General features: G+C 41.3%; 3 protein-coding genes across 3 annotated transcripts; all 3 read right to left on the bottom strand.

Moving 5' to 3' along the window:
• Positions 1-28,913: 28,913 nt before the first annotated feature.
• On the bottom strand, positions 28,914-36,860 carry LOC112186121 (transcription factor MYB114). The gene is made up of 3 exons (XM_024324477.2): positions 36,592-36,860; positions 36,358-36,487; positions 28,914-29,562 (listed from the first exon to the last, which is right to left on the bottom strand). The coding sequence occupies exons 1-3, from the start codon at positions 36,695-36,697 to the stop codon at positions 29,142-29,144; spliced, it is 657 nt and encodes a 218-aa protein (XP_024180245.1). The 5' UTR covers positions 36,698-36,860; the 3' UTR covers positions 28,914-29,141.
• Positions 36,861-42,256: 5,396 nt separating this feature from the next.
• Positions 42,257-43,036, bottom strand: LOC112184050. The gene has a single exon (XM_024322346.1). It carries the CDS (start codon positions 43,034-43,036, stop codon positions 42,257-42,259), a length of 780 nt encoding a protein of 259 aa, XP_024178114.1.
• Positions 43,037-54,096: 11,060 nt separating this feature from the next.
• Positions 54,097-55,513, bottom strand: LOC112184048. The gene is made up of 4 exons (XM_024322345.1): positions 55,327-55,513; positions 54,493-55,122; positions 54,295-54,369; positions 54,097-54,101 (listed from the first exon to the last, which is right to left on the bottom strand). The coding sequence occupies exons 1-4, from the start codon at positions 55,511-55,513 to the stop codon at positions 54,097-54,099; spliced, it is 897 nt and encodes a 298-aa protein (XP_024178113.1).
• Between the last annotated feature and the right edge of the window lie 16,576 nt (positions 55,514-72,089).

Below are 72,089 nucleotides of genomic sequence, written 5' to 3'. Positions count from 1 at the left end.
CGGTAAAGATAATCCTCTTGGTGATCTGTGAGGGTCCGACCGTTAGATCGTCGTATAATTGTGATTTGTGAATTATTTTTTGTCAAAAAAGAAAAGGAAAAAAAATCTAAAAAGATAGAAAATAAAAAATTTCAAAATAGAAAACTAAAAAAGTTCATATAGAGAAAATGGCAAATGAGGGGGATATATATAAGTCTTAATTGGTTTTAATTGCTTTGATAAAAAGTAAAAAAAAAAAATTAAAAAAAAGTTTACGGGTTTTAACGGGTTCCAACGGAAAACCCGCAAACCCGCCGGGTTTGGCCCGTGAAACCCGTTAAGCTAACGGGTTCTTACCGGGTCGGTCCGTTAAAAACCCGACCCGTTAAGAACCCGCACCGTACCCGCACTATACTCGCACGTTGCCAGGCCTAATCACAGGATAGTAACTAGTATTTAGCCCTTCATTTAAAATATTAATTAGAAAATAATAAATAAACCTCGATGAAAAAAAAAACCGGGTCCACGGTTTTGGGATGAAGCAGGTCCTCCCTGGTCGGAGGATTTAGTAGCAAATGATATTAATAGTTGATGGTAGGGGTATGGCTCTGTTTATGGAGTCCATGGTTTGCCCTGATGGTTGTATAACTTGTATTACCAAGTTTATTCAATGAAAGTCTTTATTCAGGTAAAAAAAAAAACAAAAATTAGTTACATTTCGCTGTCAAACCATCAACGATCGATGTCATATTCGTGATCCTTTACTTTGTTGGATCAGGTTGGGTAAACAAAAGAACAAAAGACAAACCTAATTTGAGTTAAAGGCCGTGTACAAAGCACCTAATCTAAATGCGAAGCATACCTGTCATTCGTGTTAAGAGAAAGTTGGGGCAAGGAAATGTGAAGGCCTACGAAGAGATCGACTTGCAGTTTAAGCGTCCCTTTCTCCAATCCATTAATTGACTGATTGACAGCGTCAGTTTTTGGTTGTCAATCGACCTCCATACTTCAATTCACGTCTGTCCCTCTGACTTCTTGTTATTAGAGTGTATATTTTCTCAGCTTTCCAAAGTGGACTCCAATCATCGTTCAGATTTCTATGGGGGATCCACCCTTGACAATTCCAGTCATAAATTCAGAACATGAACTGGCCCGGTCAATAGTGGAACATCACTGCAGTACTGGGAGCCCGCTGGCTGTTCTAGTAAAGCTGCAGTACTGGGAGCCCACTGGCTAGCTAGCTGCAGAGATGTCGAGCAATCCTCTGGAGGATATTCTGTTTTGTTTGTCGATCGATGGGTTGAAAGAAAGTTGGAGGCTTTGATAGACAAACGAGGGAGAGGCCTCTATGGAAGATTTTTGAATTAATCTATAATTGAGGCTCTGTTAGCGCCCTTTATTTATTATTTATTTTCTTTTACTCCAGCACTTATTGCATAGCACTAAGGTTTTAGGTCAGCAGTTTGATGCAGTGCGTCATGAGAACAGGAGATAAAATACTGAATCAGTGTTGATTCTTTCCCGCGAGAATAGTGAAAGGATTTTAGGAGCATTTATGCCTCACTGATTATTCTGGAATGCTAATCGAGTTGATAGAATTGGAAGAGAAAATTGTTAAATTTTTAGGAATTATGATGGAATCCATAGCTCTAATTATGATGTATCTATTTAGAATTTAGAATGCGTAATAAATTAAGAAATTTTAAAATAAATAAAGTTAAAATAGAAAAAAGCCTTGTTTTGAAAATTAAAATTGAATATTGCAAAAAAAATTCATAAATGACATATTTTGGTGGAAGTTGTTTTCAGGCAATGAATTTTTTTTTTTTTTTTTCCACAGAAAAATTTAAAATTTCTAATTTGAAAATGCCAAATGAAGGAATTGACGTCTACGACTTATGAAATTCTCACTTTCAATTAAATCTCATCATTTTTTCCCTCATCCAAACACACTCTAAGTTTATTTATAGAGATTATCAAAGTCCTTCGATACAATGGAAAGTAAAGTTTAATTTTTTTGCAAATTGCAAACAATAAAAGCACCTAAAAGGCATCGAATCCCGAAAATAGTTTTAAAAAATGAAATAAAATGTGGCGACCCGGTAGTTGAGATTTTTGTAGGGCTGGGCGTCTAGACCCGAATAACCGAAGACCCGACCCGAACCGAGCAAAAAAGCCCGATTCGGTTCGGTTTTGATTTATAAATTCTCGGTTCGGTTTAGGCCCGACCCGAATATATTTTCTTAGTTCGGTCTCGGGCTTCAAATATACAGAAACCGAAAGCCCGAACCGACCCGTATTTTGTTTCCATTGCTACTTGTCTGTATATGTTAAACCTCCCAAGCCAGTTCCTCCTCCTCTTCCTAAACCTCCATAGACCAGACCCGACCTTCAGATCATCGCCGAACTCAGATTTCTGGAATTAATCCTCCTTCTCCCACTCAAAGAAGCTAGCCCAAATCGTCGACTGGACCTGCACCTTCAGCAACCCGTCGATGGAAAATCATCACCTCGTTCCAATCGGCCTAAGGCAGCTCCCTAGCTCACCGCCACGACTAGGAGTATTGAAGCTGAAAAGGAGAGGGCTCGCTGTTTTGCCCACATCGAAACCCGATCTGCAAGAAGAAGAAGAGGAGGAGGAGAGGAGGGATCAGATTTTGCATTTCAAATGGGGGAGACATGATAGTTTATATCTGGGATTCACTTTCTCTGGTATCTAGGCAAAGCCACCGCGTGTCTGTTTAATACCACACCTAGCAACTTTTTTTAAAAAAAGTTGCTGCTGCTGGTACCATAGCTCATCTTTGTCTCCACGTTGGTGCAATGGTGCCTCACTTCCCAAGCATTAAACTATTAAAGAAAAGAAAAGTTGTTGCAGCTACCAAGGAGAAGAAAAGAAAGAACCAGGTGGAAGAAAAGAAAAGAAAAGAAAAGTTGTGGTCTCCACCACCAAGAACAGTTGCCTAGGACAAAATAAATATAAACTTTGCACATAAAATGATGAGAGCGTCTTGTGCTCTGGTGGTTGGGAGTAACGCTTTCGTGTAAGAGGTTGGGGGTTCAAACCTCGCCTCTTACTGAATTTTGTGTATATTTTGCTCAAAGTTGGGAAACTGGATTTTGGGCCCGAAAAGCCCGAAGACCAATCCGGCCCTTTTGGAATCGATTTCTGTCAGTTTCCAGTTTGGAAAAAACCCAAACCGGCCCGAACTAATTGTTTCGGATTCGGTCTTGATTTTCTTAAATTTCGGGCCCGGCCCGACCCGAGCCCAGGCCTAGATTTTTGTGAGCATTTGTTAAGGATAGAAGCTTAATTTTGGGACCAGTGATCAATATTTTTCTTATTGGTTGCCGAGGATACATGCTAAACTTCATCCTATGGGTCTTAAAAGGTGGTCCAGAATCCCCTCAAAAAAAAAAAAAAAAAAGGTGTCAAGAATTTCTTGACTGGTCGTTAATTGCAAAAGATCGGGTCTTTCACGATTGCACCCAGTTTCTCCTCTTTGCTTTCTCCTCACTCATTTACTTCAACTTCATGTACCCCTTAATCCTCCACCAAAGGATTCTTGTACTCTTCCTTGCTCGGCCTATTAGCAAAGAGCCCTGCTTCCACACAGGGTCTCTAGTATATATGCATTGCTCTAACCGTTAATTGTGGCTCATTTTAGTACAACGACTACTTTCATTTGAAAACGATATATATAAGTTCTAATAAGTTTTCATACATAGCCAAGAGAAGCGGTACAAGAGCAAAAAAAAGGGCCCGGGGACCTGATTAGCTGAATAGTGTTATTACAGCAACTCGACATGCAGTGATGCAGACAAAACGTGGCAAGGTAAAGACTGTGGGCTACCATGCATATACATGCTTTGTCGTTGCAGAGACTTAAAAGCTGCACATCCTTTGCCATACACAATTGAATACAGGGTCAAAATCACACCTCAAGCTGGACCTCCAAGTCTTTACTCTACTTTCCTTTTTCTGGAATGATTGAACCACTCATAAGAGCTAATGAGAAATTAAGAATGGACCATCGCAGATGATTGAGTGTTGATTTTGTTGGGGCACCCTGCATTTAAGTGCAATAATAATGAAGATGATTGCTTGTAAGTGAAGATTTGCAATTATTTGAATTTGACGTTTCTAACCTCTCGTAGGAGGTTTTGTTGCAGGTTTAGATGGGGAACTTTTTAAACCATATTTGTACAAAGTACCACATCTGCACGCCAAAGAAAATGTCAACTTCGATCTGTTTGTTTCTTTTGTTCATTTAAGAAATTGAAAACCATCACGAATTTTAATTTTAATTTTAAAGAGATAGATGACAAATTGTGTTAAATCATAGTTGAGTATCAGACAACTCTTTGATGGCTTTTGAGATTTCACATTGTCTTAAAAGAAGAAGAAGTGGTAAGGTGGGGTATTGTGCTTTGAAATTGGATATGAGTAAGGCTTATGATAGGGTGGAGTGGCCTTTCCTGGAAGCGGTAATGAAGAAGATGGGTTTTGGAGAGCTATGGGTACGTTGGATTATGAATTGTGTTTCTATGGTCTCTTACTTTTTCATCATCAATGGGGAGCCATGAGGCCAAGTTTGTCCATCTAGAGGCTTGAGGCAGGGGGATTCAATTTCTCCATATTTGTTCCTTTTATGTGTTGAAGTGTTATCGAGATGTATCCTGCACGCGGAGAATTTGGGTATTGTTGATATCTAAAAGTCCAGCGGTAGCTGGACCCTAGCTAACACTGATCCGGTGAGCGGATCGGTACTTGTGTTGTTCTCGAAGTTCCCGTTACCTGTCAAGTGAAATACAATGGGCGTCAGAGGGAGACCGCGCCGGGCGGTCTTCTGCTCTCCGATGCCTAAGTTAGTCAATGTATTTGTGTTGACAAAGTAACAGTAGATAAGTATTGAATGCGTCATTAATGAGGAGAGAGGAGAGAACCTTTTATAGGTGAGGAAGAGGTTGATCTTCTCTTTGTTTTCGATGTGGGACTGATATGCTTCAGTTCCCAGTTTCAGAAGCTTTTGATGCCATCTTGGCAGCGCGTCGGCGGTGATCTGGAGGTGGTCCGACGCTGAGGCTGTAGCCTGCCTAGCGGTGTGTCTGCATGTCATTCCTTTAGTTGGAATTAGTACCTTTGGCGGTACAACGAGCGTGGCCCATTATAGCTAATTATATTTGCAAATGTACATGTATGTACAAGTCCCCCAAGTCCCCAGTCAAGGAGGGCAATCTTGGTTGGGGAGTTGTTCGGCGGTTTGAAGCGTTTTCTTCCGCTAGACTTGCAAGAGCATAATTAGCGTCAGTGCGTTGTCAACCGTTGGTTTTACTGAGCAAACCCTTTATACCCTTTCGAGTGGGCCCCTGCTGGGCCCCCCAGGGAGTCCCCCACTCCCCGGCGAAGATAGACCTCCGGATGGTCGGCAAGTTGTTTGTTGAGGGGGAACTGCACGGAGCATAGGGTGTTAGGTAGCGAGCCCAACGTTTAGCACCCAGATGACGGGGGTCAACGTGCCTGATCAGGGCCGTCGTAGACTGTTGACTAGTCCCCGTGTCCCGTAGGGACGGTCTGACGGTAACGCCGCGTGGCGGAAGTTGTCAGAGAGGCGTGGCCTTGGGATACGCGTTTTGGCGGATATCCCCCCGCTAAATGTAGCAGGAAGCAGTGTCCGGCAGACGTGCCTGGCGGTATTTTGTTTGAACGACATTGCGTTTAAACAAAGCACGCAGTTTGCAAGATGAAAGTGGGTTCCACCAGAGGTGTACAACGGAAGATACCCGGCTTGCAGGACGGTATATGGAGAAGTTCTGCCGGCGGAGTTTCGCTCAGCGGAGACTTCGTCTCTTGGAAGATAACAAGTGAGAAGTTCCGCTGGCGGGGTTTCGCTCAGCGGAGACTTCATCACTTGGAAGATAACCAGTGAGAAGTTCCGCTGGCGGGGTTTCGCTCAGCGGAGACTTCGTCACTTGGAAGATAACAAGTGAGAAGTTCCGCTGGCGGGGTTTCGCTCAGCGGAGACTTCGGACGGTATTGTGAAATCGTCCCCGTGGTGGTCAACACGCGTCGAACCCATAGAGGGTTAGCGTGCGTAGGCTTGTCTCCTAAGCCTATCCGTCTTCTTGCATTTAATGATAGTAAATGTGGGTTTCGTAACCGAGGTGACGCCTCGGGTACTCCGGAGTGAGTAGAGACTTACGACACGTGTACGGCTGGTATGTGATGTCGTTATGAAGCGGACGGCTTAGGACGCGTTGACGCTGACATAAAAGGGGGGGAACCCTGGGAGATTTCATCACTTTGTGAAAATTTGAAAACCTAATCATCGTCTTCAAGCTCTGTTTGTCCGAGACCGAAGAAAGAGTTTGCCGAAGCTTGGGTATACAGTTCCCGGAGAGACGACGATCGCAGCCCCCTAAGATTACTGTGCACCACTGTGTCGTAGACTTCATCACCGAGGTTGGTATCTGGATTTCCCCCCCCCCCCCCCCCTTTTTTTTTGTTTCAGTGGGTCTGCTATTTTCTGGGTCTTGTTTTTGTCTTTCTGGGAAGATTGCTGGTTTTGTTGGGCGTGTTCTGAGGTGTAAAATGAGATTTTGGGGGGGGGGGGGGGGGGGGGGTTGAATTATGGTTGGCAAAGCGTTAGTGCTTAGGGATTTAGATGGCCGAATCTGGGTTGAGTGCGTTCGTTCATATTTTGGCATTTTCTGGGTTTTGTTCTTGATGCCGTTGGCTATAACTGATGTAAGAATAGGCTAGATCTCTGTTTGTGCTAACTGATGTGGGTTTTAGGCTTTGGGATGGCTAATGTCATAGAAATTTCGAGCAGTGAGGATTCCGGGTCTGAATTGTCGTTCAGCGCGGCGGATAGGATTTTTATTGATTCGTTGCGTCCGTCTGCCCATGCAGGAACCTCACTGCCAGAACCGCTAGAAGTTGAGCCACTACAGACCATCCCCTGGGAAGTAGCTATGGGTCGTGGTTCGCGTCCAGAGAGCTCAATGGCGGGTGAGGCCGCTGCTGCCAAAGCTAGGCGCGATGAGTGTTTGGTGAGCAACAGTGCTGCTAGCGGCTCCACTGGAGAAGGAGAAGTAGCGGGGCAGAATGCTGAGTCGGCGTGGTTCCTCTCGGATGGCACCGCCGTCGACGAGGCAGGAGGACGGACGGACGCCGCCGCTGTTAACCGAATGAAGCAGACGTTCAGGTTGCCGGGCTCTGTGAAGCTGCGCCCGCCGACAGCGGATGAGAAGGCCTCGATTCTCCTGGCGGGATTTGCTGCCATTCATGAGGTGATATTCCGCCAAGGAGTGACATTCCCGCTGGTGCCAAATCTCCAAATCCTGGTGTGCGAATTTGGCCTTGCCTTTGGTCAGATTTTCCCCAACATGTGGCGGTTGATGTTGGCCATGAACTCACTTTGGCGGTTGTCCGGGTGCGAGGGGCCTACTGTGGCGGAAGTGCTTCACTTCTACGAGCTGGTGTACGTGAAGCGCCGAGGTTGCAAAGGGCAAGTGAACTTGAGCCGCCGGCAGGGAGCGCCCAAGCTGATCGAGAATCTAAGGGACTTAATGTCCTACTGGCGGGGGACCTTCTGCGTCGCCACAGAGGGTTGGGAGTATCATGCCAGGTCGAACGAGGAAGGGCCGACATTTAGGATTAAGTCGGAGTTCCAACCCATTCGAGGTTGGTAACCGGTTTCCGCTGAACGTAGTTGGCGGGTTCACGTATTTGCACTTGTATTCTCACTAACGATTTCCCTTTTTTTGCAGCGGGACTGCGGTACACGCTAACGCGCGAAGAAGAGTGTCGCGTAGCGAGGATCAGAGGTTGCTGGCGGAACCGCAACTTGCTGGATTTCCGACTTCTGACTAGTTGGGAGTTGCTGGTCGACCAGCGGTTAACGCGTTCCATTGGTGAAAAACTCCGCCATACCGTTTTCTCTTTTTTTTTTTTTTTTTTTTTTTGGGTAAGTGTGATCTGGACTGACTAGTAGTTTTTTTTTTTTTTTTTAGAAACCCCGCCGGGTAATAAATCAAGTCGCGACGCTTTTGAAAAAGCCATGGACCGCGCGGAGATAGACAACTTTCTGGAGGCCATGTACGCCGAGGGGCTGGCGGCCCAGCAGACGCTGGTGAACCCCGAGACACTGGCGCTGAGTCAGTCCGAGGTTCCTGTGGTGCTGCCTATGCCGCACCACTCCCATCTTGGTGAGGATGGTCTGCCGGTAGTGCAGGCGGGGACCGAAGCGGCTGGCGGGGAGAGGGGAAGTGTTGCAGCTGGGCAACAGAAGGAGCGGATGCCTGCCCACAGGCGTGGCCCTCAAAAGGGGAAGGTGGTGCAACCGGCGGATAGTGTCATTGTGACAAGGGAGGAGCCGCCAGTGAGGGTGACGAGGACCGCCGCCGGGACCCAAAAGGCGCTGGAGAGAAAACGCCGGCAGGTTGATTCTCCTGACGAGGAAGAGGGAGAGGAGGTGGAGGTGATTGGGGCCCGCCGACAGAAGAAGGCTCGACAAGTTCCTTCGAAAACTGTTGCGGTAGAGGGAGAGGCGCCCGCCGTTAGTGAGCTGGACTCGTTTGCCGAGTATGCTGCGTTCATGATAGATGGTGAGCGAGAGTTCCTCTTCCATCTATGCGAACGGCTAGGGTTCGGCGGCCTAGCGGGTATCTCGCGCCCCACGGCAATTGACCAATCGCCTTTCAGCTCAGCGTTTGGTCAAATACCGGCGGGACTGCACGACATGTTCGTGGCGGCGTCGAAGCAGCCCCTGATTGAGGGGGAGCTCAGGGAGGAAATCCAAGGTCTGTAGAGGGAGTTGGCGGAGGCGAAGGAGCGACTGGAGGAGGTAGAGCGGGGGCTTGCCTAGGCGGAATGTGATTATGCCGACGTCCGCGGTAAGCTCAACGTAGCCATTGAGCGGGACTTGGAGAGGAATGAATATGTCTCCAAGTTGGAGCAAGACATCGTCCTGCTGCAGGAGAGGATAGCCGCCAAGGATAAAAAACTCATTATTGTGCAGCGGGAGTCCGCCGACAGAATGACTGAAGTGAAGCGGCTGGGGGTGAGGTTACTCGGCTGAGGGCTGAAGGGAGTACCGCTGCGGCCGCCGCTGTTGAGGCGTTCAAGCAATCGGCGGAGTTTAAGAAGGCGATGACCTAGTCGGCGAAGGCTGGGGCCCGTGCAAACATAGACATGCTGAAGCGGAAGGGCGCCATTGACTTCGCCAAAGCGTCACAGCCTGACGCGCCGCCGGCTGAGAGTATCCCGCTGGAGACAGACGTCGTGCCTGCCCCAACTGGAGGTGCCTGCTCGGGCAGCGGAGAAAGTGGCGCACATCCGGCGGAAGGGTCCCAGCAGACTCCCCACCCCACCCCGTCGGAGGTGTCACGTGCTGGATTCCTGGAGGCGCACACCCGGGCGGATGGTACCATAGAGACCCCCAGTCCGACAGCGCGAGGGTCCGACCAAGCGAGTCGATCGATCGTGCCGCCGCTCACTGAAGCAGAAGATGTCGAAGGCAACCCTTGAAGCCAGCTGAGACCGCTAGAGACTTTCCTACTCTTTTCTTTTTGTTTTGTGGCCGCTGAGGCACGGCAGTTTGTAAAGAATGTTGGGAAGTGAAATAAATTTCTGAATTGGTTTGCCATGATGTGTTTGGAGTGCTAGTGTTTTGAGTTATATTTTTCTTCTGTCGATCAATGAAACATTAAAGGAATTAAGATTGGTCCAAGTGCACCACGTGGTGGACGAGGTCCGCCGACGATTGCTGGCGTTGCCAGTTGCCCTCAGTGCTAGACTTGGTAACAATGGTTTGAATAATTCCTCGTTTCATTGATAGCTGACGGATCAGTGTACAAAAGTGGGGTAGTACCCATTGGGTAGCTTCCCTTAGCTAAATATTTGAACAAAAATTTAGCTAAGTCAAGATGCTCCTGGGTAGCGGTCTGACTATTTGTAGTAATACCGAAGGTGTTTAGTATTCCAAGGGTGGGTCGATGTGACGCCGTCCTTATCCATTAAGTAGAAGGTGCCTGGGCTAACGACTTCCACAATTTTGTACGGGCCTTCCCAAGTTGGGCGGAGTTTTGTTGGTGGCGGAATGACTTCCTTCATGACCGAGTCCCCCAGTTGTAGGTTCCGGGCCTTGACTCTGGCGTTGTAGAAATGCGATACTCGTTGTTTGTTTTGTAAATTGTGTAAATGGGCCTTGTGTCTTTTTTCTTCTAGGAGGTCCCTGTCCAAGTTGACGCCGTCGCTGTTGGTCTCTGGGCAGTAGCCGTCGACCCTAGCGGTAGGCTGAGTTACCTCAATAGGAAGGACAGCTTCTGTGCCGAACATCATACAAAAAGGAGTTTCGCCGGTGGCGGTAGTTGGAGTTGTCCGGATGGCCCATAGGACTTTTGGAAGTTTTTCCGCCCACAAACCCTTGGCGTCGTCGAGCTTCTTTTTTAGCAGCTTCTTGATTATCTTGTTTGCTGCTTCGACCTGGCCGTTGGTTTGGGGATGGGCGACAGATGCAAAACTTAACTTGGTGCCCAGGTTGGCGGCAAATGAGATGAGTTCCTTATTGTTAAACTGTGTGCCGTTGTCTGTAATGATTGTATGTGGGACACCATAGCGGCAGTAGATATTCTTCCAAAGGAAGCGAATTACCTTTGCGGTAGTTATTGCCGTCAGTGGCTCCGCTTCTACCCACTTACTGTTGTAGTCGATGGCGACAATGATATACTTGAACTGGCCCTTGGCGGTTTGGAACTTTCCCATCAAATCAAGGCCCCACGTGGAATGAATCCATGGGCCGATGATGACTGACAGTGGTTCCGCCGGTGCGTGTGGGAGATCTGCAAACTGTTGGCATTTGTGGCAAGACCTCGAAATCCGCCGGGCGTCATCACCAAGCGTGGGCCAGAAGTAGCCTTGTCGCATTGTGCGGTTGGCCAAGGATCTGGCGCCCGAGTGGTTTCCACATTCTCTGCCATGGATTCCTGCTAGGACGACCTTTCCCTCCTCTGGGTTAGACAGCGGAGGTTGGGATGGGTGAATCCCTGACGGTAAAGCTTGCCATCCTGGATGTTGTAGCGGGTTGCTCTGCGCTTGAGCTGTCTTGCGTGGACTTTATCTTCTGGCAATGTGCCGCTGCGTTTATATGCAATGATCTCGTCCATCCAGCTGGGATTGACCTGAATGTTGAAAATCTCCGCCAGGGTCTTTGTGATACTTGGCTTGTCAAGGTACTCCACCCTTGTGTCCGCTGGACTCTGATGTGGTTGGGCGGTTGCCAGTCTCTCCAGTGAATCAGCCTTAACGTTCTTTTCCCTGGGGATTTGTGTGATGGTGTGAAATTTGAACTTTTTTAGCAACGTTTTGACGTACCCCAAATATGCCGCTAACTGCTGGTCCTTGGCCTGGAAGCTGTCGTTGACCTGGTTAACGACTAGTTGCGAGTCGCTGAATATATTGACGCTGTCAGCTCCTGAGTCAATGGCGAGGATAGACCGGCGACAAGTGCCTCGTACTCCGCCATATTGTTTGAAGCTTTGAAGTTGAATTTCAACGCGTACTCCGCGTTCAGTCCCCCGGGTCCTGTTAAGATGACTCCGGCGCCGCTGGCCTTGGCGCAGGCGGAGCCGTCTACATGCAGGTTCCAATCTGACTGTAGGGGAGTTGCCTCTTCACCGTTTACTATTTCTGGTCCGGGCTCTGTTTGAGTACCGGGTTCCGGCTGACGCTCAGTAAGTTCAGCGATGAAGTCTGCCACTGCCTGGCCCTTCATGGCGGTTCTTGGCTTGTACTCTATGTCGAATTCGCTGAGCTCAATGGCCCACTTACTGAGGCGCCCCGAGTGTTCAGGGTTCTGCATCACTTGCCTCAGCGGTTGATTGGTTAACACATGGATTGTGTGAGCCTGGAAGTATTGCCGGAGGCGTCTGGCGGCAACGATAAGTGCGAGGGCCAGTTGCTCCAACGGTGAATATCTTGTTTCTGCTCCGTTCATGCCTCTACCGGCGTAGAACACTGGGAGCTCATCCTGGCCTTCCCGCCGGACAATGGCGCAACTTATTGCCATTGCCGAGACCGCTAGATAAATGAACAGTGTTTCTCCTTGCACAGGGACAGAAAGGAGAGGGACTGCCACCAGGTATTCCTTTAGGCCCTGGAACGCCGCCTGACACTCTGGGTTCCAGTCAATGACCTTCTTGTGAGTTGTTTTGAGGAGTTTGAAGAATGGGGCACACTTATCAGTGAGTCGAGAGATGAATCGAGAAAGGGCGGTTAACTTGCCCTGGAGGCACTGGACGTCCACCTTATACTCGGGGTTCGCCAGGTTAAGGATGGCCTGTACCTTATCCGGGTTAGCCTCGATACCTCGCTCGCTGACGATGTAACCGAGAAATTTGCTAGCGGTGACCGCAAAGAAACATTTTTCTGGGTTGAGGCGCATATCATAGGCCAGGAGGATGGTTACTATGATTCTGAGGTTTGCCACATGTCCACTGGCCTTTATGCTCTTAACTAGCATGTCGTCCACGTAGACCTCGATGATTTTGCCCAGATGCTCAGCGAACATGGCGTTCATCAACCGCTGGTAAGTTGCACCGGCGTTCTTCAGACCGAAAGGCATGACATTGTAGCAGTAGAGGCCTTTGTCGGTGGTGAAGGTGGTGCATTCCTGGTCGCTATGGTGCATCCTGATCTGATTGTATCCGGAGAAAGCGTCCATCATGCTGAGGAGCTCGTGTCCGGCAGTTCAATCGACTAACTGATCGATACGAGGTAGCGGAAAACTATCCTTTGGGCATGCCTTGTTGAGATTTTTGAAGTCGACGCACATCCGCCACTTGCCGCTGGGGTTTTTTACCATTACCAAATTTGAGATCCACTGGGGATAGATGACTTGGCGGATGAACCCAATGTCCCGTAGTTTGGCGACCTCCTCTCCGATTGCCCGGTATTTTTCCTCATCAAAGGCCCTCCGCTTCTGCTTGATAGGGTAAAAGGAGGGTTTGATGGTCAGCTTATGAGTGATAATTTCAGGGGAGATACCTGGCATGTCCGCGTAGGACCATGCAAAGACGGCGGCGTTGTCACGTAGGAATTGAGTGAGTTCTGCCTCCACCTCTGGATCTAGTTGGGCGCCTATGCGGACTGTCCGCTCAGGGTGTTCGTCTGAGATGCAGACAACCTTTAACGATGTGCCCGGGTTGACCGGCTCCTTCCTTACATATTTCTCTTCCTCATCCCTAGGATCCTCAAAGATGTTTGGTGGCGGTGCCTCATTACCCACCGTCAGAATTTCATGGCGGCGCGTTGACCACGCTATAGTCGTTGAATAACATTCTCGTGCCAGCTGCTGGCTTCCCCTCTCACAGCCCGTGCCGTTGGGTGTGGGGAACTTCATGAGAAGCATGTACCCGGCAATGATGCACTTGAGCTTGTTAAGCGCTGGTCGACCAATGATGGCGTTGTATGAACTGAAACAATCGACGATAATGAACTCCGTATGCACCTCCGCCATGCACGGACTAGTGCCAATAACCAAGCGCATGTAATCCGACCCTAGCGGTTGTGTGACGTCACTGGAAAAGCTGAGCAGTGGCTCGTGATCCTGGAGTAGTTTTTTGTTTCACTTGAGATGGTCGTAGCAACCGCTGAAGATAACGTTGATAGCGGATCCGCTATCCACTAAGATTCTCCCCACTGAGAATTTGCCAAGAATGGCATCGACCAAGAATGGGTCATCATGGGGTAAATGCACTCCGCGTTCCTCCTCCTCTGAGAAGGTAATAGGTTTCCAACCTGATCTTGGGAGTTTGGCTGATCTTTCGTAGCGGATGTTGCAGACTTCCTTCGGATGATTAGCGCGTGCATAGCGCTTTCTTGCCCTGTGGGACATGTTGGTGATTGGAGCACCGCCATCGATGGTGTTGATGCGGCCCAAGGTCTCGACGATGGCAATTACTGGTGGTGGTTGGCGCACCCTGAACTGTTCCATCTTGCCGTCACGGTACAAGGTCTCAACGGCCGTTTTGAGAGCATTGCAGCTATTGGTATTGTGGCCGCTGTCCTCGTGGTATTTGCACCACTTGCAGGTGTTCCTGGGTTTACCCGTTTTTGGGTACTTTGGAGGGGGTGGCGGTGGAATCTGATCCTTGCACTGATTATAGATATCTTCATACGAGGCCGTTAAGACCGTGAAAACTGCATACCGCTGCGAGGACTCCGCCTGCTTGTTGCGGTTATCCCCATGGGTTGGGCGGTTTCCCCTGTTGTAATGCTGGTCCTTCTGCCGCTTGTTCTGGTGGTGGCCCTACTGCCACTCCCTTTTCTTGTCAGTTGGCGGTGCTGAGGGGGTTTTGTTAGCGGTTTCCTGGTGACTGGAGGATGGTTGTGTTGACTTTGTTGGCGTTGCTGGTGGTGGTGGGGTTTCTCCATATGTGATGAATTCCGCCTGGGCGTGAATGACTGCCTCACTCATGACGTGGTCATACGTCGCATTGGGATGACTGTAGTTGAGGTGATAGAGGAACGGTCCCTTGAGAAGTCCCTTCCTGAAGGCCGCTGATGCCATAGTTTTGTCTAGGTCGCGGCACTGAGACGCTGCCGCCCGCCACCTTGTGACGAAGGCCTTCAGTGATTCGTCCTCCCCCTGCTTAACGCTGAACAGCTGATTTGTGTTGTGATGCCCGGCAGACAATAAGATGAAATGGGAGAGGAAAGCGTGTGATAGTGCATGGAATGAGCCGACAGAACCTGGCGAACACTCAAAGAACCAGTTCATTGCCTCGCCATCCAATGTTTCGCTGAACAAATGGCATAAGGTGGCGTCGTCGAAACCCTTGTTGTTGGTGACCTTCTTGAAGGTGTCCATGTGGCATCTTTGGGGTTTTTGCATATGCTGGTCTGACAGCCTGCAGAATTGCAGCGGAAAAGGGCCCGGGTCTGGAAGTGAAGAGCGGATTCCGAGTTGGCGCTGGGACGCCCGACTCCGCCCGGATCAATCTTTGCTCCAGTTGGTGCATCCTTTCCAATAGCTGGGCGGTTGCCTCGTCGGCGGAATGGGTCTGAATGATCCGCTGGGCTGGCCTGCACCTCGGCACAGGCGGACTACCTTCTGTCCTCGCCCTGGTTTCTGAGCGGTTGGTGTGCGGGAGTGATTCCCAACAACTCAGGTGGGTTCAGCGGTACCTGCATTTGTACGACCGGCCCTGGTACCAATGTTCCGGTGCTGGGTCGACTACGCCTGGTGCTACGTGACTGCTCGCTCTGTGCTGGGCGGTCGGTGGCAGCCAGCGTCTTCTTTAGTTCCTCAAAACGTGTCATTAGTGTAGCCACCTGCCTTTGGGCTTCAGCCTTTTCCCTGCGCTCCTCCTCACGTTCTCTGTTGGCCTTGTGAAGATCCGCCAGTGCGAGCTCGTACATGGTGACGAGAACTTGGCCTGATGGGCGGCTGCTGCCTGGATTTGCCTCACCGCCGGGGTTGGCCGGGGTTATGAATAGTGCGCGGTTAACGCCGATCGCGGGGTCGGAGGGTTGGGGGATGGCGGGCCGTTCTGCCTGCTCCTTAGCGTTTCCCCCGCTACCGTTAGTCATGGTGATTGTAGTGGGATGACCTTCTGTTCAAGGGTTCCCACAGACGGCGCCAATGTTGATATCTAAAAGTCCAGCGGTAGCTGGATCCTAGCTAACGCTGATCCGGTGAGCGGATCGGTACTTGTGTTGTTCTCGAAGTTCCCGTTACCTGTCAAGTGAAATACAATGGGCGTCAGAGGGAGACCGCGCCGGGTGGTCTTCTGCTCTCCGATGCCTAAGTTAGTCAATGTATTTGTGTTGACAAAGTAACAGTAGATAAGTATTGAATGCGTCATTAATGAGGAGAGAGGAGAGAACCTTTTATAGGTGAGGAAGAGGTTGATCTTCTCTTTGTTTTCGATGTGGGACTGATATGCTTCAGTTCCCAATTTCAGAAGCTTCTGATGCCATCTTGGCGTGGAGCGTGGCGGCGCGTCGGCGGTGATCTGGAGGTGGTTCGACGCTGAGGCTGTAGCCTGCCTGGCGGTGTGTCTACATGTCATTCCTTTAGTTGGAATTAGTACCTTTGGCGGTACAACGAGCGTGGCCCATTATAGCTAATTATGTTTGCAAATGTACATGTATGTACAGGTATTATGCATAGGGTTCAGATTTGTAGAGGGGCGCCCAGTATTAGCCATCTTTTTTTTCGCAGACGATTCTTTCATCTTCTTTAGAGCTGGGAGGGAGGATTGTGAGGCTCTTAAGCATATTCTTTCTGATTATGAGAGTGCCTCAGGTCAACAGGTGAATTATCAAAAGAGTTGCATTTCTTTTAGTAAAAATGTTCACATGTTTATGCAGGAAGGGAATGCTTTCATTCTTGGGGTGCAAAGAGTTGAAAAACATGATAAGTACTTGGGTCTTCCCGTGGAAATTAGCTATTCTAAGACGGAAGCGTTTGGTTTCTTGAATGTGAAGGTCCGAGCAAGGACTCAAGGATGGAGGGAGAATACTTTGAGTGTGGCAGGGAAGGAACTCTTGATCAAGGCGATGGCACAAGCAATTCCATCCTATGTGATGAGTTGTTTTGAGCTCCCCAAGCATTTATGTCAAGAAATGCATCGCTTGATGGCCCGTTTTTGGTGGGAGGATGATGACAATGGTCGGAAGATTCACTGGTTAGCATGGGAGAGATTGTGTTGTTCTAAAAGTGATGGTGGTTTAGGCTTTCAGAATATGTACTATTTTAATCTGGCTCTATTGGCAAAGCAAGGGAGAATTTTACATAACCCTGATTCGACTATTGCTAAGTTATACAAGGCTAAGTACTTCCCAAGGTGTTCATTTATGGAGGCGGAATTAAAGGGGAGAGAGTCATACTTTTGGCGTAGTATCATTTCGGGTTGTGAAGTGCTTAGGATGGGACTGAGGTTTCAGGTTGGTAGGGGTAGCAACATCTCCATGTGGCATGACCCTTGGGTACCTATTCCCCATTCTTTCCGACCGTATTCCCCTATCATGGAGGGAATGGAGGATTTGTTGGTTAGTGATTTAATTGACCAAGAATCAATGGCTTGGGCTCTAGACTTTATGCATGAACTTTTCACGAAAGGGGAAGTAGAGAAAATGGCAGCTACTCCTATTAGTCTTCGTGGGGCTGATGACCGCTTGATCTGGCATTATGACAAGAAGGGTTTGTATCAAGTTCGCAGTGGTTATCATGTGTATAATATGGCTATGTCTAAGAAGCACTGGGCGTCAACGTCGTCAGGGGATATTGGTGGCATAAATAGCAAGTATTGGGCTAAGGTATGGGGGGCCTGTACTCCTCTAAAAGTGAAATGCTTTATCTGGAGGCTTTTGAAGAATATTATTCCTATAAAGGAGGCACTCATGCAACGTAGAGTTGCTATGGTGGACCCCAAGTGCATGTTCTGCATGGCTGCTGTGGAAGCTGGTACGCATTTGTTTAAGTCTTATTTAGCTTTACATTGTTTCTGGTTATTTGGCCCCCTGAAATTAAATGCTACTGCACACCCGGCCAACTGTGTTCGAGATTGGGTCTTAGATATGATTGACTCCCTGAGTGGGGATCAACCGGATTTTTTCTTCATGGGCTTATGGGCCATTTGGACAGAGAGGAATAAGATGGTGTGGAATGATGTTCACTTCCAGCCTATGCATATGATCCAGTGATCTAATCAAATGCTCGAGGATTTTCAAAAGTACCACCCGAAGGCAGTTAGGAAGCAGCGTAGACCTCTAACTAAGTGGCAAAATCCTCCAAGTGGTCGTCTGAAAATCAATATTGATGGGGCCTTCAGAGCTGAGGAGGGGAGTGGAGGTATTGGGGTAGTGGTCAGGAATGATGTTGGTATGGGTATTGCTGCTTTGGCTAGGACTTTTCTACATGCACACTCGGTTCTTAATATGGAAGCGGAGGCGTGTAGGGCTGGCTCACTTCTTGGTATTCACCAAGGTTGGACTGACATGGATGTTGAAAGCGACTCTGCCATCCTGATTTGTGCTCTCAATAGTCGAGAGAAGAATTTCTCTGAGGTAAGTCGAGGTTTAGATGATTATAGGGAGTATATTACTGCTTTTCAATCAGTTAGAATTCGTCATATTTACCGAGAAGCAAATGGTGTAGCGGATAGACTTGCTCACCTTGCTAGTAGTGGTTTTATTGATGATGTATGGTTAGATGAGACATCTGCAATCATTCACGATGTTCTCTATGAGGATTATTGCAACTGTTCTACTGTAGCTCGGGGTTCAGGTTTTATGTCCCCCCCGATGCAAAATTCTACAATTAATTTAATAAATGGAACCGGACGTGGGGCTGAGCCTCCCAGCTAGGCTGGGTTCCAAACCCCTTTAAAAAAAAAAAAAAGTAGTTGAGTATCAACGGAGATTTTCTGCAGAGTAGATTGAGTGGAGATTTTCTTGGGTACTCTACATTTAAGTGAAAAGATAATGAAGATGACGTACACAATTGATGGTTTCCAATCGTTTGAAGAAGATGTTTCTAACCTCCTTGTTTCAGTTTTAGTTGGGGAACTTCTCAAATCATTAGTGTACAATAGTACCACACCTACACACCAAAGAAACCGTCGATTTCCATAGGTTTGTTTCCTTCGGTCATTCAAGGATAAAGAATTGAATGCTTTGATTAGATTATCCATATTCATTGTATATAAATGTTGTTTCGGAAAAATGTTCTAGTATATCCCACATTAAAAAATTAAGACATTATCTATGAATTTTTTATTATTTGTATATGTTATTTGGAGATCGGTTTGTGTTTACTTTTTACTCTTTCTATAAATATATGTAAAATGATTTATAACAAATCTTTAATCTTGTTTTATTTTTTATTTTTAAAATTTAGTAGTATTCACTATAATCACAATTTATAACATGAAGGCCAATTAGGTTGTTCACCAATTAGCTAGCTCGCTGGCCCCTTAGAGCAAATGCACCGGCTGTTTGCTTAGGTGACCACAGACAATTAATGAGGAAAAGAAAGAATGCAGTGGCAATCAATCAATCAACCAATTCGTGGGTCCTAGCAAGTCAGGCAATTGGCTGATTGAGAATCAGCAACTTAATTGCCTGACCTAGGCTGTGGCCCCCACACTTATGTGGGTTTCTACCAAGGGCCAGATCTCTTTGATATTAATTCAATAGCCACTATTGGATTGACAAAGTCAATGTTATTTGGAGACCGGTTTGTATTTACTTTTTACTTTTTCGATAAATATATGTAGAATGATTAATAACAAATCTTTAATCTTGTTTTATTTTTTATTTTTAAAATTTAGTAGTATTCACTATAATTACAATTTATAACATGAAGGCCAATTAGGTTGTTCACCAATTGGCTAGCTCACTGGCCCCTTAGAGCAAATGCATCGGCTGTTTGATTGGGTGACCACAGACAATTAATGAGGAAAAGAAAGAATGCAGCGGCAATTAATCAATCGACCAATTCGTGGGTCCGAGCAAGTCGGGCAACTTGCTGACCGAGAATCAGCAACTCAATTGCCTGACCTAGGCTGTGGCTCCCACACTTATGTGGGTTTCTACCAAGGGCCAGATCTCTTTGATATTAATTCAACGGCCTCTATTGGATTGACAAAGTCAATTTATTTATTTTAATTTCTTCTTTCCATAAAAATCCAAAACAATGAAAAAAAATCTCAATTTGTTTAAATATATGTTTTGAAATACCCATTTGCTTTCCTTTATGGCTTCACTTCCTAAGTTTATATACCAAAAAATCAGAAATTTTTTCAACTCTTGATCTTTCAACCACCATCTAATAATCAAATTTTAAATTTAATCTCATGCATAAATTAATTAAATAATCTATTTTAAAGTTCAAATAGTATATTGACGTTAGAATTGTGTTTTATTGGTGCATTTACAAAGTGAAGGCAATTGCTAATTTTGGATGAATAGTGAATTAGCAAGGAACAATTTAGTGGGCAAATAAGCAATTGCCCTTGGTACATGAGTGCATTTGCTCTTAAAGGCTTCGTGAGTTTTACTTAGGGCTATCAATTTCGTTATGACTCAAATCCTGCACGAAATAAAGCGGGTTGAACCCGCACGATTAAAAAGCGAGTTGTTCGTGGGTCAACTCGCTATAACCCATTTAATAATTGGGTCGGCCGCAAGTCAACGCTTCAACAGGAAATGAACCCGTATAACCCTTTTATTAAATGAGTCAGGTAATATATTATAAATAACCCGCGTAGATGACCCATTTAAAAAGTAATATTATATGTATATAAGGGTCGAATAAGTCTTTTTCTCACTTTAAACTAGGGTTACTACTTCACAGTTAATACTATAAATTTTCTAGTGAATTTAATCAATTTATGCATTTTTTTTAGTTAAATGGGTCGCAACATTAACCCTTAAATGGGTTAAGCGGGTTGGAAATGGGTGACCCGTTTAATAAATAGGTTGGGTTTGAGTTTAAATTTTTGACATGATTAGTTCTTTTTTTTAATTTTTTTTAGGAAATGGATAATTTCATTGAACATATCCTTGGCCAGAAGGCACGTACATCAGATGCTATCTCATACCAAAATCATAAATAGTATGATCTAACTAACAAAAGACAGGTACCCTCATTAGAAACACATTCGCTCACTTATTGAGCCTAAAAACAAGAAACAAAACTCTCCCTACCAACCTCTCATGAAGCAATAATCTAGTCGCCTAGAGACATCAATTGGTGTACAACTAGAAAACAAAGATGAAAGTAGTAGAAGACTCCACTTCTAGCATTAGGCAAAAAGGAAACTATGAAACCAAAGTTTTCCTTTGCCCTTGTCTCTAGGGCTGGAAGCAGAACCAATGGTTGTAGGATAGGTGAGCTTCAGAAGACTACCATTAGTCTTCTTACTAGTGCGCTGATTCTTATTCTTGCTGCCAAAAGGCCTGTCAGTCTTCTTCTTCAGTGTTACCAAAGCAACATCACTGCCATCTTCAATCAATCCCAATGCATCAGCCTATAGGGTTGGAACCTTTCCACCCAATATAGTTATGAATTTCTTGGGGGAAGGGTTACCAACACTAGTTCAATTTCGTTTCTTAGAAGACAAACACGCTTCTTGTTGCACCTGCATACATGCAGAACCATCCAAATCACAAGTCTCTATGGGAGGTTCTAGTGTTGGACTCTGATCTTTCTCCAACTCATGCTCCAAAGAAGTATCAGTCACAGCAAAATCCGCTGCAGGGACCGAAGGAGAAGTAGGGAGAATTGGCCGCTCCAATAGACGAATAACTGGTTTCCTCTTCAAAGGGATGGAAGAAGAGGCAGTGAAGAGATCATTCTTGTCCTTTTCCAAGAAAGAGAACGAACCATCCAAATGCTGATTGTCCAAGAAAATCCAAAACCCAAAGAGTAGGGTTTACCATACATAGTTCCGCACAAGCAATTCTGGCATGAGTGACAAGTCCACACTGAGAGCATCTCCCTTTCAAATGTTCAAATTGAAACTGAAGAACCGGTTCGACACCAACATCCAGATAAACTCTTCGTTCAAGCAAGATCGGCTTGGAAACATCATGAGAGAATAAAACCCTAATCGAGCCTTTCTTGAACTCCTTCTTATCATAATCCAAAAAACCTCTGAGGAGGTTCCCAATTAGTGTTAGATTCTCAGGCTCTTCATAAAGAGGTGGTATTCCAGAAACCCTAACCCAAACTCGGAGATGCTTGAATTGGACTTCATGCAATGGTTTGACTCCATTATACTCTGCAAAACACACAGGGGCACGATCATAGCACCAGACTCCTCCCCATAATACTTTGTTATGATCTCAAACAGATTCGAAAGAGAATAGGAATAGATCCCCAGCCCTTCCCTGGATCCTAAATTCCTTGTCTACCATCCAAGTTCAATAGAAGTGAGTTTTAAAAGCCTTCAGATCAACCTGCTTTCAGGTCAATAGTTTGCCAAGAAGAAAGGATTAGGATGACCTACGCACAGGACCACCACCAATTTTCCCTATATCAGGGGCACTACCACCCTCAGTGAGAGTAAGGGACCCTCAGTGAGAGTAAGGGAGGCAACAAAGCTCGCTGTGACAGCATCAATGGAAGCCATGGTATGGAGAGAAGTGGTAGAGTAGGGTAGAAAATTTGACAGTGGAGGCAAGGAGGTCGTAGGCTAGCTAGGGTTTGAGAGAAAAATATCGCTGTCAGGTCGACATGATTATTAAATGAGTTGGGTTTGGGTTTATCTCTTGTGACATGACATGACCCATTGACAGCCCTAGTTTTACTTTACTTCATTCACTTCTGCTTATTTTGGCTGATGTCCTTCTATATGATTGTGTTAGCCAAATAGCCACTCTCAAGTATAAGGGCCAAGTTATAGTGTAGAGATTATGAGTAGGGGATATCGTATCCAAGGGATTGGAAAACCCACTCTAGCTAAGAAAAACCTAAAGGATGCTACATGAATATGCAAATGTACAAATTACAAACAAGGGCTCACAAGTGAACCAAAGTTCATAGTGATTATATGCAAGATGGGGTAGTGTTTTGATTTTGGTTTTGGAGATGATTTGATTAGGAAATAGCTAAATGAATACTTGAAATGTAAACTAGCCTAAGCTAAATTAGATGTAATAAAATGGATGAGAGTTAGGACTTAAGGTTTTTATCTCTAGCCTTTCTTGCAAACAATGATGCTTCTATAATGAATGATGCCATTTTAATTAGCCAATTTCTCTCCTTGCATCCCTCTCGGGTATGACAAGGGACATGTTCCTTTGATGATATCAAGCAACCCCTCTCGGGTGTAGTACTTAACTACTTAAGTCATGCATTTCAATCCGGTTAGGTATCTAATGCATTTACCTAAGTGCATAAAGCTTGGAGATGAAGAAATTATGCAAACCAACCAAGCTTATCTCTAAGTGATTGTAGTTCACAACCCTAACATGCACATATGATATGCTATTATGCTTCAAACAACCAAGGTTAATCAAGCCTTAATTATTTCTCAAGTCATGGCAAATATTCATACCCAAATTGATTAAGTTTAAGCATAAACATTCAACTTTTGAACTAGCATGTTAAGGTGCTAAAGAAAAGTGCATCAAATATAATATTTACATCAAAGTCATACAAGATTGGCTAGGGCTTTCAACCCTAGCCCCAACAAACTAACTACTCACTTATAATCAAATACATAAGCTCCAATATGTTTATGAATATCAAACTAAAATGTAGGGATAGAGAAGTGACTAGTGATGATCAAATTGAGGATGGTGTAGATGACCTCATGGAAGTTTTGTCATAGTGATGATGATTCCTCAAGTGATGCTAGGCTCCTCTCCTTCTTCTTCAAAGATTGATGATGGAATATGAGATGTAGAAATAATCAAGTGGTGAAATGGTGGAATTGTGAAGCTTTATATATATGAAATAGAATGGGTAGATACAAAAGATGATGAATATATGGTGGTGGTGATGGAGATTTTGTGGAGGAGATGGTAGTGATGATGGAGGTTTTGTGGAAGAGATGATAGTGGATTGTGTAGAGAATATAGGGAGAAAAAGATGTAATGGAGTGGTATGGGTGATGCCTTAAGAGTTTGATAAAAGGATGCTTATATAGAGAAGAGAGAGAGGAGTAGAATAATGAATGGAAATAAAAGCAATAGCTCAAGCATTGTAAGAAATATGGAGGTGGAGTATGAGAGTGGTAATAGATCCTAAAAACAAGGGGAAAGGGTATGGAAGAGATGGAGTAAAAAGAGTGAAGTAATGATGAGCTATTAGAGTGTAGAGTAGAAAAAGATGACTTAGAAGAAGGGAGGAACAGCTAGCTCTCTTTATTATGCATGGGAATCATAAATTTGAAGAGTGTTAGGGTGGTTTTGGGTCACCAAAGTCAATGACAAGGATGGAGATAACCCTATGCACCATGCTTATTATCCAAATGATAATATGATGGATTAATCTTGTCATAATTTCATAGGATTCTTCTAGAACTCTCCTGGAGAATTGCAGCAACATAACCCTTCCAAAAATGCACAACAAATCCGTCCAAAATGGATTCTTGGCCAAGTTACCCTTATTCGATCAACTATGATTCATTTTCTGCTTCCGAAACTTCATTCAATTGAATCTACACCGAGACTTCAGAATTCACCTTTGACTTATTCATACCAAATGTTTCTTGATAAGTGTAAATCATGCTGGTAAAATTTCAGAGCTTAGTTCACTGTATTTTGGCCTGAAATGCTGCCGGAATCCGTACAGGTCCCGTTTTACCTTTTTCGTCTTTTAGTCAAAAATTTGGACCAATCTTTTGAAGGCTTTCCACTCCGAATTAGCTCTTAAACTATTCATAAGAAATAATCCTTCGGATATCTAGAATGGATCTGGAAAGTTTCAACCTATTTGGAGTTTGTTTAGTCAGGCTGCCGACCCTCCTTCCTTGTTTAGCTTGCTTTCTCCTGGCCGGAGTAAGAAAATGTGCTAAGGTTGACTTTTTAGTTTATTTCCATGCTTCTCTATCATTTCCTAGCATGATAAGGAAAACATAATAAATATATATAAATAAACACAAAAGTTAAGCAAAAGTACAAGATTAGGGAAATAATGGAATTTGATTAGTCAACATTCAATTGGACTTTAGAACAAGTAATTTTCATGGTTTAGGGCACACATATGTATATGAATTATGATCCAACAGATTGTAACTTAGCCTTTTTTTTTTTTTTTTTTTGATAAACACAAATTTAGCCTCTAAAACCCAAAGTGCTGCTAGTAATTATTTATATATGAATTTTTTTTTAGCAGAAGGAGAGTAATTATTTTCTTCAACAAAATTACATTAGATCGGCCGAAGAGAGTGCAATAAAAAGAGTTAGTACTTAGGCAATCGAATTATCTACTCATAGCCCTAGGACAAACAGTAAGTACAAACCATGAAACCGTTAAATACAAGTACCAAAGTCAAAAGTATGTATCATGTAATTTAGCATATATATATTTTTAAATTTTTTAATTTAAAAAGAATGATAAAGTTTACAGTACTATTTTCATCATAATATAAAGGTAAGACTAGAATAACCATTACATATCTTTCCGTTATCATCTACATGTAGACAAGAAGTTGTGATGATCGCACCATGGTGATACATAGGATAGGACCATTCAATTGACATGTCATGCTCACTTATTCAAAGTAAACATATTCAACTATGAACCAGTACACATAATAATAAACTAGTTTAAATACAAAAAACTAACTAAAAGGTGGGTATAGAAACCCAATAGTCATTCTCGGCCCTAGAAAACCAGAACCAAAATCTATCTTCAATGCTCCAAGCCCAACCAATGGCCTAAGAAGACCATCAAGGACAAAACCTAACTGTCACTAAGATGTCTTTGCCTTTATAAGAAATAATGACGCTGGCCGACCAAATAGTCATTGTATGACCCCAAAGATGTCTGCACTCAAGTCCTACGTACTAAACATTCTGGACCCCAACAAGCCAAGCGCAAAGACTAATAGGGCCCCAAACCCATATAAAGGCCCAATAAGGCTGTCAAAGACCAAATCTAGTTGCACTACTAGACACTACCAAGACGACGTCGCCGCCATTTGGGATGCTAACATTGGTCGATCCAACAGCCACCACATCGAGAGAATCTTTGTAATAGAAGTCACCTAGAACCGAGTTTGAACTTGGGTCCAAACACATAGCCAACCATATCGATCGGGACACCCAGGCGCAGCTTCAGACCATCTTGACCGTCCTCTGCAACTTCATCAAATCTCTGGTAAAGCCCCAACATTCCTTGGTGTTGTATTGAAGTTGTCCATCAAGCCTCCTCCCTCCAAAATTTATTTGTACTAGATCGACAAAAACCGCATTTCTTATTACTGCCTCCAGTCTTCAATTCTGCTATGGTCTGAAGTGACTTAGTCTCCCATCGAACTAGATCAGCCCTAGCTAAGCCACCTCCATGGGATATGTAGAGGTTGGCGTAAAAAACGAGTGGGTCAAAGCAAGATTGATGTCTTCGATGGAGGGGGTGTCATTGGCTTTGGGTTCATCCCACAGATAATCTATGGGGACAGATAGTTGGACGACTATAATGTACAGTTGCCATAGTTACCAACGCACAACCCACTTCCATGAAGCAGGATGATAGGGATGGCAAGGATCAGGGAAGGTGATGGTAATCGACATTGAAAATCTGCAATGGAAAACCATATGCGGCTAGGGTTTAGGAGTGCAGAAGCCAATAAAAAAAAATATTTTTGTTAGTAAGTGATATAATTATGTATATCGATGAAGGGGGATTCTTGCAATATTATTAAACAAAGTATAACATCAAAAAAGGGTGGTGCTAATCGCACACTATTTTTCTCTATTCACACACCCCCTCTATTTTTCTATTACTTTAAATTAATTTTTTTAACAAATTACCCTAACTACCCTCTCTTGCAATTATTATTATTATTAATTTTTTTTTTACTTTTTCTATTTGGAAATTCAATCATCCCTAAATCCTAAACTTTTATTTTCCTGCAGGCAGACGACTCCAAAACTCTTTTCTATTCCCCCTTTTTTTTTTCCATCAAAAACTTCTCTAAGAATGACTATCTCTCTAATGTGATGGTTTGAAGTTCAATCAAAGCAGAACAAGCAACTTTAAACACATCTTTGGAAAAAAATTTACTCCTGATTTACAATGGAGATATGTAAAAAAAATATGAGTTTAGTGATCATTCAAGTCCCTTTGAATCTATCATTCTTGGTAAATTTTTAACTGAAATTATTTGGTGTATTTGAATCCATTGAGCAACTGTAGAACTTTACAACAGCCTTATGATTATAGACATGATTTGTTCTACTATATTATGCTAGAATATGAAAGATTTTGCCATAGGAAAATTATACAAATATGAGTTGAGGGAGGTTTCATAGATAATTAAGGAGTGATTGTTTGTGGGGGTAGGGGTGGGTTTCAACAAGGGTTTGTGTTTTTAATTGAGGTTGATTGGTTTTATGCTTCTAGTTACTCTTGTTTATTAGCTTTTATTTTTATGAAGCAATGTTGTGGACTGGTACATTGATTTTTGTTATTTTCTACCAAATTATTTGGGTAATTCATGCTCCAATATACATTATTGAAGTATTTGTGTTGACAATTTTATCATTGCTTCTAGTTGAAAGGAATTAAATGTGTTGAGATAAGGATAGCTTGCTCTTTGCTACTGTAAGTTCATGTAGAACTTTTTACTCTCTGGTTTTGCATCTCCAACTATGGTTTATGCATTTCATTTTTATATACGTACCAACATTTTACCATCTATACATTTCAGTTCAGTAACCATAATTACTACTCTAAATAACCAACTAGTTATTGTATTGGCATTCTCTTCACAATATATGTTGAATTAGGTCCAACACTTTTTTACCTATCAATCAGAGTGTGGAGAGCAAAACCATATTTATTGCTGAAAATTCATGTTACTTGGAAGATCTTCGTATCATAATATCTTTTTTTGAGGGAAATGGAATCAGGTTCCAAATATATTACGACGTTACTGCGTCAAGCTAGAGGGTTTCATGAAACCACTCATAGTACAAGTACAAGCACAATACAGACTACTCAAGGCAGCCAGAAAACTCCTAACCAATCTGCCCAAAGCAGCTAAATTATTACTAGCCAACAAATTGAAAACCTAAAGGAATTGCAGAAAAGAAAAGAAAAGAAATAAAACTCCCCTAACCCTACCCTATCCAAAGATGGAACCACTATCTTAAGCATCTTAACGCGTAAGACCCAAATGGTGTACGTCGCAACACAACAACACAGAGCACGATAACATCCAGAAGACAAAATAGGGCTAGAAGATAAACTATCTACCTCCCCAAAAGCCCAATCCAACCCAAACTAGTGAAAGGAAAAAGGAGACTTGAGTCAAAGGCCCAGATCACTAGGCTGCACCACAACCCAGTATGGCAGAGGCCCGAGCCCACTACCAAGATCCAACTTCCTCACACCAGCCGGACTAGACCGGCCTTCCCAGAAGGCAGCCCCGCCATTCACCATTTCGGCGGCCTCCATCTCTCCTCCACCATCACTGGGTCCTCCTAGAGACCGGCCGGAACGCCTACTTCAAAAGCCGATCAACTAAGCAAGGGAACCACCAGTACCAGCTCTCGAAACCGCCCGAACTTGCACCCTCCGCTGTCACACAGCGATAGGAGCCTCAACAGACTGCGATCCGCCTTAGAACCTCCAATCACAAATCTCCGCCGCCGTCCTTCAAAAGCTAGACAGCAAATCTCCGACTTGGATCACACCACACAAGCCACCGCCTCCTCGCTGAGACAACCACGATCGGAGCCTGGCACACCTGGATCGATCAACGTCGTGGACCACTACTGACCTCGCCGCAATCAACACCTGCTACAGCCTGGATCGAAACCCACCAACACAATCTGAGAAGCCTCCAAACCAGGAAGCCCTCCGCCGCACCCACGATCGCCGCAGAGAGCCTTCCCTGCATCACCGCCGTCCACGATCGTCGCCTTGCCTGAAGGAAGAGTGCCGCCGCCGCCGCCGCCAGTCGAAACCTAGGTTTCAAAAAAACCAAGGTCACTCGCTCCGAGAAGCTCGGACCTCCCCTTAATCAAACCTTCGTATCATAATATCCTAGTAGCAGAAAAAAATTGATTTATTATATAATGATGGTTGATTCATGAATGACTTGCCAAATAGAAAAAAGAAATAAGAAAAAGAAACATAATTGAAAGAGAGGGTAGTTAGGGTAATTTGTAAAAGAAAATTAAATTAAAGTAATAGAAAAATAGAGGGCTGTGTGAATAGCACCACTGCACCACCCTAAAAAAATGATGGTAAATAACCCAATATTGATAACAAGATTCAATGCAAAAACATTCAATAAAACCAAAACGAAGGAAACGATTGACCAAAAAAAAAAAAACGAGGGAAACGACAAATCAACAAAACCTATTCTAAATGAGATTTGTTCTGCAAATCTAATTTAACAATACACACTAGATTGTGATTGTTTTTATTCTCTACACCAATACTAAAGAGAATCAGGTTGTCTGAATCTTATTGCCTTGCTTCTTCTTGGAGAAAATGCCAAAGGTCCATTTCAAAACCTTGTTCAGTAGAATTGACACCTATAGTACTTGATATTGAGGCCAAATCCTCAACCCAAAAGTTTGTAAGAACATCTCCCTCCAGTAGAGTTTTCCACTCATCAACTTCATTCTGTATAGGTGGTGATATTGACGATGAACTATTTCCTGCTAATTCAATAGGTTTTGAAGTTGCAGGTCTAGCACTTAAATAATGTAGACTTTTGGTGAAGATTCGTGGTCGAGGTCTTATTACTGTATTCTTTGTTATTTTTGGAGGCTTATTATTTTTCATGATGCCAAAATCTATGTCTCTCCTTCGCCGAGCACTCCAATAGTTTTTCACATCATTTGATGTTCTTCCAGGAAGTCGTCTAGCAATCAAAGACCACCTGTAAAAATAATAAAAAAGGACATAAAAAATTCTTAGCCTTGCATTGATTTTACTCGAATGAAGAGGAATAATTTTGTAAATATCACAATTTACTAAAATTTGTTTTGTAGGGAATTATAAAAAAAAAAAAAAAAAAAACTGATAGTTGAACATATATAACTTGGCTAACGTGGGAGGTGGGAGTCAGGGAGTGGGATAGCATTGTCCGAAAAAAAAAAGTGTGATAGCAAATTTGTAACTTCTTTTATAACTACAGTAGTAAAAGAAAAAAAAATTTCTACAAAATATTACTAAAAAAAACTACAAAATAACAAATTAGTCAGAATAAAATAGGAAATTAATTGATAAAAATTATAAAAAAAAATTACAACATCTCCAACAAAAAAATGAAAATTTTCCTCAAATATAGGATTGAGTTCTTATATATGATTTACAATTTTGTTTTTTAAGAAAAAAAAAAACAAATTGACAAGTGTAGAGCACATGTTAAGAGACTAGTATCTACCATCCTCTTTATAAAAAAAATTTCCTTCTGTCTTGGTTGTTTTTAATTTTGCATTTTTCGTACCTACAGCTTTTGACCTTTCTGGAAGAGCACGTTAAAAATGTCTTTCTTCTTTATTTGGCGTTTTGTACAAAAATGGGTAAAACTTCGACTATTAGTTAATTTATTTTAAAAATAAAAAATAAAATGAAAATGAAAATGAAAAGGAAGAAGAGAGTTTGTGTTGTGTATGTACTTGTTTCGGGTTTCGCCAGCGCCTATGATGCATGGAAACGTCAAATTGCCTCCGTATCCCGTACCGATACGGGATACAGGTACGAAATGCGTCGGAAACGAGTATCCTGATTTGGATACGGTTTGGATACGTTCGTATCCTATTCGGATACATAAGAATGTAAATAAATCGGATACGTGGGGTAATCCTGACTTTTTACCCTGAAATAATAGAAAAAAAATTAAAAAAATTCATATCGCAAGAGAGAGAGACCTAATCTCAGCCGCTTCGGAGTTCCTCTGCTGCTCGTCTGGTCTTCTAGCTTCGTTTGTTCTGCTCTTCTTCTCATATTTGTTATTCGCTGTGGGAGTGTGGAGCTATGCTAGTAGTTATGATTGTGGATTTGTGGGTCAATTATGAGTGTGGTAACAACTGCTGGGTCAATTATGATTGTGGGTCATATTTGTTCTAACAGCTGCTGGGTATTGTGATAGTATTGTTTTGACTTTTGACTAGTAGTGGAGCTGCACTAGTAGTGGTCCAGTTAACAGCATATGTGTCAATTTACTCAATTATGATTGTGATAATGTATAAAGTATAAACTATTCTTATGGCATGAGTGAATTTTGAATTTGTGATCAATTGTATATCTTCCGGGAACCATGAGTGATGGACGAACACCTCCTATTAGTTTCATTTTTTTCTTCTAATTATATATATATATATATATTTAATCGCGTACGCTTATCCAATTATATTTAAGATTTGTCGTTTTCACGTATCGTATCCGGGTACGCGTACCTGTATCGGTGCTTCTTAGGCCAGCTCATACATTCAAAGAGTGAAAGAAGTAGTACTTGTTGGTTTTGGCTCAACCTTTGTCTGAGTCAGATTAGTTGTTTGCTGTCTTTAAATGGATAGATATGTAATAACCGTATATAGAGGTTATTTGAATTGGGAAAAACTACCCATTTTGTAATAGAATAAAACTGCAAAACTGCAACAGTTTGGTAGGGTGAAAAAACAGAGAGAGTTGAGAGAAAAAACGAGTGTTCTTCTCTTTTGAGATTGTGTGAGAGAAATTGTACAAAATCTTTCTCTTTGATAGTGAAATTGAGTGGTTCCATCTGCTCCCCAGATGTAGGCAAATTGCTGAACTGGGTAAACACTTTGCTGTCTTATTTTCTCCATTCTTGCACTTTGGTTTGTCTGGTACTTGTTTGGATTGTGATTGAGTTTTCTGTATCTACTGTTGGTGTGTGTATTTTGTGAGTTTTTTGTTACTGGTTTGTCTTCTTGGTGTCTATTTGGCACAACAATTGGTATCAGAGCTTCGGCTCTCGATCAGGTTGGTATAGATGGAAGACAATCAAGATGTCGAGGTCAATCCATTTGGTGGAGGTGGAGCTCGAGTTGCAAGAACAACGGTGCAAAATGCAAAGTTTGAAGTGGAGAAATTTGATGGAACAAACAACTTTGGTATGTGGCAATGTGAAGTTAGAGATGTCTTGGCTCAACAAGACTTGGATATGACTCTGACTTTGGAGAATATGCCTGAAGACATGGAAGAAGCAGAATGGAAGAGGCTGAATCGGGTAGCTTGCTCGTCGATAAGGTTGTGTCTTGCTAAAGCCCAAAAGTATTTTGTGATGCGGGAGACGTCGGCGAAGATGTTATGGCAGAAATTGGAAGACAAGTATATGACGAAGAGCATAGAGAATCGTCTACACTTGAAGAAGAAGTTATACCGGTTCCAATTCAGAGGTACAAAGATGATTCAACACCTTGATGCCTTTAACAAGTTAATTGCTGATTTGTTAAATTTAGATGAAGAAATTAAGGATGAAGATAAAGCCTTATTGTTGTTAAATTCTCTACCTGATGCATATGATCATTTAGCTACTACTTTGCTATATGGTAAAGACACTATTAAATTTGATGAAGTGTCTAATGCATTGATGAATTATGAAGTTAGGCACAAGGATAAATATGATAGTACTTCCAGTACTTCGGAGGCTTTGATTGTGAGAGGTAGATCACATGAAAGAAAGAAATTTGGGGGCAAGAAGAAGTTATTTTCTGGTCCAAGAGGAGTTTCAAAGGATAGGAAGAGCTTGGGAAGAGATGAGTGTGCCTTTTGCCATAATAAAGGCCATTGGAAGAAAGATTGTCCGAAGCTACAAAACAAGGGTGCAAGCTCTAGTGCTAATGTAGTACTTGCTGAGAAGGAACCTGATTATGTTTTGTGTGTGTCTCCCATCAATGACAAAGAAAAGTGGATAATGGATTGTGCTTGTACTGAGCATATGACTCCAAGAAAGGACTGGTTTTCTACTTTGGATACAAATGTGAGTGGTGATGTTATCACTTGTGATGATTATGGCTTGGAGAGGAAAGGAGTTGGAACTGTCAAATTGAAGTTCCATGATGGATTAGTTAGGACTTTAACTAATGTGTGGTATGTTCCTAAACTCTCTAAGAATTTGATTTCTGTTGGTACTTTGGAAGAAAAGGGCTACCATGCTCACTTGGGAGATAATATGATGAAGGTCACCAAGGGTTCTATGGTTGTGATGAAAGCTCCCTGTGTACAGAAACTATATTTCCTTGAGGCGAAAACCATCGTAGGTATAGCTACAATTGCTTTTGTTGATGACGATGTTGATAACACCAAATTGTGGCACATGAGACTTGGGCATGCCGGTGAGAAAGCTTTGCAAGGGCTTGCAAAACAAGGGTTACTAAAAGGTGTTAGATCTGGTAAGCTTAGTTTTTGTGAGCATTGTGTTTTGGGGAAGCAAACAAGAGTGAGCTTTAGTGCTGCAATACATCAAACTAGAGGTATTCTTGATTATGTGCATTCCGATGTTTGGGGTCCAACACAAATAGCCTCAATGAGTGGTAGACATTGGTTTGTCACTTTTGTTGATGGTTATTCTAGAAGAGTTTGGGTTTACACAATGAAGCACAAGACTGAAGTGCTAGATATTTTCTCCAGTTGGAAGAGAATGGTTGAAAATGAAACTGAAAGGAAGATTAAAGCTTTGAGGTCAGACAATGGAGGAGAATATACTTCTAGAGATTTTCTGAAATTTTGTAAAGATGAAGGCATAAAGCGGCATTTCACAGTTGCAAGAACACCACAACAAAATGGCATTGCAGAGAGGTTGAACAGAACTTTGCTTAATAAAGTGAGATGCATGTTGGCTCAATCCGGGATTAGTAAAGCGTTCTGGGCAGAAGCACTCAATTATGCTTGTCATCTTGTCAACCGACTACCTTCAGCCGCTATTAATGGAAAAACACCATATGAGGTATGGACCGGGAAACCTGCATTTGATTATGATAATTTGCATATTTTTGGTTGTCCAGCATACTTTCATGTCAATGAAAGTAAGCTTGATCCAAGAGCCAAGAAGGCTCTATTTGTTGGTTTGAACAATGAAGTTAAGGGCTACAGGTTGTGGTGTCCAGAATTGAAGAGGCTTGTTATTAGTAGGGATGTGACTTTTGATGAAGCTTCTATGTTATTGAAAAAGTCTAGTAATGGTGAAGTTCAGAGAAAAGAGAAAGTTGCTGAACAGGTGGAGTTTGAAGTCTCTTCTATTATTCCAAAACCTATACAAGTTGAAGCTGGTATAGACAGTGAGGAAGAGGAAGAAGTAGCAGAAGATGAAATTGCTGAAGAAGTTGAAGAAACTCCTCCTAGAAGATCTGAACCTCAAAGGTCGATAGCTGTGAATATACAAAGAAGAGTAATCCGAAAGCCAAATTGGCAAAAGAACTTTGTTGCTTTTGCTTTTCACACCATGAGTGTTGGTATTCCATCAAATTTCGAGGAGGCAAGTAGTAGTCATGAAAAGGAAGATTGGAGCAATGCTATGGGTGAAGAGATGAAGTCTTTATTGAAGAATAATACATGGGAGTTAGTTCAATTACCGAAGGGTAAGAGAGCTATTGGCTGCAAATGGGTGTATACTAAGAAAGAAGGCTTTCCTGAACAAAGTGGAGTGAGATTTAAAGCAAGACTAGTTGCTAAAGGCTATGCACAAAAGGAAGGTATTGATTACAATGAGATTTTCTCCCCGGTAGTAAAGCATTGTTCAGTTCGTATAATGTTGGCTATGGTTGCTCAGTTTGATCTTGAATTGGTTCAACTAGATGTGAAAACAGCATTCCTCCATGGTGATTTGAATGATGAGATTTATATGTCTCAACCTGATGGATATCATGTGGAAGGGAAAGAAGATTGTGTTTGTAGATTGAAGAAATCTTTGTATGGCTTGAAGCAAAATCTCCAAGACAATGGTATTTGAAGTTTGATGACTTTATGAGAGGCCAAAAGTATCAAAGAAGCAATTATGATCATTGTATATACTTTCGGAAGCTGCATGATGGGTCTTTTACATATTTGTTGTTATATGTTGATGATATGCTCATTGCTTCAAATAATATGAGGGAGATTGAGAAGCTGAAAACACAAATGAGTATGGAGTTTGAAATGAAGGATCTTGGTGAAGCCAAGAAGATTCTTGGAATGGAGATTACAAGAAACAGAGATCAAGGCATGGTGTGCTTAACTCAAAAGCAATATTTGGATAAATTGCTGCAGAAATTTGATGTAAATGATGATACCAAATCTGTAAGTACACCTTTAGCTTCTCATTTCAAACTTAGTGCCATTCAATGTCCTGAAACTGATGAAGAGATAAAGGATATGTCTAACATTCCATATTCTAGTCTGGTGGGTTCTTTGATGTATGCTATGGTTTGTTCAAGACCGGATATTGCACATGCTGTTGGATTGGTGAGTCGATATATGCATAATCCAGGTATGGAGCATTGGAAAGCTGCTAGGTGGATTTTGAGATATTTACATGGGACTAGAGATGTTGGTTTGTGTTTTCAGAAAATTGATTCTGGAAATTTTGCAGTTGGATATGTGGATTCTGACTATGGTGGTGATTTGGATAATGGGAAGTCTAGAACAGGTTATTTGTTCACTATGGCACAAGCACCTATTTGTTGGAGATCAATCTTGCAGGATACCCGAGCTTTATCAACAACTGAAGCTGAATATATGGCCGCTGCAGAAGCCGTAAAGGAAGCTTTATGGTTACATGGCTTAGTGAATGAGTTGGGGATTTCTCAGCATCAGGTGGAGGTTTATTGTGACAGTCAAAGTGCCATTCATTTGGCAAAGTATCAGGTTTATCATGCTAGAACCAAACACATTAATGTTCGTTATCACAAGATTCGTGATGAAGTTGAGAAGGGCAGAATTGCTCTTGTGAAGATTTCTACTGAGAATAACCCTACTGATGTGTTGACAAAGGTTGTTATTGCTACCAAGTTCATTCATTGTTTGAACTTGGTTCATGTTGTAAGTGTTTGATAGTTGTTGGAAGAGCAGATGGAATTGTTCGATGTTGGCTTAGCAAGAATCATTCTTGTTAAGGTTTGGAGGGTTGTAAATTGTTCTCATGCTGTTAGTTCTCTTCTGTTTCACACAGGTCTCGCCAAGGTGGAGATTGTTGGTTTTGGCTCAACCTTTGTCTGAGTCAGTTTAGTTGTTTGCTGTCTTTAAATAGATAGATATGTAATAACCGTATATAGAGGTTATTTGAATTGGGAAAAACTACCCATTTTGTAATAGAATAAAACTGCAAAACTGCAGCAGTTTGGTAGGGTGAAAAAACAGAGAGAGTTGAGAGAAAAAACGAGTGTTCTTCTCTGTTGAGATTGTGTGAGAGAAATTGTACAAAATCTTTCTCTTTGATAGTGAAATTGAGTGGTTCCATCTGCTCCCCAGATGTAGGCAAATTGCTGAACTGGGTAAACACTTTGCTGTCTTATTTTCTCCATTCTTGCACTTTGGTTTGTCTGGTACTTGTTTGGATTGTGATTGAGTTTTCTGTATCTACTGTTGGTGTGTGTATTTTGTGAGTTTTTTTGTTACTGGTTTGTCTTCTTGGTGTCTATTTGGCACAACAGTACTTATCAAATTAGATTCAGATGTACTTACATGGAGCTAGCTTTCTATATTTCTAGGATAATTCGATAGCAGTACTTGCCTGTTTCCCAAAAGCTTCCGAAGCCTAATCATTAAATCGACTTCATCCTCTACAAAGTCTCCTCTCTTAATGTTTGGCTTCAAATAATTCAACCACCTCATTCTACAACTCTTTCTGCATCGGTTTAAGCCTGCAAGTGTTTATACATTCTTAAATAATCGTGTATATATTACCAGTTTATGCAGGACTCTCAGAGACACAGAGATAATATAGACATATGTATCAAACAATTACCTGCTTGGAAAGGAACCTTGTGCCATCTTCCTTCTCCATGTGTATCAATGTAGTTCCTGAGAAGTTGATCTTCCTCTTTGGTCCATGAACCCTTTCTCACCTCCATATCAGTATTCAGTAGCTATTATATGCTGATATGATTGTAAGACCTCAGAAGTCTCCAAATTCTAGAAGGTACCACTGTACATTTGAATTCAAATATATATTCGAATATATATAATAAACTCAAGATCGGACTAGTACTGGTTTCCATTTTATTTCACTTAATTTCCATTTGAATTCATTTGCGTTTCGTGGTGGCGACTCTTCCTACGTATTTTAATATCCACATGATATTGGTTGAAGTATACAGCTGTCTCACTTGTCTGCATTAATTATGGTGGCCTTGGCAAATGGCAACCCAGCCTTCTAGTGGCATCGCATGGCTATGCTTGTACATATTATTATTATTATTTTACCCCAACAGTGATTACATAGCACTAAGGACGTTTTAGGACAGTAGTTTGATGCAGTGGGTCATGGCAAAAAGAAAGATAAAATACCGGATCAAAGTGTTGATTCTTTCCAGCGAGAATAGTGAAGGATTTAAGGAGCATCTATGCCTCATCGATTATTCTGGAATGCTGATCGAGTTGATAGAAAATAATGAGGAACTTCTTAAGGTTTCTATAATTTATCAAAGTCCTTTGATACAATTAATGGAAAATAAAGTTTAGCACTTGGTATAGAAGATATAATAGCGTATTTGGGATTGAAAAGTTCTCTCGCTGCAGAAATTCTACCCTAGCTCCCAACTCTATCTCTAGCAACCCCGTCGTCGACTAGTGACCTTTTGGCATCAATTTAGGCAACGTCTGTCGACCTTTTCGCCGAATGTCGTCCCTGACTCCAGGCGATGATTGTTTTAGCACGGCACCTTGGGTGCGAGGTTGGCGGTTGTTTCCTCGACTTGCCGGCGATCGGGATCTCCATGTTTTGCATGTTTTGTTTTTAATCTGTACGAGCAGAAACTCTTCTGTGAGTATTCTTAAAAGTGTTATCTATTTTCGTACCCAATTGCACGCTCGGCAAAGATAGATAACAAATAATATTCTTCTTTGAAGGCAAAATGCTTTTGTTTAGTTAGACTTTGGAGCTTTATTGCTGAAGAAGTAGTCGTGTATCAATGTAGATTTTTTTGCATGCGCTTATGTATTGGTATATGTACTATTCTGACTGATTTGGTTGGTTTAATTAATATAATAAAATGTTATACTCGTCAGAAAAAATGGAAAGTAAAGTTTAGTTAGATTGCAAACAATAAAAGCACCTCAAAAACATCGAATCCCGAAAATGGTTACAAAAAATGAAATGAAAAATGTAGATTACATTGACGACCACCTGTTGAGAACTTTTTAGTGATTGGTAAGGATACAAGGTAAGTTTTGAGACCGGTGGTTGAGAATTTCTTGACTGGTTGCCGAGAATAGATGATAAACTTCATGCCAAGAGTCTTGCAAGGTGCTGGAGAATTTCACGACCTGGCGTTAATTGCAAAAGATCGGGTCCTTCACCATTTCACCGTGTTTCTCCTCAGTCAATTAATGATGCTGCATCAAAGGTTTCTTGTATACTCCACCATGCTCGGCCAATTAGCAAAGAGCAGCTGAATAGTGTTATCACAGCAACTCCAATCCACATACAAAACGTGGCACGGTAAAGACTGTGGGCTACCATGCATATATGCTTTGTCGCTGCAGAGACTTTAAAAGCTGCGGAGCCTTTGCCATACATAATTGAATACAGGATCAAATCGACAGTAATGGATCAAACTGAGATCTCCAAATCATACACCTCGGCTGGACCTCCACGTCTTTACTCTACTTTTCTTCATTTTTTCTGGAATGACCGAACCACTCATAATTAATGGTAATGAGAACGGACCACCGGAAATTTTCTGCAGACGATTGAGTTAGATTTTATTGGATGGAAATTATTCTATGCACCGACGGTGTAAACTGAAAAAACATTGAAGATGACCGTACGGAAAGGTTTGCAATCATTTGAAGAGGACATTTCTAACCTCTTATAGAAGGTTTTGTTTCAACCTTTCAGGTTTAAATGGGAAACTTTTTATACCATACTTGTCCAACAGTACCACACCTACACGGCTGCAAGCCAAAGAAAATGTGGACTTGGATAGTTCGATATGGTCATTTAAGAAATTGACAACTATCACAATCTTTACTTTTATTTTAAAGCGATAATTGATAAAATTTGTTAAGGGGTGCATCTATTTCCACCTTATTAAATACTTTTTTTTTTTAACAAAGGACTTTTATTGATAAAAAACCTCAAGTGAGGTATTGGAGATCGTGACTGAGAACATCACGAATACATTCAGGGACTAGTCCCAACCATACAGAGTTGTGGTTTGCCTCAAAACCTATTCCCGCCAATCTATGTGCTACCAAATTACTAGATCGGGGTTGATAGCAAATGCGAATGCTGGGGATGCATTGCATGGCACATTGTATATCATCTATTAAACCTCCATTAGCTAACATGCTGTGATCTGGGCTGAGAGCTTCAGCAATAGCCACTGTACTATCACTCTCGATGACAGCCTGCTGCACTTGAAGGGAAACTAGAAAATCTACTCCTGCTTTAATGGCTAAAAGTTCACATTGCTTAGGAGATGCAGCATGCTGAACTGGTCTTGCAAAAGCTGCAACAAAATTTCCTGAGGCATCCCTTAACACTCCCCCTATTCCACCTGTGGTTTGTTGAGGTAAGAAGGCTGCATCCACATTCAGTTTGAAGGCCCCATCTTCAGCAGGCTTCCATCTTGTTCTTGGTTGTTTGTGAGGCTGCTTCACAGTACCTCGAGCTCTCTGATACTCATCACACCATGCAAAACTGCTTAATAAGACATCTTGAGCTGTCTGCCTGGTTCCTGCTCAGAGCACATTGTTCCTGTTCTTCCAAAGGGCTCATATTATCATCATTAAACGTGCAAAAAGATCTATGCTTAGAGTTAATGCCCGTTCCAACATCCAATCCTTAAAGTTGATCGATGGCAGTAGGGTAGCTTGTAAATGAAATGGTGGACCTGAAAGAATAGTTGAAGCTATTTGACACATACAGAAAAGATGTGTCACATCTTCTAACTGGAGGTTACAGAGTATACATCTGGTGTCTCCACTATAACCTTTAGTAAGTAATCTTTCTCTCATGGGGAGTAGGTTGTTACACGCTCTCCACATGCATATGCTTACCTTTCCAGGTACTTTGGCCTTCCATTAACATCGCCAAAGTTCTTTGTATGGATCACCATTGGAGGTAGACGTGAGAGTATTTTGCATGACTGCGACCCTTGCAATCCAATATGCCGACTTAATAGAGTAATATCCTATCTTTTCCGGACTCCAAATTAACCTATCTGGACTATGATTTCTGCTCAAAGGAATACAGAGAATGCGAGAGGCTATATCATTTGGAAAGAGACTATGCACTGCCCCCGGTTTCCATTGCCGGTTTGGAGCATCAATAAGATCAGCAACTTTGTTAAAAGAAGTGTTTTGGGGTCTAGTGGCTTGATACGAAGCATGTACAGGAATCCAGCGATCATACCAAATATCAACCTGTTCACCATCCCCAATTTTCCATTGGACACCCGCCTTAAGCATTGCCCTGCCTTGGAGTATACTCCTCCAGGAGAACGAAGGAGAATCACGCACTTCAGCCTCCCAGAATGAACATTGTGGAAAGTACCTAGCCTTGTACAACTGAGCAACTAGAGAGTGAGGATTGGAGAGAATCCTCCACCCCTATTTAGCCAGCATTGCAATGTTGTACGCATAAATGTTTTTAAAGCCCATACCTCCCTCATGCTTGGTTAAACATAGTCTCTCCCAACTTCTCCAATGGATTTTCTTTTTCTCCTCTGTGTCACCCTCAAAAAAAGAAGCACATAGTTGATGTATATCATCACAAAGGCTTTTAGGCAGCAGGTAGCAATTCATGGCATATAGGGGCATTGTTTGAGCAACTGCCTTGATTAGTATCTCCTTGCCAGCACAACTAAGAATCTTGGACTTCCAATTAATCAACTTCTTGGACAACTTGTCTTTGATATAAGCAAACTTTGCTGTTTTGGATTTACCAACTCTCATTGGTAGACCGAGATATTTATCATGTTCATCCCTCCTGTCCACCGCAGGAATAGAAGCTAGACTATTTTGAAGATCAATGTGGACATTCCTGCTAAAAACGACACTGCTTTTTTGGAAGTTAACCCGCTGGCCAGAGGCTTGCTCATATATATTAAGAATATGCTTAAAAGCAAGGCATTCTGCGGCATTAGTTGTGCCAAATAGAAGGGAATCATCCGCAAAAAATAAATGATGAAGGGTAGGAGCTTGAGGACACATAGTAAGTCCCTGAATAACATTGGATTGCACTGCTTGTGTGATGAGAGCAGAGAGACCTTCTGCACAGAGAATAAATAAGTACGGTGATAATGGATCACCCTGTCTGATTCCTCTGGTAGGCAGTATGTGTGAAGTTGGTTCACCTTGCACTAAAATGGAGTAACTGACCGAGGTCACATTGTTCATGACCATAGTGATCCAATTAGGATGGAAACCTAATTTGGTGAGGATAGCCTGCAAGTACGGCCACTCTAACCTGTCATAAGCCTTACTGATGTCGAGTTTGAGGGAGAAAAAGCCAGTTACTTGTTGACGAAGTTTGTGCATGAAATGTGCGACTTCATTTGCTACCAAGGTATTATCAGAGATTAGTCTATTTGGGACATATGCACTCTGCAGAGGAGATATGATCTGAGGTAGCCAAAACTTAAGTCGATTTGCAACGACCTTAGAACAAATCCTGCAGATGACATTGCTTAGAGCAATTGGCCTGAATTGGGCAGCTTCTTTAGGGTTTTTTATCTTTGGTATCAAGCATAAGTGAGTGAAGTTGGTGGAACGACTCATATCTCCTGTTTCTAGAAATCCACGCACTGCCACACAAACATCAAATCCCACAATATGCCAATATTTTTGGAAGAAGAAAGGAGACATACCATCAGGGCCGGGACTTTTTGATGGATGCATTTGAAAAAGTGCACTCTTAATTTCTTCGTCGGAGTAGGGCTGCATAAGATACTCATTTATTGCAGGAGATACTTTACGTGGTGTTGCTTGCATGATTGTTGCTATAGCCTCTGAGTTGGTGTTTTCAGTTGAAAACACATGCCTGAAATAGGTTAGGAGGAGTCTTTGAATTTCACTTGGTTCCACTTGCCATTGACCTTGTTCATCATTAAGTCCCCTAATTAGGTTTTTGCTTTTGCGATTAGTAGCTCTACGATGAAAAAAAGCAGAATTTCTGTCACCATCTTTAAGCCATATTGCTCTGGATCTTTGACGCTAGTACTTCTCTTGCTGAGATAGCAGTTGATTATGCCTCACATGCAGCAACCTTTGCTCTTCATACTGTTCTGGTGAGTACTGCCTCTTCATATTATCATTAAGCTTTTCTTGAATAACCCGCAGTTCTACTTTTTGTTTTGCAAACTCAGTTGCGTGCCACTGCATGAGGTTTTGCCCGGTGTCTTGGATTTTGAAAGTCACCTGCTGAAGTACATTGCCTGTATAAGGTTTGGACTAAGCCTGTTGTATTAATTCCCACACCTAGGGTTTTCATGCCAACACTCCTCAAAACGAAACTGATTGGTGGCTTTCTTGTACCTAAGCTTCTCAGCGCTCACAATGATTAAGAGCGGACAATGATCGGATTCACTAGGGTTTAGGGTGATGACACGATTGTACGGGAAAAGAGATCTCCATGGTGGAGTTTGAAAACTTCGGTCAAGACGCTCTTTGGTGTACTTATTACTCCAGGTGAAGCGACTACCAACAAAGCCCATATCCAGGAGGTCACAATCGGCCATGGTTCTTCGAAACGTAGCCATTGGCGCTGCTGCTCTTCGGGGGCCGCCCGATTTGTCATTGTTCGACATGATCTTGTTAAAGTCCCCAGCCATAAGCCATGGCAAGGTGCAGGGTTCAGCAGCAAGAGCTTGGATGAGAGTCCAAGTCCTGTGTCTTTCTCCATGGGCTACAACCCCATAAATAACAGTGAATCTCCATTTGTGTGTTTCGTCTGGTTTACCAACAACTACATCAATGTGATTAGGGGACCGGGATCGGAGAGAGGCGTGTGTATCATCATTCCATATCAGCGCTACTCCTTGAGACTCCCTCTCCTGTGGATAATAGATATTATCTTTGAAACCAAGGCGTCTTGTAAGAGCATCGATGTGTTCTTTCTGCGCTAGGGTTTCTGCTAAAAAGATCAAACTAGGTTTACGTGCTTGGACGATGTCTATGAGGGCTCTTTGTGACTCAAAATTAACAATGCCACGACAATTCCAGACAAGAACGTTGCCTTGAAACATGATCGGAGCTTAGTGGCTGTAGAGAGGCTTAATGGCGGCGCAAAGGTGCAGCGGCGCTTAGGGTTTTTTCGATACTAAAACCTATGATGATAGTGCTTTGGTGAAACAGAACAGCACCATAAGTCCATCTGCTTTAGCACATAGAAAACCACTGGCACCACCAAGAAAAAAAATTCTAATATTTCTAAGAGGCACCTTATTAAATACTTTGTTCACTCTACAACTAAATTTTTTCTTTAAAATTCAAAAATTGTACCCTTAACAACAATTATTAACAGAAAAATAATGAAAATGAGAAATCAATTCTGTTTTAATTAAAAATTTACCCAACAGACATCCCAATGACCATATCACTATACCAAAAAAAAAAATGTTCTTAGCTTCTTCATCGCTAGCCGATCAAGCAAATAATTAGATGAAATTTTCAAGTTATAGCAATAAGTGAAAACAATTGTTGGTTAGTATTATTTTGTTCAACTTCGTGTGACTCATGTTTGATTCTATGACATAATAGTTGATGAAGGGAGAAGATAGAGAAGAAGAAAACAAAATGAAAAGAGTAAAAAGAAACTAGAAGGCATGGGATTGATGGTGTGCTAATTTTTTTTTTTTTTTCCAGTTTCACATTTTCAATGGTAATATATTTTTTTCTTTTTAAAATTATTTGAGGGTGAAATTAGAAATTTCAGGATAAAAATTTAATTGCAGGGTGAACAAAGCATTTGGTGGGGTGGAAATAGTCTCACCCTTATGTTAATCATAGTTAATGAGTAGTGAATTGAGTACTACCAAATTTATGTAGAGTAGATTGAGTGGAGATTGTCTTGGGGTACTCTGCATTTAAGTGCAAAGATAATGAAGATGACCGTACACAAGTGGAGGTTTGCAATCGTTTGAAGAAAATGTTTCTAATAACCTCTAGTCAAACCGTTAGTTGAGGAGGTTTTGTTTCAGGTTTAGTTGGTGAACTTGTCAAACCATTAGCGTACAACAGTACCACACCTACACACGGATATACCAAACAAAGAGATAGACGATAAAATTGTGTAAATAATAAAGAAAATTACAAGTAATAGAATACAGTTGGACGTAAAGATGAAAAGTATAAAGACAGGTTACCAGATATTTAGTTCAGAGGTGGCCGGTAGTGTTCAAAATCTCATATTCAGACCATAAAGACGTGGAGAGGTCCAAATCAATACCCATAATCTGTCTAGGTCTGTCTGAATCCAGTAAACAGACCCCAGCCACCCGAATCCTAGAGTTGAAAACAGGTTCGACCACCTTAATAGTGCATTTCTACCACCCTTCAACAATCCACCACACAATCCAAATAACACTACTACAAAAAGTGCATCACACAACACCCATCAGACAAGAGAATAAAAGTTTGCCGTCATCTGATAACGTGAACTCCATTGTACAACGGTGTTAATGAAGTTCTGTTGTGGGAATGGTACCAAATTGAGAACTTTTTCTTTAGAGTTCTATCACACAACAGAATTATGCATGTTCTGTTGTATGAGTAACACAAAAATTAGAGGTAGATATCCCGCCATCACTGAACTCAAAATTCCCTCTGGAGACAAGTTCACCAACTTGATCACACAACAGAATTATGCATGTTCTGTTGTGGAAATGTGCTTCATGGTACAACGGTTTAGTTATTTCCGTTGTATGACAATTTGACAATTTCTTCTAGGTGTACCTAGGGCAAGATGAAAAATCTTGTACAATAGGTATTTTCATTCTGTTGTCTGAATGAGGAACATAGGGCTCAAATCGATTTGAAATCCTGCCACCAAACCTAGGCAGCGGCAAATTTCCCTCCTTCTTGTGGCACATATCATTTTTTGTATACTCTCTTACGACATTTGTTGAACTATCTGTTGTGGGATGAACTAAAATTATGGCCACCAACTCCCATATGTTCGATAGAAAGAAAGAAGGAAAGGAAGAAAAACAAAAGAAGAAGAGGTACAACCACTCAAGGGAAATACGTTTCCCATCTCCCCTCTCCCCGGGGGCAATCTCTCTATCAAAATGTTCAGCCTAAGCCTCTTTCTCAGTCCAACTCCTCGCTTCTATTCTTTCTTCCCCGATATACCAACCTAAATCCTCTACCCTAATTCATCGGTTGTTCTTAGTCTCCAGCGAGAAATTAGGGTTCAAATTGGGGCTCGCTCTTCACTTCTCCAATTCTCCAAATCTGCCTCCAACTCCATCTACCTAGTCGATAATCCAAGCTCCGCTTTGCATTACCCAAATCAATTCAAGGCTTCTCGATACGGTAAGGTATCTCTAACGAATTCTATCATCTTCTAGGTCTGATTTCGCCTTTGTCATCTGCCATTGCTTTTTCTTGAATGACTCCTAACCGGAAATGGCTTCTCCTCTCCGCAGCTGACCCGCCAATTCGCCAGACGGACCCAACTCAATTACTTCCACAACGAGAACCAACCCGCTCTCTCCAAGGTTGAACAAGGCCCGCCTCAGGAGGTCGTTCTCAAAGCTATTTCAGGTTTCGTTTTCAGGGAAGCTTCAACCTTTTTGAAAGTTGAAGGCATTGACAGAGCTCATTATCTAACCAAGGTACTATCTTATCCTAATTCTCTTTTTTCTTTTGTTTTCCCCCAATTTGCTTTGTTTCAGTTTTATTACAGACTCTATGAATTTCTGTATTGTTTTGTGATTTCGCGTGTGTGTGTCTGGGAACACATTTCTTTCCTAACATAGCGAAAAAGAAATAGTTAGCCGGTTGTTGGTTGATGGGTCTGAAGAATTTGTGGGTCTTCAATATGAATTGTCTGGTTCTGGAGGAAATGGAGTATGGGGATGATTTGGATAAGTTGACTAGTAGAGCTATCAATGCTTTGATTGTTCTGGGATTTGGGACCTTTACGTGTCTAAGTTGCTATCTCTGTGGCTTATTTTTCATTTGGGCCTTTCACTACACATGTTGTTTTAGTAATGCACCTGGTTTTGTTTTCCTCTTACATGATTGCATTTAGATTCCCTTGTTTACTCATTTAACTGATGGAGTGATGGGTAGCCGCTGATTTGCTGGTAATCTGGTAAAGTATTTTGTTTCTGATTTTGTTTTGGGTTTTGGGTGAATCAGAATTATTGACGAGAGCACCAAAGGATCCTGTTGAACCCGAAAAGGTTCTTAAAGCAGCCCAAGTCAAACTCGTCCTCACCACTCAAGTCACTCATCACCATTGGTATTATGCAGTTCACCCTTCTTGATCCAATTTAGAAATTTACTGTGTTTCTGACATTCTGTTATGTATGTTAGTTTGGTAATCTGAATTACTAAGTTGCTATTTACTAATGGGTAGTCGAACATTAGAACATGAAGAAGAAGTTGCTGTGTACTAATGGGTAATCTGAATTACTAATTTTGGATAGTTTTTGATTCAGTGATTCTTCGAGCTGTTTTGGATAGTTTCTGATTCAGTGATTCTTCTGAGAACCCTCGATGATGAACGTTGTAAGTAACGTTTGGACCTTTCTTTGTTCAGAACATAAACATAGTTCCTGGAAACTCTTGGTTATTAGGATTTTGTTGGAACATAAACATAGTTCCTGGAACCTAGTTTATTCGAATCTTTTTATAGGCTACCTACGATTTGTATCTTTTCATGATTGGGACTCTTGTTCTCATTATTATTTTAATGGTAGATTCTGATATTGCCATTACTTCCTGGAACTATGCATCTACTTAATTCATTAGCTGAGGCTTGAAATTGTTTTGCATTTCACAGCCATTACAAGAGGAATTAGGATTAACTGTTGACTATTGGTTTTGGCTGGTGGATTGTAGTTAAGTTACAGGAAGTTGCTGTGAAGAAGTTCCTAGACCAGGATTTCCCGGGAGCTACTTTGGCTGAGTTCAAAAGAGAAGTAATTCTCTAGTCCTTGTCTGCATTTTCATATTCCAATTTATAGTACCAGCACTTTCGGGAAAAGAAAAAAAAAGTTACAATCTAGAAATAATTGTGGTATATTCTGAACCATACTTTCCCCTGTTTTAAGTTATAGACAAAATAAATTGGTAGACTATTGGTTTTCAAACTTAAGTTGAACGGTAATTGATCGTTCCTCGATCCTCGCTAAACTAATATGGCGGACTATGCATCTTTGTACTTTTACAAGTTTGACACATGGATCAATGTGCTGCCTTGGCTATGATTTTAGTTTCCAGGTAATGTGCATGATAAGTTTACTCGTCTATGATTTTAGTTTCCAACAATGCATTCACTTGGATGATTGTGTCAATTGCAACTAAAAACTTAATTGACTATGAGCATTTTTTTTTTTGGGGGGGAGAAATTAACTATGAGTAGATTTTAACAGACCATGATATGGGTTGGCTCTGCACGAGTCTTTGACAGTTTTAGCTGCAAAGTAGTGGAAGAGCATTGGCATGTGAGTCATAGATTGCATCTGCATTTGCAACTTAGAGATGATCTCTATTAGAACTTTGTCAAGAAATGAGGACCCACAATTGGAAGAAGATAAACTACTTGGCACAGGTATACCAGAAGGTCTAAATGTAGAATCTCCTCCTCAGTGCAGAAATGCATATAAACCTATCCCAAGATGTATGATTATCCAGTTTACTGCTTCTTTGGTCATGATTTGATACTTAACCATGAATATATAGTCTTTCACAACTATCAATTGTCAACTGTATAGAGTTTGCGTTTGTTATTGCTTGAATGCACACAAGTGCCTGATGTAGACATTGTCAAATTTCTTCAAATCACTAAACAAGTTTGCATCTTGCAGGCCAATTGCGTGGTCAGATTATTGGGCTTGAAATTTGTTCAGCATTTTCTCTGTTTATTACTGTTAAAAAGCATACCTTATTTGTTGACTTCATGTCTAGCCCTGTATTTCTATGGATGAGATCGATCCTATTGGGGGACAGCGTTTTAGCTAAGGGACTAGTGCAGACTGTGAAATCCAAAGAACACTCATGGAGTTGCTTAACCAATTAGATGGATTTGATCAACTTGGGAAGGTACTTGAGTTCTCGTTGATCTTGTTGGTTATTAAGATTAAATGGATGCAAAATACTGATTCCGGTGCTCTTAAGGGTTTGGTGTTTTTCTTTGCATATTTGGTTTTCTAACAATGATCTGATCATGGTGCAGGCCAATTGTGAGTGAGACATTCAAGGTTATGTTCAAGATAATGTTGTTCAGAGCATTGCAAGCTTCTGTCATGATCTGCAGGTCGTGGACCAGATCCTGGACCTAGCAAAAGCTTCAAGGTCATTGGAAGTATATAGAGCATTATATTTGTGCAAATGCTAGCCTTTTTGGATACATATATATATATATATATATATATATATATATATATAGATGATTGGAAAAATGCTAGCTCTTTTGGAAACATGAATGTATATATAGATGATTGACAAATGCTAGCTCTTTTGGTACACTAGACGCTTGAATTAGAATACTTCATTATGTAATATATATTGAGCATTATATTTATGCAAATATTCTACGTAGAATATCGATAATGAACGAACGTTGTATGAATACACATTTGTCATCAATCAACAATAAACCACTAAAATCACTCAACGGTCTCTATAAAATTTTGTTGTCTCATTAGTATTCACACAACAGAAAGAATAGATATTAGTTGTCTCATGTTAAATCACATAACGGTGTAGAAACAATACGTTGTATGACTTGTGAAGAGTTCAACAATGAGCCTCACACATACAACAGTTACTTTATGATATCTGTTGTGTGAAGGAACAACCAACAACAGTTGTCATATTTTTCTGTTGTATGATAAGTTAACCAACAACAGTATGGTATTACTTCCGTTGTCTGAGTGTCATTTTTCTGTTGTGTGAAAAGTTAACCAACAACAACGTGTACTTACTTCTGTTGTCTGATTACCATCGAAACAACAATTGAATGCGCCGCATCCAAAATCTGGCATTAGCATGCGCAGAATCGGTGCAACGGTTTTAACTTATGTGTTGTGTCTATGGTATACACACAACAGTGAAACACCGTTGTTGGAATGTGCTCATCACACAACATCGAGATAGATGACAGACGACAGACATGGTTCAAATCACACAACAGATTTCCACCGTTGTGTGATGCATTTTTTGTAGTAGTGTAAGAAGCCACCAACAGGCAGAACCAACCAAGATATTTTCCATACACATATACATTTATTGTTGTTTGAGAAATTTGCTCGCAAGACGAACGATAGCCAAAATGAGGTCGGTAATTTAACCGAAAAAACAAGATCAAACAACTCAATCAACAACCTAAATTCCTAAAAGCACCGTATAACCAACCAAGATAAAAAAAGACAAGCAACACTAGGACCAAAAAATCGTCTTCACAGCCAAAGCCCAAACAAAGAAGCCGAACGCATCAGTAGAAGAACTCTAATATACTAGGTAGACAGCCTGCGCTTTGCCGCGGGTATGGGCCTTTTTGTTATATACATGTGTTACTGATGAAACAATAGTGATTGCATAATAAAAAAACGATAATTGCTGTTTATGTACACTAATTCATTGAAGTTGTTATATCCATGCATTACTGAGGTAATTCTTTGTAAAATTCAACAATTGCAACTGGAAATTCCAATTAACAATACAATAAAGCTCAACTTCAAAGTTGTGCTTTACGTACAATCCAAAGGAAAACTGATGACTGGCTCCAGAAGTATCTGTTGTGTACCTATACCTTTTTGCTGCAATACAAACACTGTAGAAGGTATAATCCAAGAAGTTCAAGCGACTGAGAAGGCTTAAAATTTGTCAACCGGCGTCTGAGATGACATTATAGATTGTAAAAAAAAAGGGAAAAAGTATAGGTCATAGCAGTTCAGAGAAGCTTAATTTGTAGGAACACTTAATATGTAAAGAAAGTCAGGGTGCAACTAATTGATTTGTATAGTTAAATTAATCATGATGTTAAAGAATTGGACGCATTTAGCTTTTAAGTCAAGAGATTGAACCAATTGACCATTACTAAACTGGTATGCAACTATTTTTCTCTCTCTCCCAATACTTCCAAATTCTTATTCGTAGTCTAGAAAAACAAAAACAATGAATTGTTGAGAGATAGAGAGAGTACCTTGTGCCTTCCCAAAGCCAAGGTTGTGATGCAGTAGAGCACATGAAAAACTGGTAGCACAAAGACAAATATATAGAAGTGGTGAATCCCATATGCAGATAAAAGGCAACTTTACATATAAATTCAGAGTCGGAGCTTTGAAAATGTCCCGTAAGAAGGTCCATAGAAAATTACCTTTTGATCTACACAATGAGACAGACAGTTCGCATCTCTCTCTTGAAATAGTTGCCTAATGTCAGACAATGTACTCTGGTAAACCAGAAAATCTAGTTGCAGCATGCATCAGTGGTGCAATAGCTTCCTTACATTCCTCAGGGCATTCCATGCAGTGACAATAATGGAGCAAACCAACCATTATAATGAGTTAATAACTCCTCTGATAAGACGCTTTGGAATGTCTCAACCATGTCATAATTGAAAGGTATAAATCATATTTCGTTTACTGTCATCTTAGTAGCAGTTACTTTTGTTGATCAGAAGACTGGATCCTTCAAAGCTAAAATAGTGCTACAGCATCTTAAATTCTAAAGGTTGTTGAAAGACCAATCGCAAATAAATTTGTGCCTCACACATCACATCACATAAACAGATTGCGGAAACAACATTAGGAATTAGAAATCCAACCTGTTTTGGCTGAGAATCTGCTGCAAAACTTATCTCTTCGATTGACTGCAAAAAAAAAAAGAAAAAAGTAATATATAACATCTCTGCCAACACTGAAGAAAAGATCCAATCCAAAAAAAGTGCAAAAATCCACCTTAAAACTACCTAACTGAAGGTCAGCAGCGATTAGAAAAGCCCTGAGGCTTTTGCAAGTCCCAATCCTATTTGAAATTCTCATTGAAAATTGGGAAATTGATAAATGGCAAAGGCTTCAGAAAAAAATATATTAAAAACTAATGTGCATCAAACTAAGCAAGCAACTGAACAAATTGGTCTAGTTACCTCTTATAAACTATCAGTCGTACCAAGAATCCCGAAAATATGTCAGAGTCCTACATTTGAACTTCAATGAATAAAAAGAAACATTAATAAATGAATAATAGCAATACTGTCACTTGGGAAAAAAAAAAACAAAACGTTATAATTACATGGAATATAGAACACCTTTAAGACTCAAAGCTTAGAAAGCTAGTGTCATTACCATTTCTCAGAACCTTGAACACTTCTTTAAGAATCTTGATTTCTTAAAGACCTTCATTCCAGGCCTTTCTACGGAAGCCAGAGGATGCTTGGGCTGGAATCGCACGCGCATACATGAATACTACCTCAGCAGTAAGATAAATTTATCTCTGCAAAATGCAAACTTCAGTACATCTTTGGCAACTTGTATCACGAAATGGTGTCTTTAGTCCTATTTCTGGAATGTATTCAGAGTTATATGTGAAAAGTTATTAAGTTAATCCATTCCAAGTATTTGCAGGATGACAGATTTTTTTTAGGATTAATTTCAGTTTACCCCCCTGAGGTTCGGGGGTGTCATCATTTCACCCCCGCTACTTTCAATTTTGAATTTTTACCCCCCAAATTTTCCAATTTCAATCAGCCGTGTCCAATTTCTACTATTTTCGTCCAAATTGGACGTTAAGGACTTAAGTCTGACCCTTGAGGGCTAAAATGGTCATTTCAACATAAAAATTTTTTTAAAAAAAATTCTTTTTCTATTTTTTAGTTTTTAGTTTTTTTTTTTTTTTCCTTTTTCTTCATTGATTTTTATTATTATTATTATTTATTTTGTCTTCAACTTATACACCACAAGTTATAATAGGTTTATAAAAACAAGAAAAATACTCTAAGTGGTTGCTGGTCTACGATATTTGTGATATATCTCCCATAAAGTGAAGAATTTTAGGATATATTCTAAATAAAGTGAAGAAATATTTGTAAAAAATAATTTTACACTTTATCTGTAAATAAATATCTGTATATCCTCAATAAAGTGAAAAAATATCTGTGTAAAATCATTTTTAGTCTACGATATTTGTGATATATCTCTAATAAAGTGAAGCATTTTATGATATATTCCCAATAAAGTGAAGAAATATCTGTAAAAAATGATTTTACACTTTATCTGTAAATATTTGTATATCCCCAATAAAGTGAAGAAATATCTGTGTAAAATCATGTTTTACAGATATCTATTTACAAATAAAGTGTAAAATTATTTTTGACAGATATTTGTTCACTTTATTGGGGATATATCATAAAATTCTTCACTTTATCGGAGATATAGCACAAATATGGTAGACTAGCGAGCTGCTTTCAACTACCTAGAATATTTTTTTTTGTTTTTATAAACCTATTGTAACTTGTGGTGTATAGGTTGAAGATAAAATTAAAAAAAAAAAAAAAAAAAAAACAGAAAAGAAAAAAAAATTTTAAATAGAAGAAAAAAAATTTAATTCGTTTTTATTATTATTTTTTAATTTTTTTAATGTTGAAATGACCATTTTAGCCCTCAAGGGTCAGACTTAACGTCCAATTTGGACAAAACAGTAGAAATTGGACACGGCTAATTGAAATTGGAAAGTTTGGGGGGTAAAAATTCAAAATTGAAAGTAGAGGGGGTGAAATAATGACACCCCCAAACCTCAGGGGGTAAACTGAAATTAATCATTTTTTTAGGGAAAATTTCGCAAACAGTACACTAAGTAAAGACCACTAATAATTCTTATACACAAAATTTCAAACCAAACATTTCGGTACACAAAATCTGAAACTCGACCCACTATCAGTACACGACGTCAATTTTTGACACCAAAATGTCCATTATGCCCTCAATTCTTTTTTTTTTAAATATTTTTTTTTTATGTTATTTTTTTTCCCTTCGTTTTTATCTCTTTCTTCTTCCTTCTTCCGGGCTCACTCCCTCGCTTCCAACGCCGCCCTTGCGGGGTGAGCTTCTCCCGCCGCTGCCGCTCCGCCTCCACGTGGTTGAGCGGCGTGTCTCGGCCCAGCCCGGGTTTCCGGCCCCGTTTCTTCAGCGCTCTTTTCATCTGGCAGTCGGAATCGGCAAAGTCCGGGTTTGGGTTCGGAGCTCCGTTCTTCTTCTTGCTAGAACCAAAAACATGTTTCTTGTCGTCATTGTACGAGATGTGATCCTCTTCCTACACGCCAGCAATGATGCCGATGTCAAAAATGGAGAAGTTCCGGTTGATGAACTCGAGCGGTCTTATTTCCGGGTCGGGCTGATCTGACCCGAACAACTACTTGGCTTGCTGGATCAACCCCCAGTTCTCTCTGATCAAACCGGAGGAACCCATTTCAAGAACACCGTCGAAAGTTGGGATGCAGATCAAGGTCTCGATCCCGCGGATTTAGGCCTCTTTGGCTCTCTCGCAATTGTTGAACTGAAGCTCGTGGGCCCTGCTCAGCCAGATTGAGGTCCCATAGCTGAAGGCCTTGCTGGGAACAGAGCAGTCCCCGACGGCGAAAGATTGAGTGAGGGAGTGAGCCCAGAAGAAGGAAGAAGAAACAGATAAAAACAAAGAAAAAAAAAATAATAGAAAAAAAATTATTAAAAAAAAAACTGAGGGCATAATGGATATTTTGGTGTCAAAAATTGACGTCGTGTACTGATAGTGGGTCGAGTTTTAGACTTCGTGTACCGAAATGTTTGGTTTGAAACTTTGTGTATAAGAATTATTAGTGGCCTTTACTTAGTGTACTGTTTGCGAAATTTTCCTTTTTTTAAAAATATGTGTTTATCACCTTATCTCACACTTTTTTAACATGTGAAAAGGGGCTGACTGCTATTGCTGTTCAAAGTTGAACAGAATGAAAAGTCAATGGTGAACAAATATTTAGACAATAACAATAATCAGTACCGTAGGAACATCCCCCTGATCCTTGATGCTCAAGACTTTTGTTTGTGTTAGTTTGTTACACATATCGGGAAACCGTGCATCAAAAGATAGAAGTGAAAACCTATTCTGCAAAAATTCCAAACACATTCTATAGATATAGGCATCCCAATTCAACACAACCCATTCTGGTGGAAAACCCTAATAAATACCTTTTTTTTTTTTTTGAAAGGGGTTTGGAACCCAGCCTAGCTGGGAGGCTCAGCCCCACGCCCGGTTCCATTTATTGAAGTAATACTTTGCAACGGGGGGGACATAAAACCTGAACCCCGTGCAACATTAGAAACATTACAAACATCCTCATAGAGAACATCCCGAATAATAACAGGAGTTTCATCTAACCACACATCAAAAATGTAATTAAAACTAGCAAGGTGCGCTAACCTGTTGGCTACACCGTTTGCTTCACGGAAGATGTGACTAACCTGAATTGAGTGAAAAGATGTCAAATATGACTTACAATCATCGATAATACGCCCAATTTCAGATCTATCTTCCACATCACGCTGCAGAGCAGTAACAATAAGGGAGCAATCGCTCTCAACATCAATAACGGTCATGTCCTGATGGATCGCCAATAAGAGCCCAGCCCTGCATGCTTCAGCCTCCATATGTAAAGCAGATGACGCATGTGGGAAATGCCGAGCCAGAGCTGGCAAACACATACCATTTTCATCACGTATCACAACTCCCACTCCACCATCACCGTAATCAGCCCGGTAACTCCCATCCACATTCACTTTCAGACGCCCACTAGGAGGGTTCTGCCATTTGGTCTTTTCCCTTCTACCTTGCGCATTTCCATGCACATGAAATTGCTGATATTCCTCAAGAAATTTACTAGCCCACTGCGCAGCATTAGAGGCACAAAAGAAACTCTTGTTCCACAAGACATTATTTCTTTCAGACCATATGACCCAGAGTGCCATGAAAAAAGCACAACGTTGATTACCATCCAATTTTTCAATGACGTTCAACACCCAATCCTCCACACATGAAGCAGCCACATTCTTGGCCAAAAGGCCCAATTTGGTACACACCCAAAAGCATGCAGTAACATCACAATCTCTGAACAAGTGTAATCCATCTTCTAATGCATGATTGCAGAAAAGACAATTACTATCAAGTAGACTAACCTTATGGGAGAGAGCTCTTCTAGTAGGTAGAATGCCTCTGAGTAGTCTCCAAATAAAAACACGCACTTTGGGTGGGATGTTGGCCCCCCAAATTATCTTCTAGTATGTAGCATTAATGCCGTAAGACCCATTTGAGCTAGAAGCCCGGTCAGATCTACCTTCATCAAGGCGGGCCACATGGTATCCACTTCTCACTCCATAGTTTCCTCTCTTGTCATAGTGCCAAACAAAGTTGTCATCTGCTCCTCGAAGGCTTAGAGGGATACTTGCAATTATGCCAACTTCCATTGGTGTAAATAAAGCTTCCAAAAGTGGAACATTCCACTCATAATCGTTCTCCACCATTAAGTCACCTACCCTCAATTCTTCATAGCCCAGCGCTGGAGAGGAAAATGGTTTGAAATGTGTAGGTAGTGGAACCCACGGATCCCGCCATGCAGAAATATGAGCTCCGGTGCCAACCCTATATCTCACCCCTCTACGTAAAAGATCTTTGCCATGCAAGATACTCCGCCATGCATACGAGGCCCCTTTAGTCACTTCAGCATCCAGGAAGTCACACCGTGGGAAATAGCGAGCTTTATATAACTTAGCTATCAAAGAATCCGGTGACTGAAGAATCCTCCAACCTTGCTTCGCGAGCAAAGCTTGGTTGAAATGAACCAAGTTTCGAAATCCTAGACCGCCTTCTGTTTTGGGAACACACAATCTCTCCCAAGCCAACTAATGGATTTTTTTCTCATCAATCTTGTCTCCCCACCAAAACCTAGCCATAAGGCGGTGCATCTCAGAACAAAGATGTTTGGGGAGTTCAAAACAGCTCATTACATAGGTCGGAATGGATTGCACCACTGCCTTCAACATAACTTCCTTGCCAGCGGCGCTCAAGGTCTTTTCTCTCCATCCCTGTGTTCTTTTCCGGACCCGGTCAGTAAGAAAGCTAAAAGCCTCAGTCTTGGAATAGCTCAACTCAGTGGGTAACCCCAGGTATTTGTCGTGTTTATCAACCCGTACCACCTCCAAAGCTGCAGCAAGATCGTCTTGTTTGTCCCGTTTCACATTCTTGCTGAAAGACACACTACTCTTTTGATAATTGATGATCTGGCCAGATGCTCTTTCATAGGACTCAAAAATCTCCTTAAGCACATAACATTCCTCTAGTTCTGACTTGAAGAAGATAAAAGAATCATTAGCAAATAAGAGATGAGATATTGTAGGCGCACCTGAGCATATTTGAACCCCATGCAAAGAGCTAGACTCCTCAGCTCGAAGAATCATTCTGGATAATGCTTCCGCACACAACAGGAATAGGTATGGGGATATGGAATCTCCTTGTCTGAGTCCCCTCGTAGGAACAATATGGCCTCTTGGATCACCATTTACAACAAAGGAATAAGATACCATCCGAACACATCGCATAACCCAGGCAATCCAAGTGGGACTGAACCCTAGCTGTTTTAAGACCTGCACCAAAAACACCCATTCTACTCGGTCATAGGCCTTGCTCATATCGAGCTTGAGAGCCCCATAGCCGACATGTCCTCTTCTTCGATTTTTCAGAAAGTGTGAGATCTCAAAAGCAGCAAGAGAATTATCTGAAATTAATCGTCCGGGCACAAACGCACTCTGATAAGGTGAAATAAGACCTTGCAATAGTGGCTTCAACCTATTGGAGAGAACCTTAGAACCCAACTTATAGAGAACATTACACAAACTGATGGGACGAAGTTGGTTCATGTATTCAACTTCCTTCACTTTCGGTACAAGGGTGACATTAGTATGGTTAACCTGCCTCATCAGCTCATCCGAATTCAAGAAACCCCTTATAGCCTCAGTTACATCGCTCCCGACTACATGCCAAAACCGCTGATAAAAACATGGTGCAAATCCATCAGGGCCGGGTGCCTTACCCGGGTGCATTTGCTTGAGAGCTCGATACACCTCTTCACTTGTTATGTTACCTGAAAGCAACTCGTTCATCGCATCAGTAATATAAGGAGGCAGATAAGAAGCTACCTCAGCACAGCCCTGAGGCTGAGAAGTCGTGAACAAGGAGCGAAAATATGACAGCACGATCTCCTCAATCTCGCCATCCTCAGTGCACCAAGTCCCTGAATCATTAAATAACCCTTTCAACCTGTTTTTTTTCCGTCTGTTACTAGCCCTTTGGTGGAAAAAACGAGTATTCAAATCACCCTCCGTTAACTAGAAAACCTTCGCTCTTTGATTCCAGAAAACTTGTTCAAGCTTTAATAGTTCATCTAACTTCTTTTCAAGAGCAACCCTTGTTTCATCCGGGGGGGAAGAGAAAGAAGAATCATAGAAAGTAGCCAACTGATCTCTAATCTCACTAATATTCTTACCCAAAGATCCAAACTTCACGTCGCTCCACTCTTGTAACACACGGCGGGTTTCATTAATTTTCCCACAAACCCTAGAGACAGCATCATTCCCCCCAGACCAACTCCAGCCCCTCTCAACAACTCTAGAGCATTCTTCATCTCGGAGCCAAAGTTCTTCGAATCGGAACCTCTTCTTCCGCTTCTTTTTCCTTCGTGGTCGGCATTCCCGAACTTCCAACAAAATTGGAAGATGGTCAGATTTATTAGGGGACTGGTGAATCACCCTAGAAACTGGGAACAAATCAAACCACCCATCAGTAACAAGAAAACGATCAAGCCGGACCTTAATCCATTCACCACTACGCTTCCCTCTCCACGTAAAACTCGGACCTGTAAAGGATAATTCCTTGAGAGAAAACAACTCAACAAAATCCCTGAAGCCATCCATTTGTCGTTCACATCTAGCTGGACCACCTTCTTTCTCACTATTGAATATAATCTCATTAAAATCTCCACCAATAACCCAAGGCAGATTACACTGCAACCCAAGAGATTTAAGTAGCGCCCAAGTACGATGGCGGTCTTCCACTTTGGGGTGGCCGTAAATCCCAGTAAATCTCCATCGCTTAGGGTCAGAAGCCTTGCCAACATGGACATCAATATGATTATCAGAATAGCTCCGTAAAGAAACCGGAACATCATCATTCCAAAGAATACACAACCCTCCAGATCTACTCACACCTTTCCCATTCTTTTTCTGTTTAAATTTACAAGGAACCGCAAACGCGTTACGCCAACCAAGTTGAACCCGAACCTCAACCATTTCAGCTACAGTACACTTTGTCTCCGACAAGAAAAGTAAATTGGGATGAATTAGGGACACAAGCCCTTTAAGTCCTCTAACTGTCCAAGGGTTCCCAATACCTTGGCAGTTCCAACATAGTAGATTCATTTCTCGTGATGGGTCAATTCCGGACCCATCACGGAGGAACGTTGTAGAGTACGTCCAGGACTCAGAGGTAATTTCCGACTTGGAGAGCTAGGGTGTTTCCGCACTAAGAAACCCTTCTTACTAGACTTCTTAGAACTCTTGGAACATTCTAGAATCTTCTCATGAGGCCTCTTAATTGACGGAGCCAGGTTGGCCTTGCTCTGACCCCCACTTGGTCTAATCTCATTTTGGGCTTCAGTATGGTCATCCACCATGGAACAAGTCTGACCATCCTTCAAGAACCTTTGCATGGATTGAGAATCACCCGACCCCACTTTCTTTGACTTTCCAGTTGCACCCTGACTCCCCTTCCTAATCAACTCCTTGATTGTAGGATCCGCCAATTTTGACTGCTTGTGAATTAAATCCTGATCCACAATCAAATGAGGACTATCCCCAACTGGTAACTTCAATGATGATTGCGCAATTACCGAGCTCGACATTACTGCCCCCCCTAAAGAAGAACATTCCATAATAGGAACCTCCGTGAGCCCCTCCGCCGTCGTCGTCCCCCGCCCCATCTTTAGCTTCCTCCGTTTTTGGGTTGGCTCACCGGTGCTCCCCTCCTTTGTACTCTCTACCACTATCTCCATGTCATTCGCATCTCGAGGTGCCGGTTGGCAGGAATCCTCCTCCCACTCCTCCCGGGTCCTAGTCAGCCCGATCATAGGAAAATCTGGTGCAACCATAGACCATCCAGTATGTTTAGCCGGATGGAGGCCAAATCTTGTACCACCCCCGCCACGCCCTGCCTGCATCTCCGCCTCCTCTCGTTCTTTCCTAGCCAGCCAGGCCTCCTTTTTTTCTGCATTAAGGAGTACGTCATACGTCGGTTCTGGTACCTCCCCCGATAACCGGCGAGGGCAGCTAAATCCAGTATGAGAGAGTAATCCACAGAATAGACAGAAATGTGGTAATCTTTCGTATTCCAACTCAAAAAGCTTGTTTCCTGACCATGCTGCCCCCGGGATACATACCCCTTTGCTCAAAGGTTTCTCGACATCAATTCCGACCCGAACACGGAGGAATCTGCCCAAACAACTGCCGTTTCTATCTTTCCATGTTCGAACATAGCCACCCACTGCTTCACCAATTCCTTGTCCAGTAACATCGTCCATGTAGAGTGGTGGGATCCCACGAATCCTAATCCAGAAGTATTGAGTTTGCAGAGAAACCCTAAGAGGATCCACCGTACCATCAGTCACCGCCACCGCGAATAGAGCCCGCTCATAGGACCACGGTGCTCTTGTAACTACCCAATGCAGATCTGACGCATTTGTGAAAGAAAACAGAAGTCTGCGACTCCCCTCAAGTTGACAGACCACCAATCTAGACCGATCTGAGGGGGACGAATCCGGAATCCAAAGACTACGCAAGGTGCTGATCAATGAATCCATTCGGTACTGCTTATCAGTTAACAATTCACCCACAAGAAAAAAACGTTTTGGCTGCTGCTTCTGCCGCTTCTGAGGGAGAACAACCTCCACCGCCTCCTCCTCCCTAAGCGCAAGCTTCCGACCAAACCCACCAATCATCTCCTCCATCATACAAAGTTTTTGTGTAATAAGATCCCACCCTTTTGTAACTATGGGGGGAACCAGGACATTCAGATAAACAAACCGCAGTCCACAAGGACACGAGCGCCCCACTCCGACGAGGCTAAAACCCTAACTCTCCGTTGCCTTAGCTAGAGAGAGAAGAGAACGTTTTTTTCCTAATAAATACCTTTATTAGAAAAGCATTCTGTAATGATACACCAATGAGAAATCCAAAGAGAACTCCCACAGTTGTATAGAAAATAACCCAACACAGTCATTTGATTTTTTAGGTCCACTGTAAAACCAAAATTAACAATTAATAAGAACACCAGGAACATAGATTGACAATGCAATGAGACCCTAATCGATCAGCCAGTGAACTTTAATTTTAATGTATGAACTAATTTATATCTCATATCCACTTTCTATCATAAGAAAATATAGTTATATATCAGGCAATAATGACTATCAGTGCATCCTATGTCACTCTAACATGACTCTTTATATGAGTGTCTAACATGACTCTTTATATGAGTGTCTAACATGAAACCATATATGTCTAAATGTGCTATGCAGATCAAATTATGTGTGAGTGATTGCATTTCTATACAAACCTGAAATAGATTATTTGAGTAGTGGGGGGCACCAAGCTAGAGAATAGAGAATAGCTGAACTATTAGCTTCATGAAAACAGATGGAGCTTGGAGATCATCTGCTATGCCAATTTCAATAGGTATCCCCAGATAAAAAAACAGATTCATAAACAAAAAGATAGATTTTTGAAAAGAACAATAGCTAAGAGCCAAACCAAAAAGATTGATTTTCTGAGAAAAGAACAATAGCAATCCTGTATATATTGCAAATTCCCCTAGTTGTTTTCCACTCAAATCAGAAAATAAATACAAAATAGATTGAAACTAAAGTATCACTTGTAAAACCATATACATGCTCACAATCATATGCATACAAGCTTGACAATAATCACATAAGAATCAAGACTTACCTTCAGCAATTATTGGCATGGATTCCATCTCTACAACTGCACAACAACGATCACTAGAATATAGCCTTCTGTTGCTTACCAACCTTGCTTCTTAATGGACAGAACAATTAATATGCAAAATGTAGTGGCAACATGGACCAATTCATCTTATTTATATAGGTGACTTAACCCCCAAGAAGCTTCCCATTAAAGCATTCCTTATCGGATTAGGTTTTCTAGTTAGATTTTTTTTTGAAGGAATAGATAATTTCATTACTTATCCATGGCCAGAAGGCACGTTACATCAATTGTTGTCTCATACCAAAATCATAGATGGCACAAGCCGCCAAGCAAATTGACCGGTAACCCTCATTGTTAACACATGAGCTCACTTATTTGGGCCTAAAAACAAAAGGACCCAAATCCTCACAATCTAACTCTCCTTTATAGTAAATCTAGTCGCCTAGAGACCTCAATTGGTGTACAACTAGAAACACTAAGAATTAAGCCGACAAAGAGTCAAATCCATTTGCAGGCAAAACTATACTAGATTGGGAAAAACCCACTAGAACGCCAGAAGAGGCCTAGAGAAAAAAACTAGAAATAAAAATTGCTAAACTAGTAGCTCAATCATGGTCCAAAGGAGAGCCTAGCCCAAGAACGAAGCCCAACAAGAACAACCAGACCCAAACCCATCGCCACCCACTGCAGCAAGTATGCCCGAGTAGCAGCCACGACCCCCGTCGCTGCCCTTCTAGGAAAGCCACCGCCCAACGCCGTCACCATCCAAGTAACCAAAGTTGGATGCCCACCAGGTCCGATCCGATTATGTACGGACACCCAATACATCCCGCCGTCTACTGGATACCAACAAAAGCCTTCACAGTCTTCAACCACCGTCCCCGAAACTCTGCCGTGACCTGCAACACTGCCAAAGGGGATCGAAAAGGGATAAAACGCCAGTGAAACAAGTTGGTTTCTTCCCCGTCCAGAAGCCCAAGAACCACCATTGACTCTGTAGGCACCACCCGTCCGGCAGCACCGCAGCATCACCACGACCAAGAGGCCGGCAGTGTCGCTGGGCTTGCCGGACAAGCGCTCTTGAAATCCTGGGTAGAAAGCGACGGCTAGAGGGAAACCTTTTACAGAGTAAGAACTGGATTACTTAATGTCACACTTCATTGTAGTCTTTCTTGCAGACCTTAAGAACTGGATTACTTACCTTAATGAATTAATACACTCTTCCATTAAGTTACAAGTATTGATTTGAGTTTGTGTCCATGTTAAACTAGATTTGACATTTAGCTAATTATCAATATACTTAATGTTAGTGTGTGACAAGTCCATATTTGATTCTAACAATCTCCCCTTTGGACTGACACATATTAACCTTGATAACTTGCACCAGAAAATGCCATAATCTATTTAACTTACTGAAGTGCGCGCCAGACAACAACTCAAACCAGAATTCCATTCCAACATGGTCAGATTACAATTACTTATGCAAAGAAAGAAACAGTATACATTTTAACAAAAATGTAGAGTTTCAAAACAACATAAGCTCCTGCAATCCACATATGTCAAACCAGAAGTGATACAATACATGTTAATGTGTATCAACAAGTAAACATATATTAGGTCCTACTTTATGTTTCTACAAACCAAAAACTCAAGCAAATTTATTGAACACTGATGGCTTAAAATTATTGCTTGAACCTTAACATCATGCTATACATGATTTAAGCCATCTGATAACAAGTATGATATTAAAAAAACAGGATGATAATTTCCAAAATATAACAATAAAGTTGCAACAAACCATATTTGGAAATACCTCAATTTTTACCTATAATAATAAACTTTCTTTACAATCAAGTTGTGATAAATAACCTGGAAATCCATAACTAATGGACTCTATGTCACTATCCGAACTATTAAATCCAATAAAAGTTATGAGAGAAGATCTCTTGGATTTAGACACATATTGGCTTTGTTACGACAGGATAGGTCATCATAGTCATGATATAATGATCCGTCTACTAAAGACTTCACACGGACATCTATTTTCTCGAGCGAAACGAAGCATGAATCAAAAGTTTATTCTTGGACTAAATGTGACCGCCGCCGCCGTCCACCACTAGCCTAGGGCTGGCATAGTCCTTATCCATGACTCTATGGATAGCGTACATCATGGTGATGTTGCAATCACCAACTTTTCTTCAAATAGCGTTTCAGACTCTCAGGCCCAACCAAAATCCTCATTTGTTGCTTCTAAAGCCTCTCGCTCATTTTACAAAACCCGTTCCTTTAGGAAATTAGGACTGAGACTGTCCTATACAAAGGATATGAAAATATTCATTTTGTTCTTACATAGAACCCATGAGGATTCTATGGAGTGATTCAACCAACTTGCGAACATTTAAATATCTCATGATGTTGGTAAACACGCAGGTCACGTGTTGTGTCTTTGTCCACTTGTAATGCTGCTTATGCTACACTAGTAGCACATATCATATGACAACAGGCTCACTCCCCGAATCATCCTATTCAGTCAATTGTATTTGACTATGCTAGAGAGTTTACATCAAAGACTTTTGATGATTATTGCAATGGGACTGATGTTGGACATCATATTCTCATGAACACACCTAAATGGTCTCTAGGAAACGACTACGATGGTAGTTAGGATATTGGTAATGCGCACCAACCTCTTTATATCCCCTTGGGGTGATGCAATATCACATGCAGCTGCTAATTCGTCTACGACCCACCGCCACTCAATCTACCTCTGTGTTACAGCTAGTGACTGGGTACAAGTATCATACTTACGCACATTTGAGTGAGCCATTTATGTGCCAATTGCGCCGCCACAGCGCACTATGATTGGTCCTTACAGACAAATGGGCAACTATGTTGGATTTGAGACTCCGACCATCGTCCACCACTTAATGCCCTTGCAAGGCAATCTCATTACCGCTAGATTTGCAGATTATCACTTTGATGTGACAGTCTTTCTGTCATTAGGGGGAGATAAGAACATAGATGTTCAGCAGGAACAACATGAAGTGTCGTGGTCTGTCCCCACTATGTCTCATCTCGATCTCTACTAAAGTGACGAGATCACACATCTGCTGCAATATGTCTGCAAGGAAGTACATCTCTACGAGAGGACGTAGCACTACCCTACATGAAGGTAGACATGGCGCCAATGCCAAAGAGAGTGGCACTCCGGTGTTACAGGCCCTGGCCCCAGCTGGGATGCGTGGGAGGCCCGTGGGTTTGAAGGATGCTTTGGCACATTCTAATCCTTTGATCGTCAAGACTCAAAATCCATCTCATGAGAATCTTCCGAGTTATGGTTATCGTTGGGGGACGCCTCAACGTCAGAACCTATTCCTGAGAATATAGAACTCTATGAAAATTACACTAGTGTACATGAGACGTGGGATAGAAACTCCATCATAATTGATGATGTAGTTGCTCATTTCTTTGCGCATGAGTTTGTTGAGTCCGATGATATAGAACCACGCTCCGTTGATGAATGAATACCAATGTAGAGAAATTTAGCCTAAATGGAAAGATGTGATCCAGGTTAAGTTAGATTCTCCAACGAAGATGAATGATTTTGAGCCAATAATGCCAACACTTCCTAACATAAAACCTGTTGACTAATGGGTCTTCGTTAGAAAGCATAGTGAGAAAAAAATATGGTAATCTCACCTTATGGCGCAAGGCTTCTCATAAAACGCCCTGGAATTGACTACGATGAGGCGTATTCTCTCGTAATGGAAGTCACTGCACTCTACTACCCTGTCAGTTTGGTAGTTTCCAAATAACTGATCATGCAGCTTATAAATGTGGTCACTACGTATCTTTACGGGGATCTAGATACGGAATATACATGAAGATTCATGGTGAACTTCATTTACCCAAGTAAAGTGGCTCTAGACCATGGAGCGTGTTTGCAATAAGATTGAAATGCTCACTAAAGTGACTACTTGATTGGGAAGGGATATGCCTGCACGTTTTCATAACAAGTTTCGGATTCTATCTTGGTTCATGTTGGACATGATCTTCATTAGAAGCCCTTAAAGAGTTAAGGGAAACCACTGAACACTTGAAATCCGAGTTTGAGATGAAGGATTTTGGGAGAACAAGATTATGTCTCGGTGTGGAACTTGAGCATCGTGTTGATAGATGCTTAGGCATTTTGACAATGTCAAAGCTGCAAGCACCCCCATGATCATCCGTAGTCTTGATCCTGAAAATGATCCTCTTCATTTGAAGGATGATGACGAAGATGTGCTAGATATGTTTCAGTAGTTGAGATGTACGATTGATATGAGCTTGTTCTATCCCTACAGAGAGTTGATGGATTTGGACCCATCACACACCAAGAACGCCGCCAACACTGGTCTGCGTCCACTATACCCATCCCAAAATGATAAGCGTTTTGGAAGGTTTTGCTGATATTAGGTATCTCTGATACGCCCAAACTAGACGCTCAACTTAACCCTGTAAGATGTAGTCATTAGCAATATAGAGTAAGCAGGGATCGTTCAAGCCGGGGATTGAGGGTAACTATATTAATCACACAAAAGAAAACAAAACAAAACAAAACTAACACTAAAAGAATACGTCACACACAAAAAGAAAAGAGAAAAAGATGGAGGGACAGAGAGGAGGATTGCAGAGGCGTTGCAATCCTGAAACACACTAAACTGGGGGATTTTGGGTTTTCACGAAAATAAACAGAAAACAAAGTAAAGAAAAACGATTTTGAGTTTAAGGTTTGAAAGATATGGATGAAGATGTTAGGAACTCGGAAATCCACCACCAAAATATGCTTGAGACAAATTTATCATCCTAGTTTCAATTACTAAGTCGTGAAAAAGGTTTCAATCAAGAACAAACCATGAAGCATGTGTGAGTTCTTATTACTTCCCTAGATTACTTAAGCAAGATGAACGCACCATTACTAAGCCTTTAGAATAAACAATCAAGGTATAGAACGCTATCCTATCAACAATTCATTCTAAGCATTAATCATATGTGGAAGTTTGATCGAAACAAGTATGCAAAACTAGTGTGGAACGCCTACCTAGCATGCAATCCTTTTTATTTGGTTTCACCTATTGTCCTATAAGTTTTACTACCATTGAAACAAGCATTATTAACCGTTTAGGAGATTAAAATACCTATTTCTAGCCCCACTCACATGATCATAATATTTTATGTGCGCATTCATAAAACATAAACATGCAAGAGTTATCTGTAAACCAAAACCAAATAAACAATTTCACCACAAAGCAATCACGAAACTAGGAATCAAAATATTGTCAAAAACATATCTTAGGGGCTTCAAACCTTGCCCCTAACAAAAGTGAATTAGCCACACATTGTCTCAAAATTCACAACTAGAAACATATAAGTTTGAATTACAAGAAAATAAAAACCGTAAAGGGCAGAAGATGAGAGCCACGAATTCACTTTTAGGCAGCCTTGGACGCAAGAACTCCCCTCAAGATGTTACACGGCAAGGCTTGATGAAGATGGATGATGGTGTGCACGGTTTTTGCTCTTGAAGGACTTGGGAATTTCAAGACTTTGTGTGCTAGGGTTTATGGCAGAAGATGGCGCTGTAGGATTGTCTTTTTGCAACGTGTTCTGCTTCTCCATATATATGTGGAGCACCCCCAAGTTTCCTTTTCCAATTCTGCTTTGAAAGCCTCCCCTAGTTGCTTGAGGATTACTCAAATTGGTGCACAATTAAATGATTTTCAAGCCTTAATAATCTTCCCAAAATCTTGATGAATCATTCTAGGACTCTCCTTCATATTTGCAGCAGCAATAACCTTCCAAAAATGCCCTGAAAATCCGTCCAAAGAAGAATTCTGCAAAACCGTCCTGTTTTGACTAGGATTCAATTTCTGACTCTGAAGCTTCCTTCTTGGACAACGAACGACTTCTTCTTGACAAGTTTCTGGATGGTTCTTGACTCCCACGTGCTCTATGACATCATATATTATATATTGATCAACAAAATTCTGGAAAAACTCCAAGAAAATCGCCGGAAAAGATCTCCCAAAAAGCTTCGTGAAAAGCTGACAGTTTCTGCCTTATCGGGAAGCATACTTCGACTTTGATTTCCTACTGCCTCGTTGACACTTCTGACCAGTTCTTTGGCTGTCGTTGAAGTATAACATCATCTCTTCAAGTATCGCTGGCTATTTCTGCAAAGGAGCATCTGGAAGAATGCAAGAATGTCTCCTCAAAATCGTTCCCAGAAAGCTGATTCTGAAACTGCAGTTTTCTGCTTTGCAGCAACTGTTTTGCACAATGATTTTCGTGGACTTCCCTTGTAATTTCTGGCCAAAAGGTTGATCAAACATGGTCCTATGCATCAGTACTTCATGTTCCATGGCTTCCTTTCTCCCTTTGAGCTCCTATTTCTCTTGAATCACTTCACGAACTACCTAAAAGAAAAACAAAGTTAAAACTGACTTTTTAAAGGAAATAGCTAAGAAAAGTGTAAAGGTTTCACATTATATTTATCGCATTTTATGCTCCTATCAAATTCCCCCACACTTAGCTTTTGCTAGTCCCTTAGCAAAATCAAAACAAAGAAAATAAAATAAAGACTCAAAAGACTCAAAACAAACTATGCCTTCAACATTGTTGTCTCATAAATCTCTTACTTTCTTAGCATCAAGATTAGCACGCAACCAAGAATCAATCATGAGTAATTCTAGAGTTAATTAAAACATATATTCCACATATAAGCATGTAAGACACGGATGTGACAATGGTGATGGGTGGAGCTCAGCATGTATCCAACAAGTATGATTCAAACCTCACAGGATTCACCACTCTTTCTTCTCTCAGATCAAGGCTAATGCTTAAAAGCTTTTTCACTCAAATATATGTGAGAGATGATAATATTTTCGACAAACAAAAAGCTCACATATAAAGAAAGAAAGGCTATGTCGAAATCTATATATTTTTTCCTTTTACGATCTCATGAAGGATACCAACTACTTGCCGGACGGACCGAACCATATGCTCAACTCTTGTAACCAATCTCCACAAATCAGAGGCTGCCCATCTTAAGGATCAAAGAGGTCTTACTTCAAGGTTGTAATGGGGCAAAGGTTTAGGGGTTTAAAGAATCGAAAGGGTAAGGAAAAATCACAAAGTATTCTAGAAACCTAGTGGAGCCTTCATTGAAGCATTGAAACGTCTTCTTTTAGTCACCAAGGCATCTTGCAATGTTGAAGTTCTTGTGTGTCTTTATTAAGGGCCGGATGTCATTGTGTAGGACCCTTACTTCATTCTAACATTCCTTCAAACACTTGTGAAATAGGACAAAGACCAAGTTCATCGTACTTAGGTCTTCACTTCAAAACAAACTCCTTATCCACATTGGGGAGACTAAAATCCACACATACTTGCACTCTTTTTTTTTTTTTTTTTTTCATTGCCGTATACACTTTTTTTTCTTTTTCTTTTTCGGCATACATATATTTTTCTTCTTCTTTCTCATGGACAAGTCTTTCCCCCACACTTATTCTTTCTCATCATCTCTTTTGTAGTGCCTTCAAAATCTTATCCGTCTCGGGAATTAGCTCCACTAAATCTTTAGAACAAGGGTAGAGATATAACTATACTAAGGTTCAAAGGTTAGGATTTTGAGGGTGATGAAATAAAAAGGTTTAAATGTAGGCTCAAAGGGGTTAAACTAGAGGAGTCCCACGACGGGCACAAATATGGACACAGGTTATTTTTGGCTTTGGTGGAATTTCTTAGGTGCCTTTATCCTTTCCAGAATCGGGGACATGTATTGATAAAAGTTTCGACCAGCACAAGAGCAAGTTCTAGTAATCTCTAGAGTCCGTCAAACTTAATCTGTGGCAAGCAGTCAATCAAAGAGAAAGATAATGAGATCACTAAGCATCGCCAAGAAAGTAAGAATATATTTTTCAATAAACACTCACAAAGAATAGCAAATAGGCTCAAATTCTCACAAGGGATATTATGAATCAAAACTCATCATCAACATGCTCAATATTCTGTACCAAGGTCAACAAAAACCACATCTACTACACATTCATATGCTTTGTATATATCGTAATTAACCAAAGAATTCTTTTAACATCATCTCAATATTGTGATCCTCTTTTATCCATAATTTCAGAGATTAAGTTCATCCTAGACAGTTGAAAGGCAACCTAAGACTCGAACAACAAAACAAAAACTGAAAACAAGAACTAAAGACTCCAAAAGAAAGAAAATAACTAACGCTATATTTTTTTTTTGATTTTTGAAATTTTTCAATTTTTTTTGGTTGAAATTTTTTATAAGACTCAAATTAGATTCTCTTCCCCCACACTTGAATCATACATTGCCCTCAATGTATGGTAAATTTAATCAAACAATGCATAATAGAAGCGTAAAGAGAGGAAATCAAAAAAATTAAAAGAAGAAAGGTGAGAAGGTTGATAGAAAAGCTCCCCCTTGTAGACCTCCCAATGCTCACGACCTTTGGAGACAACAAAAGACCCCAACCTCAAGACCATAAGGTCTTGACTTCCTAACGTAAGCTCCATGCTAAGTCTTGTTGCATCTTTGGAAACCATAAGTTTGTGTCGGCAGCCCATGTTCCAGGTCCCATAATTTCTCTATGTAGCTTCAGATGACTATGAGACCACTTGGAGGTGAAAGTGGACATTGCCAGCTCTTTGTGCATATGTGGAACACCTTCTAACTCCAAGCAGTTTGAAAGTTATAGCCCTGCAAAGTTAGAGAAAAAGCAGAAATTGGAACAGAAAACCTGGCAAAATGACCGTTACCCATTCAAACCTTTATTTCGGGAGCATCACTGGTTCAATGGAGGATATTTTTGGCCTGAAGGTAGTATACATATAGAGATTTGAGTACATGTAAAGAACTCCTCATTTGAACCACGGAAATACGCCCAGTTTTTTCTTTTCTGTGACATAACTGCACAGTTTTCTGTTTTCCTGGACTGACCTTGCTGCATTAAAACTTTAACTGGGAACATATATGAACTCCGAATCCAGTTCTGTAAAAACCTACAGAAACTAGACTCAAAGATCTTTCCATTCATGTATGGTACATCTTCTGGTTCCATCTGAGCGAAAAACGGTAGCCGTCTAAAGTAGACTGACTGTATGGTCAGCACTCTGTTTTTACAGAAGGGACACTTTTCACACTTCTTTACAACCTTATGACCTGCACACAAACTAAAAAAATATAAAGGAACTAAATAGAAAACAAAGAAAGCAAAGAAAACATCCTTTGGGTTGCCTCCCAAGAAGCGCTTGGTTTAAAGTCTTCAGCCTGACAAAGCAGCTCTTCATCAAGAGTAATCAGGAGGTTTAGGCCGCGGTTCGATCAGATGCTTAAGCCTCTTCAAAGATGTTTCATGGTCCTTTGGTAGCAACTTGGGTAACTTGAGAGCAATGGAAAGATAGGATTTGATGCTTTTATTTTTCTTTCTCTTCTTCCATTGTCTCGTTCTTTTCTTAGGTTCAACAATCACGGCTAGAATGATCTCCTTTTCTGATTTGAGATATTCACTTATCAGCATCTCCACATGATCAACAAACTCAAATTTTTCTTGGATGGGGAGAACATGTGTAGAGCTTGAATGAGGTGTTGAAGGATCAGATGGTCTTCCATGTGCTAGCAATAAAGGCCTAAATGTAGGAGCTTTGATGAGTTTCTCTTTCAAGCAATCCTCCATTGTGTAACCTCTTGGATCTCCGTGAGGTAGCATGATTGGTTCAGGAACTTGGGGCACATTTGCATGAAGTTCATCCTTACTTTCTTCATGATAGGATTCCTCATCATCAAAGGGATCTTCCATTTCCCACTTTTCAAGCTCGGTCATGGAGTGATCCTCAAAAATCTCAACGTTGAGTGGCTCTTTATAAGACTCCTCCAAATCCATTACTTCATCCTCATCAAATGTTGAATCATGGACTGCATCATGAGGTTGACACAAAACCGTAGTTGTCGGGAGCTCCCCTAATGTTGCCATCGGTTTAGAAGGGTGCTCCTGAGATATAAAGGTCTCCCAACGCCTTTGAGTTTCTGCCCCAGCATCATCACCCTCACGAGCTTGCTGAATAGAAGCATTCAAAACTTGTTGTCCCTGAATCACAGCTTGAGTAGCAGCATTTAGTTCCTTAATAATCTCATCATAATTATTAGACATACCTGAGTTTTGAGGAAGTAGTGCTTGTGGCCAATAGTCATGATATAAATATGGAGATGCTTCAAACTCATTGAAAGATCCTTGTTGCACGTTTGGATCGTCATTCCACGAAAAGTAAGGAGGATTATCCCATGCCGGATTGTATGGAGGAGAATAGTAATTATTCCAATGCCTTTGGTTGTCTTGAAATCCTCCAACCATGGTATTTTGATTGTAGTATCCTTGATATTGGATGCTTGGACATGTCTCCTTAGAATGACCAACTATGGAGCATATGGAACACACCTCATAAGATTGATGCCACATTGAAAAACAAAACAGAAATTTAAGTTAGTAATATATACAAAAAGAATGTGTAAAATCCTAAAAATCAAAATATAAACAAAAATAAACCAAACAATGTGAATGTGAAAAATAAGTATTTTTCAATCCCCGGCAACGGCGCCAAAAATTGATACGCCCAAAATAGACGCTCAACTTAACCCTGTAAGATGTAGTCGTTAGCAATATAGAGTAAGCAGGGATCGTTCAAGCCGGGGATTGAGGGTAACTATATTAATCACACAAAAGAAAACAAAACAAAACAAAACTAACACTAAAAGAATACGTCACACACAAAAAGAAAAGAGAAAAAGATGGAGGGACAGAGAGGAGGATTGCAGAGGCGTTGCAATCCTGAAACACACTAAACTGGGGGATTTTGGGTTTTCACGAAAATAAACAGAAAACAAAGTAAAGAAAAACGATTTTGAGTTTAAGGTTTGAAAGATATGGATGAAGATGTTAGGAACTCGGAAATCCACCACCAAAATATGCTTGAGACAAATT

The sequence above is a fragment of the Rosa chinensis genome, chromosome 2, assembly GCF_002994745.2.
Source record: "Rosa chinensis cultivar Old Blush chromosome 2, RchiOBHm-V2, whole genome shotgun sequence".
In the NCBI taxonomy this organism is placed as follows: domain Eukaryota; kingdom Viridiplantae; phylum Streptophyta; class Magnoliopsida; order Rosales; family Rosaceae; genus Rosa; species Rosa chinensis.
This window is presented reverse-complemented; position numbering and strand designations above follow the sequence as displayed.

Excerpts from the sequence above, each read along its gene's own strand:
- LOC112184050 (XM_024322346.1), bottom strand. The coding sequence starts at position 43,036 with ATGTTTCAAGGCAACGTTCTTGTCTGGAATTGTCGTGGCATTGTTAAT.
- LOC112184048 (XM_024322345.1), bottom strand. The coding sequence starts at position 55,513 with ATGGTGGAGAACGATTATGAGTGGAATGTTCCACTTTTGGAAGCTTTA. Across the intron at positions 55,123-55,326 it reads TGTGGCCCGCCTTGATGAAG|AAGATGGATTACACTTGTTC; the intron begins GTAGATCTGACC and ends ATCATGCATTAG. Across the intron at positions 54,370-54,492 it reads TGGGCGTATTATCGATGATT|ATGAAACTCCTGTTATTATT; the intron begins GTAAGTCATATT and ends ATGTGTGGTTAG.
- LOC112186121 (XM_024324477.2), bottom strand. The coding sequence starts at position 36,697 with ATGGAGGTGAGAAAGGGTTCATGGACCAAAGAGGAAGATCAACTTCTC. Across the intron at positions 36,488-36,591 it reads CAAGGTTCCTTTCCAAGCAG|GCTTAAACCGATGCAGAAAG; the intron begins GTAATTGTTTGA and ends AAACACTTGCAG. Across the intron at positions 29,563-36,357 it reads CGGAAGCTTTTGGGAAACAG|GTGGTCTTTGATTGCTAGAC; the intron begins GCAAGTACTGCT and ends TTATTTTTACAG.